Source organism: Haemorhous mexicanus, chromosome 6 (genome assembly GCF_027477595.1).
Source record: "Haemorhous mexicanus isolate bHaeMex1 chromosome 6, bHaeMex1.pri, whole genome shotgun sequence".
Taxonomy (NCBI): domain Eukaryota; kingdom Metazoa; phylum Chordata; class Aves; order Passeriformes; family Fringillidae; genus Haemorhous; species Haemorhous mexicanus.
In genome coordinates, this window is record NC_082346.1 from 21,361,558 (window position 1) to 21,433,646 (window position 72,089).

Below are 72,089 nucleotides of genomic sequence, written 5' to 3' on the forward strand. Positions count from 1 at the left end.
TGAAAGGTAGGTATCATCTAAGTGATTCATCTGTCATTTCAATATTTTTCTTGAAATAAATACAGTAGCCATACATGACCTAGAATTTTCAGAGGGGAATATATTTGTAAACCTCAACAGAAAGCAGATTTGGATACCTCAATTTGCTTAAAAGTCCTGTTTATAACTGCCTATAGGACAAGGATATAATATGAAGATATCAATTGCAAAGGCTTCTTTCTGCTCATTCAGGATGTTTCTAAGTGTTCTAGAGCTCCAAGGGTTTGAATACTCTTCCATTAAAATTTGGTCATCTATCTATCTATCTATCTATCTATCTATCTATCTATCTATCTATCTATCTATCTGCCAATGCATGTAACTACTTCACAAAATGGAACTCTGATCTGAAACTTGTCATGCAGCTTAATCAATTAGATACAAATGGCTTCAACTGACTGTCTGCAGTAGCTTTACACGAAACCTGTAGACTCATTTTGCAACCATCCCTCTTATTAGTTCATTACAGGAAAAAAAAAAAATCCCAAACAACAAACAGAAGAATACGAGTGTGGTCAAAGAAAGAATTATATATCTTGTGGCAACGAGAAACCTCAAACTCAATTTGAATAGAGAATTTTCAATAAAGAACACAATAAACAAGCAGTCTGTGTTCATTGAGATCATAACACAATTACATCCAAATCTTGAAGCCTGACATTTTAAACCAATATGTATTTATCTTAAACTTATGAAGCCTTTGTGTTTAACTACAGAGTGGGAAAAGGTAGCTCCTTGTTTAAATTCTATTTCCATTTAAAAATAAAAATAATAAAAGAAGAGAATGTCTCTGGGAGGACACATACATGTCTTGAACCCACAATTACCTGCAAAAAAGCAAGATGACTACATTAAACATACCCAGGCAGGCATGGATCTCACACTGAAACAGGGAGCAGGATGGACTAATCAAATACTTTCAGCAAGTGAGTCAAATTCTTACTTCTCTTAGCATTGGCTCCATGTCTGAGTTCACTATTACCTCTGTTACCTCTGGAAATTTCTCCTTGGAAGATGCAGTTGCTGTTTGGCAGATGCAGTATAAGCTACATGGGCAAGTGTAGGAGGCGTGTATCCTGCCTTCCCAAGCAGGTCAGTGTGTCATTGAGGAATGCAGCTCGTGGGTTAACCACCCTCTTTATGACTCCTTGGCGAGACGAAAGGTCCAAGTTCCTATGAAGAGGTTAGGAATTTTTTTCAAGATACTCATTGCATTTTTTGGTAAGTACTTGAATGCAGTGCTGATGAGGAATCTGCCAGGGGAGAATTTTTTCCACAAGAAAATCACTTTTGGTCAAAATTTGCAATATTTTTTGAAAATATATCAACTTCAAAAGAATATTACATTAATTACATTCTTGGTCAAAACAGACGGTGACGAATTCTACCTGGTTCAAATATGTGAAGCTAAGTGGTGACAGCAGGATGGGCAAACAACTTCTTAGAGCAGAAGATGTCCAAAATTATAATCCAGGTAAGAGAATATTTCATACATTGAACTGTGATTTTCCAGCTAAAAAAAACCAAAAAAAAAACCAACCAAAAAACCAGGAGTTCTTGTTTTTTTTAGTGAAGGAATACACAAGTGCAAAAGAAACATCCCTAAAACAAATTAGAGGGTGGATTTTAAAGGAATGCATATGTCTGTTGTTAGAACTGTGAAAACACAAAAGTGCTTATTTCCTTGTGCAATTGTTACTATTGTGTAAGTGGCTCCCAGCACAGTAAACAGCAAAGGTAAGACAGTGAGATTTGGTCAGGTTCCATATTGTACATCATGCTCACACATAAATCCACAAAAAGATGAAGGAAGGGGGACATGTTCAGGGTTCCAGTGTCTGTCTTCCCAAGTAGCTGTTACACAGCCCTGCTTTCTTGGGAAGGGCCAAGCATCTGCCTGTGGATGGGGAGTGGAGAATGAATTCCTTGTTTTATTTTGTTTGCATGTGCCTCTTTTGCTTTACCTATTAAACTGAGTTTATTGCAGTTCATGAGTTTTCTCACCTTTCCCACCAAGGAGGAGTAAGCAAGTGGCTGGACAGAGTACAAGACGGGTAATGCTGTTAAAATCAAAGTGGGAAAGAAACTGACCCCAACTGAGGAAACAGTTTAAGAAATTTGGTACAGCCCACTTCTAAAGTAATTTGCAAAGCTGCTGATTCTGAAGTTTCTTTTCAGGTGACCCTTGGATCTTCACTATTGTAGAAACTTTAAATGCTGGTTGCTCAATAATAAACTCTGAAACTACTGCGAGATGTTTTCTCTTTTTCCAAATCAGTGGAATTGACTTGACTTCTAACTCATTCCCTTAATTCTAATGAATGTTGCACTTAATTCTTCTGAATTGTATACCAAATAGCTGCTTGATATCCTTTTGCTGCTATGTTGAATACTCTTGCAGAAATACTCTGCAATCGATAGACTGTGATCCATTCGCTGCAAAAAAAAAAAAAATCAGCTGAGCTAATGGCTCACATTTGGCTTCTTCTATTGGGACTCTTGTTTCCTAAGAAAGGTGGTATGTGCCTAAGTTCATGTGCATCTTTTCTGTCTGCCTCCTTGGACCTTTTTTAGCTATTGACCAGTTTTACTTTATTTGACATATTAAGTAGGAGTCCCAAAGACACCACAGGTTCAGTGGAAATGGTCAGGTGAGAAAAGAGGAGACTTTTTTAAAAAAAACAAACAAACATGTCATACCTGAATCTGATTCTGCTTAAGAATTCAGATCAAAACCATCCTAGAACTTCAAGCTTCCCCAGACTCACAGACTCATTTTTATGTCATGTGATGAGCTGCACCAATGACATACATTGAGACAGATCTGATATTCTGTGAAGAGTAAATCAGGGGTTCCCAGAGCTGTACAAAGTGAATTAGAGGCGATAGTAATTCCTTTGTTCTTTGCCAGGTGATGAAGAAAAGATCAGGAGAATCACTGCTTTTAAATTTGATCTGTTTTCCACCAGATGGTGCTCCTTCCCTTGTCCTGAGGTTGCTCTTTCTATCGAGTAATACCTGTCGGTATCAGACCCTCTGCATCTGTCTCTACCCACCCCATACACCTGGATGCATTGCTCTGGGTGTCTCCCTCTGGCCCACTCTGCTTTTCCAGCTCTGCCCTGCAGCTGTGCTTCACAGGCCGTTTGGGGTCTGGTTCTTCAAAGCTGTCTGCATTATGAAACGGTGATATTGCAGCTGAGCCCAAACACGTTGCATCAGTACAACCCAATGCTTTGTTACCACCATTCACATTCACCTTTGTGGCACTGTCTGAGACAAGCAGAGCAAGAAATGGGTGCAATTCCACACACTGGCATGACTGTTAGAGGCCATGATGGATCAATCAAGCGTGGGATTATGACCCGTGATGGAATGTGTTAGCTGTTTGGAAATCATGGATTGGTTTATCCAGACTAGGTCTGTATCAGTGTAAACAAGTGGATGACAATACCAAATTAAAAACAAAGGCTGAGTCAAGCAGGAAACAGCACTGATTCTACAGTGTCTGCAACCTGTGTTTTCCAGTGCACTTGCTGCTCTAACCTTGACACTGCTCCCTGCGGAGGGTTTGATCTTGCTCCAGCCAGAGCCAAGGCACTTTGGCTCACCCAGAGCAGATCACCAAAGTACTCTTGTAACTTCCACTTTTATCTAGAACCAGGAGGATAGCCAGAAAAGGATGTTGTAAAAGCTTCTTTATCTTTACTAAAATATGAAAAGTTTAGACCATGTCCCATCACTTTTTCTCTGCCATTTTAAATGGATTGACTCTGCACAGAACAGTAAAGGCACTGACCCACAAGTAATGCTCCTGGGACCTGACAAGCCACCAGCCACTGGATGCTTACTGGGCACAGCAGAGCCAGCTGCAGCCCCATTCTTCAGCTGTCAGTATCCTCAACCTGCTCACAGCCCTCCATAGCCCTCCCCTCTGCCTTTTTCATGGACCCGCTCTTAGGAAAACTCCTGAAATAACTGAACTGTAGGCTTTCCCTTAATTTCTTTCTCCCTCTCAGTATATTTATCCTACTGTCAATCCCCACCCTACCTCCTACTCCCCCATGATGGTGCATTATTGGTCTGGTGGAGGAGATACACTTACCAGATGTGTCAGGAAGGGATGGGTGGGGGTTCCAACATCTGATATAAAGAGATGCCGAGCAGGAGGAATTAGTTTTCTACAGGGCTTTTGTCCTTTGCTCTTCCTATGTTACTTGGCTAGGAAGGAGGCAGGTAAGAGACTGTAGAGTCAGAGCTACTCCTTTTCACAGGAAGTTCTTGAAGTGTTTTATGAGACTGAGAACTATCACTGCCCCATTCACCTCTTCCTGAACTGAGACAGACACTTGCCCAGGCCGCACAGTGAGTCACTGTTGAGTGGGTATGCCTTAGCTTTAGCTTGCAATTCCATAATGTATTTTAGGGACCCTGAAACAACAGATGATTTAAAAGAGAATTAAAATGATTAAAGAAAACCTCAGTGAAACCAGAGGACTATAACAAACCTAAGCATTGTAACCGCTATGTCCTATTCTCTCTTGCTGGATGGTGCCAGTTCACCTAAGTCCTTACATCCATAGATCAAGAGCCAGCTTAAAAACAGTTGAGACTTCTGCTAAAAGCTGAACTTAAATTCCATTCTTCTTTCTCTTCTTTTCCCCACTGTTTAGTGGGGAAAAAAGAGTTTTCAACTGTTCAACTGCAAAAATTTTACTTTCTTTTTTTTTAAGATTAATGTTTTTCCATCACCTGATTGCTGATTGTCTTACTGACATGCAATTGTAGATATTTAATTTTAATAGCAAAAAGTATTATACTTGACTCATTGTCAAGCAATGGAGTGCTAGAAACAGCTTCTTCACTATCTGCCCATGTGCAGGAATGGTGACTGCACAGACCTTGAGACTCATCCTAAGCTTAATTTTCCTTGATGTCTTTGTGATGCATCAGATCATGTAATCTGTTGTGAGGTTTGTATGTCCCACATTTTCAAATGCCTGGATGTTCTTACTTTCATGGTCAGATCCACTTTTAAGCTAACAGGAGCAAAGATACACTTCCACAGTTATGATTAGTGACACAGCCATTGCATGTCTTTGTGCCAAATATTTCACAGATTAATGACAGTTAATGTTATAGCTCAAGATCAGTGTGTTAGTACAGATTGGAAAGCCTATTCCACTTTGATCTTTTTCTACCTAGGCATTTGCTTTCTTTCAGAAAGAATTCATTGGAGTGCTCTCATCTTCACTTTCAAGCTGCCTTAAGAGTATGATGCATTTACAGGAGAAGGAAAATTACTGGAAGAATTTATGCTCTCATCTGGTTCACTACCCAAGAGAAAAAAAACCCAACAATCCTTTTGAGTATTTGTGGCTAAAGGTATTCCTTCTTTCCCATTCAGAATGGCTTGATTCACATGTCTTTGGGAATGATTTTTGCCAGAGGACAAACTGAGCATTGAATGGTCGGTGTGAAAATTGATTTAGAAAAAGCCAGAATTCTGATGAGTATGGGACAATAGGACTGCAGGAAATACTTGTTTGTGATGCAAGAATGCAAATTGTGCAGTGTGTATGCAGAAGAGTTAATCCAACAAAAAGGGGTTTTAACTCAAGGTGCAGTTTAAGACTTTGATGCCCTTCCTTGGACATTTTAATTGCAGGTGGAGAGAGATAAGCTAGCACTCAAAGTGACAGCAAGCTAATACAATGCTTTGTATTGAGAGCAAAGTAGGAATAGCTTTCTCATTACCAATTTCAGGCATGAGCAGGCAGAAGAAAAGGCAATGTTAAGGTCTGGAACAGGTCTAGAGATCCTGCTTCCTTCCTGCACCAGCCAAATGGGGACAATGAAAGAATAACTCCATTGCTGGGCTGGAGCAATTTGGACTCTTGATGCTTACTGATAATTAATGGGCTAAAAGTTACAGAGAGAAACAGTTTTTGATGTTTCACAGACTCACATAATATAATGAAGATAGTCTTGCACTGACAAAGGGAGTGGCAGGTTAACCTAACACTTAGCTCTATCTCAACACTGAAATTAGCAGGCTACAGAAGCTAGTGCTGGAGTGGGGTGAAGCAGAGCCCTCTGAGGAAGGAGAGGACTCTGCCTCCAATAGATTACCAAGGAACAGCTGGGATGTTCAGCTCAGATGGGCAGTGCTCCTGGCAGGGAGCCATGGTATCGATTGCTGGTGTCCTTGAAGCTGAGGGCACACATCTTCTGACTTTGCCCCCTGCATTTAGATTTGGGTGTTAGGAGGCTCTTTTCTTGCTCTTTTTTTGTTTTCTTCCTTTTTTTTTTTTTTTTCATAGAAACTACAGTAAACATTCTGTTTGTTTAGCAAAAAGAGCTCAGTGTCTAGACCAAGTTCTTGTTCATCACTAAAATCCTCACAAAAGATTTCCAAAGGCAATATAGAAGGCACTCTGCAGCACTGGCAGTGACAGCACTCACTGGGACAATAAAGTTCCTATGAGTGAAGCATCTTTTAGAGGCTGTGAGCATTTCCTGGGGAGCTACATCTAGCTGCAGGTCTCCCAACCACATCCCTTTTTCTCTCGAGGACATGAGAAGAGCACACCAAAACTGCACTGCACAGGTCCTACACATTAGTGAAGCAATGATGAGTTTCTCCATGTCTTTCTCAAGGGAACTTTGAAGTCATTCAAAGAGCTTTGGGAATGTATATTTTAATAACAACCCAGGACCGTACTTGCTGGGCTTTGCATTTGGCTTTGCCATTTTGTTTACTATAGAGTTTGTGAAATAGGGACAAGCCATAAACATCCACCTAGCCACACTTCTGCAGTGACATGCTCTGACATGCACGAGTATTTTCGGTGGAAGTGTTCCTGCAGCCTTCTTCTTTGTGGGTTTTCAAGTCATCCAGTTAGGGAGAAAAACAACCATAACATGGTACTGAGGTCACAGATGAATAAGACATTATGAATAGTCATGCTGGAAACAAAAGCTTTGGTGAATACTTGGTGAGAACTGTGGGGGTTGACAAAAGTTTGCAGAGCAATTCAAATAATGAAGCACATGGAAAAATGTTACCTTGTGGAAAATTTCCAGGCAAAAAGAGTTTTTGAATAAACTGTTCGATGTTGGGATTTCACTCGCCCTTATTTTCATCCGAGTTGTGAATCATCCGATCATCGCCTTGAAGGTAAATCATTAAGTAAAAAATTTAGGGAGCGGGGGGGAGAGGAGGGGGTGGCAATCAATGTGTCAGGTTTACCCTATGTCCCAGAGCAGTGAATAATTGCTGTTACTGTAGCAACTGATGGCTTAATGCCTAAGCTTAAACTTCTCCCCAGCAGTGTCAGATCTTCTGAGTGGGTCATAAATAAATGTGAATATATATATATAATTTTTGCATCAGAAACTTTGCCAACAGATAAAATACCTTTCTTTCTTATGCCATTTTAAAAGAGAGCATATACTAACATGCCCACATAATAATAACTTGCCCATTTGTGACAAAGTTTTTCTCTATATCACATCTTACTGCCAACAGTAACAGTCAACAACTTCCTTCATGAACTGCTGTGATTTTATCTGGAAGTTGCAATTAGATGGGTGCTTGTAAACTTTTCTCAACTATAGATTGTGAACATTTATACATTTATTCTCCCAGCAGCTGTGTAAAATGATACAGTGCTTTACAGCTCTGAAAAATAAAAATCATATAACCTGTCTACAATGTTGCAGAAAGTCTACAGTAGAAAAGCATTCCAGATTTCCTACGATCAACTCCAGAGCTGTACATACATAATTTTCCAAGCTAAACATCAACTCTGTGGTCATGGGTCCAGACATAACTGTCCCTAATAAGTTAAATAGCAGAAACATGCTGGCACAAAAAGACAGGGTGAAGTTGAGTGTTAGAACATTTACTTTTCTCAGTCTTACATAATCTTAGCATGTTAATCTCTTGTTCCTACCTCTGAGGTAGATTTTATAGATTTTTCTCAAGTGATGCAACATACTTCAAATTCACTTTGGTCATTCAGTCACTTATCTCCCCTTTCTTCCACAAAATAAGAGAAGGCTTGCCACCTGTCAGGAAATTTCCAGTGAAAGGACAAAACTAGTAGCAGCAATCAGCTGAAAGTAAGAATGTGCTTATTACATGAAAGTGCATGCTTAGCAATTAAAATTTTCTAAAACAACATTGTAGTTGTTTTTGTGCCTTATGTACAGTATTAAAAATAAAATAGTCTACCACATGTAATTTATGAAAGCAGCCAATAATGAGTTCATTATTGCATAGCAAGACAATGTTGCAGTCGTGGTTACAGGCCTTGCCAAAGACTTTGATCTTCTGGTTCATTAATGTATATATGAAAAGACCTTAGCTAATTATCTCAGTAACTGGTCTCACTCAGGTCTCAGTCAGTTCTTATTCAAGGCTTACTCTTTCATTTTCTGTCCTCTATGCAGGGAGTGAGTCACCTGAGTCATGATTTATTGTCCTTTCGTATAGGAGATTTGTTATTTTCATACCTATGTCCAAGGGACTCATCTCTCTATAAAATTTGCAGTTGAAACAATTTAAAAAATGCCAGGTGATGTAGCTATTTGCAGTGACACCACTGGGTATTAGTAAAGAGAAGCTGATTTTAAATAGGCAAATGCAGCACCCAAGAGTTGAGCCAGCCCCAGGGCTGAACTGAGTATCATCAGATCATCGCTGCACACTTTGGGCTCCATCCTCTGCTCCCAGGCAACCAGGCTGTGAAACCCATGACTGGGAATGAGAGTCCATGTTAACAGGGCATTAAAAAATCCAGTGAAGGTGATTTTTTGAATCTGCTAGCCCAGCTACTAACAGCACACTCTGTCAGAACTGAAGAGCAAATAATTCTAACAGCTCTCAGCTGTCTACATGAAAGCATGGTATAGTTTAAAGCTTTTGTTCACTTTCAAATATTGTAAATGGTCACTTCTATTCAGACAAATTTCAGTCAAAATTATATGTATATATGTGTGTGTATATATATATATATATATATATATATATATAAAATATGTATATTTATAAAATAGAAATTCATTCTGCATTTTAAATTATTGAAATCTGATCTTGATGGTGATTCTGAAATGTGGTCTTCATTTTATACGCATACTTCAACTGGCATCTCAAAGAATAGTAATAGTTACCAAATGGTGCTTCATAGATCATTGCCAGTCTCTCTCCCCTTTTTCCCTCATCTTTTTCATTATTTTAATAATGACAGTTCAGTGATAGCAAATAGAAACATTATGTTCCTGCATTACAAGTTGCATACCAAATTATTTTATGCCAGGATTCTATGACACATTCTGTATTTCTTATTATTATAAACAAATCACATTCCATGAAGAATTATGTCATTAGGAACTCACATCAAATTCATATGCTACAGTATTTATATGATGAATGTTTGGAATAGTAAGATGGCTGATAAGCCTTCGAGTTCTAGAATAATTTCTTTTTTGTTGTATCTTTCAATGAAACAATGTATGAACATATCATGGCTTACCTGCCTCCACTGCCATTGATTTTCCAGGGATGAGACCTGGTGCTAGAAATGGAATCTGTTTTATGCAACTATGCTATGTGGAGAAAAATGCTGAAGGTAATATTTAACAATGGTTGGACTCACATATAATTAACCACTATTTTCAGGGGAATTTGCTTCTGTTATTTTTTACTGCACACAATTGCACATGAACAGATGGCTGCTTTCTTTCAACTTGTATTCTAATGGACAATGGATTTTATGGTGCCTTGGTGCCTCTACCTACCAGTATTATTGGAGATGTGAAGATGAAGTGACATGGTGAGAGGACTTTAACAGTGGATTATAACTGGAGTATATTTTTCAACATGATCAGGGCAAAACTGAGCCAGAAAAACTGGCCAGAATGTGATAAATCTCTGAAGAGTCTGTAAAGGAAGAGGTATCAGCACCATTCTGAGGAATGTTTTAAACTAGTCTAGATGATAGACTGGTTACAATGATAATTATAACAGGAGTTTCAATTAATGAAATACTCTTGACTGATCAAGAAACTGCTTTAAAGGGACAAAAAAAAAAAAAAAAAAAAAAAAAAAAAAACCAAAAAAAAAAACAACCCTAAAGCCTACAGCAACCTGGTTTGATCACTTACCTGGCTTTGGATTGAACAGGAGGCTGAACTAGACATGTTCTGAGGTCCCTGAGAGCCTGAAGTTTCCTATGAAATCACAAAGTGGTTAAGGTCAGAAAGGACCACTGCAGGCCATCTATAAATATAAAAAGCAAATAAAACATACAATCAAATGTATGGTGGAAAAAAAAGATATGGAAAGTGACCATACCATTTCCTATGAAGTTGAAACTTCTCTTCGTATTTTCTCCCTTTTTTCTGCCTCTTCCCTTTTCTTCTCCACTCCATTTCTTCTTTTGTAAATTTTGGGAATACTAATTTATTTTCCTGTGTTTCCTGTGTTGTGATCTGAGAACATGCTTTTTGTGCTCTTTCTGTCCATATGCAAGAATGCTCAGATCTACAGATCTTGTGCCTGTCCCCCAATTAGATTAGACCATCAACACCGTTAATCAACTAAATGATGCACTTGGCAGAAAGAACAGAATATCCAATCCATTTTAGTAGCAATGGTGCAATCTCCTAGTACAGAAATTGACCGAAAGTCTGTGTCTAATCTTTCCTCCAGATTTGGCAGCCCCAGCAGGTGTTTCCCTCAGGTGTGCTCTAGAGAGGCATTTCTGCAGTGTGTGTATGGGTGTGGGGGTGCATGAAAAAGCCACCTGTCTCCTTAATCAGTGGGGGACTGATTCCCACCACTGGGGTGATTGCAAGAGGCATTGCTGCCTCTTAATATGTCTGCATGTAAGAAGAAGCATCTCCTGCAGGGCATGAGACCAGTGATGAAGTTTCCTGGAGATCACAACTCCAGCTCCAAGGCTTTCACTGTCTTAGGGAGCAGCTCAAGGAGAGACTCACTCCTTTGAAATTCAGGGCTGTTTTGCTGTGGGTCACTGAGCCCAGTTTGCAAGCCACAGAATAAATCCTATTAAAGTCACTACAATTCTTCTCATTCTTTCCTCCCACAGATGCAGAATGCCAGCTGCTAAACGTCGTTTCAGAAAGGGCATGGGAGAAACCCAGGAGAAGGTTTTTCATTCTAAATAAATCAAGTCATTAATTCTGACTAATGCAATGTTGTGTAGTAACCCTATACAGAAGTGATGAGGTGCCAGCTTCATGTCAGTGTGCCTCACTGCAGTGCCTGTGATACTGTTCATATGGTCACCTTCCAGACTGAATAGTCTCGTTTGTAAGAGGCAGATAAAGCTCCTCAGTGCAAACACCCACAAAACCGAATTACACTGGCCCCTTGTCCTGGAAAAAGTGATGTACATGTGCTATAATCTGGGAACAACGTGCCAGATGTAAGGATAAGAAACATGAAATCTTTGCTGAGTAAAAGGCATCTGGAAAATATTAGGAGTATCAGACATGAACAGCCCACCTCAAATACTTATGCAGCAGAACTCTAAGGATAAAGGCTGAACTTCTGTCCCCCTCAAGTTTAATTAGCATGGTAAGTGCTAGTACAATAGCCTGGTACACAGTCTGCTATATCCAAGATGCCCCTTTATGGCATCTCTAATAAACTCTGCGGAGTCTTCATCTTTAGACATAACCACTGGAATTTGGAATGTCTCAGGAACAGGAATGTGTTCATCTTTATAGTGTTACATCTTTACAGTGTTTCAAGAAGTGCAGCCTCCTTAGCATTGTGAGTGAGAAACCCTGAGAGGCAAATTGCTGAAAGATTCTGACAGAACCCAGAGGAATAACTCAGGCCCCTGAAGTCCTCTCTCTCTCCTGCTTAGAAAGTCTCTCTCCTCAGTGCAAGTTTTGTAGCGGGAACCAGCTGACTTCTAATGGGGTCGGTATTAAATATTTGCTTATTCTATCCCCCATCTTCCTTAGAATGATATTTCTGGTCACACATGCATCAGACATGCATATTCCCTGGCAGATAGTGTGCTAACTCCCCTTCCAACTAAATGATGTGAAGAAAACTCTTTGGAAATATAAGGATATAGCACATGCATCCAGTGAAAGTTTTTCTCTTCAATGTTATTGAAGGGAAAGCATAGTAAGGAAAGGGTGCATTGTCTCAGTTTCTTTATACAAACAAATAAAAGTCCTTGCAGTTCCATGGAATTTAACACAGTTAATCATAAACTTGATATTTGCATCTCACAGGCACTGAACATTGTGTAGTTACTGGAACTGGGATAAACTGGTTTCGAAAGATTTGCCTGCTATAGCTATGTTCAAGGGTTAACCCTCACTCCCCTGCTCAGATGTTGGCAGAGGAAATACTCTCATAATCACAAAGATTGGAAGTTAGCCTATGAATTGTTCACATCTCTATCTTGCACGTAGCTGCTTGCTTTGAGATGCCCTCAAAAGATCTGTTCTGGTATGACTCCTAAGGCTAACTTGAACCATGAAGGGTTGGGTTTTTATTGTCCTTTGTACCTATATAGTTCTTAGACCCCCCCCCTCCATTCATTTCTGTGAAGCTATTCCAACTTCACCTAATGGCAGATATATCCTCTGCCTGACTCTAAATGCTGAAATCTTGGAGTCTTCTTTAATACCCTTTCCCAATTGCATAAATGTACTTTTTAAAATTCACTCAGCTCACATTTATACACCAAGAAAGAAATGTGTATAAGAAGTTTCTCAGTTGATCCTCTCCATAGTCATTCAGTCATGCAATGCTCACTCACATGCATGCAGACGTGCATGAAAATGCACTCATCCAGAATTCTGCTCTTCAATGTCATGAAGAGTGAGAAGCTCACATTGAAGATCTTGGGCACCCACATATTCATGCTGTCCTGGGTCTTTGCTGGGCATATTCCTATTTGACCAGTCCAGGGGTGTAGCAGTGCTACCATAGAGCCCTCATAACTAATCAAATTAGTAATCTCAGCCAGTTGCTCTGCATCTTAATTTGTCTGTCTCTGTATTCTCAGTTAGGACATGTGTTGTGCCATCTTGTACTTACACTGCTTTTGATCTAAATCTGGACATGGGTAATTGTGTCCAGGGTTGTCCTTGACTCCTCATCTCTGTTTCATTTTCCCATGCTGTATGGATTATAAGGATGACTGCCTTGCAAGTAGCTGATTACAGTGTGAACAACTCCCGTTTTTTCATGTAACTGGCCCTACCACTCATTTTCAATCTGATTTCATTGGCTCCTAATGTGTTCTCTTAGCATCTTGTTGTCCTTATTTTTAATTTTTTGCTTTCCCAACACATAACAGAAATTATGCATGCTCCTTGTAGGTCTCTTCTAGAGATTAGAGACCTACAACCCAAATTTGCTAATCTAGAGATTAGCTAAACCTAAATTCTCTTCCCTGAACAGTTTTTAAGCTGGGGAAAGTTCCAACCATTTAGATTTTAAATGACTCCATAGGGCTCTTAGGGAATCCAACACTCTTAAACTGGGAAAAGTTTAATTCGGTAAAACACACTGCATCCTAAGAATCAGTGCTCTGTGGCTGGGAGCCATTTACCCACTTGCAGGCTTCCTAAAATGTTTGATATATTCTGTATATGGTGAAATACAGTCACTGCTTACAGTGCTTACTCCTGCTTTCCTTACAATTGTACTACAATGTCAAAGTATCCACATGACACAAGACCTCTTCTAAAAGTTCTATAGCTGTGCTCCAGTTCCTATCTCTGTGGTCCTAGCACAAACTCATAATTTCTATATTCACCAAATTTTGGGAGTGAGAGGTGCAACACCCAGGAATGGTTATGCCTCTCCTTGTGGTTTTAGCATGTCCTGGTTTATTAATGGAACAGCAAAAGTATTTGAGGCCTACTATCTTTGTGCATTACTTTGTTTGCTTTCTTTATGTTCTCATAATTTTGCTTTGGTTCTGGCAGCTTCAAAGTGTTTGCTAAGAGATTCAAACCACAAGATAGAAAAGACCCATTAGGTCATTTTGCCCTGCTTGTTGTTTAACACCCTCTATTGCATAGTTATGAAGTTTTTCTCTGAGACAGCACTGGACAGTCAGTATTGCCTCATAATAAATTAAATCTTTTGGAGTCTTGAAAAGGCAGTATACACAGCTATATAAAAATACTATTAGATACACAATGTAAAAATCTCACAGAAATTCAGGGGACTGTGTCAGCTTCTATAGGCAAAAGATAGTCTTATAAATAGTTTCTTACCAATTGATAGTGTGGACTCCTTACAAATTTTTAACATTTTTCCTTCAAATCAGAAGCAAGCCATAACTGATGCTGCCCTGCATTTAATGGCCTCCTCATTGCTACGCATCTTTTTATTTGTCACTGATATTATTTATTATTATTAATCTTTGTCTCCTTTTTTCTCATACAAGTTTATTCCCAATGGTTTGCACAACAATGGTGCATTGAGTTGGTTTGACCTGCACACCAAGGAGACTAAAACAAATAAATAATTAATTATAAGCCTATATTATCTCTAGGATTTGCATTTCTTTCTTTCAGTATTTGTATAAGCAATTTGTGTTTGCCCTGAAAGTTCATTCTGGCCATTTATTACCCTTATCTTTTCCATGGAAAACTTAATATGTTATTTATATTGTTTTTTTCTTTCTACCCTATCCCCATTCTATTTCTCAGTGCAGATGTCCATGGTTTTTTTTCTTATTAATCTCTCTCTCAGAACATAGACAGTTTTGCAGTGATCCTTGCAAAGTTTCTTACATAACTTTTTTTATGCCAGTCCTTCAATTCATGGATGCACACTTGGTTTTGCCTTTTCTGTACCTTTAGACTGACATGGTGAGAGAAACCACCGCAATATTTTCAAGAAAAAAATCCAACTCTTGATCTGTGTGGCAAGGAGACCAAAGGGTGGTGAGGGTCCTCTCCAAGAATAGAAGTGGTGCTTAAATGGTATTTTCTGGTTGGCAGATGTATTTCTGGGAAAGGAATTTGAGGGTGTTTGTTTTACCCCTTTGTATCCAGTACCTCTTTTGAGGCATATATGGATTTTCAGGATACATCCTTCTCCTGGGAAGAACATACAGAACCAAGGAACTTTGTTACTCAATGATTTTCAGTTTATCAGATCACCTAACAGAAATTTGGGGTCTGTTTGATGACTATTATGTGTGTAAAGAAGCCGTAGAAATACTAAAATATGTAGCTGTATTGGTTTAACATTTGTATCTTCCCAGTTTTGGGAATATGATCTGCAAAGCTCATATTCTGCTGTGACCACTGCCAACCTCCTTATCATTACTTTCTTTACTTAAAATTTATCTAGACAGGGATTGGCAGAACTGTAACAGATTTTTCCTGAGTTGATTACATTAGGAAAAATGCAGACAAAATGCTTAGGCTGTTTTCTAGACTCAGGCCAATATTTGGTAATATTAAAAAACCTCAATTTTTTCCTTCTTTTCTGTCTGAAAAGGAGTCTAATTTACAGAACTGCTAAGTACTAAAATCTGAAATGAGAATGAATGGTAGCTGTGCTTTCAGTACTTTACATAACTATAGAATACTAAGTGTTTTAAATACATGGTGCTCAGGCAGCTCAAAATGGATGCCTTGAATTAATAAAAACCTTTGTCTTGATCTTTTTAAGACAATAAATTATTACTTTCTCACCCCACTAGGGATTCATAAAGATCAATAAATGCTTTTGTGCTAATACTGTAATGTTAGTGCTAATGCATTAGAACAATGTAATACACTAATCTACATATATTAAATGTTTATTTACATTATAAGTACATGTGTAACTATAATACCTAAAATACCATGAGGATGAACAGCATAAGAAAGCTCATGAGGAAATGAACACAAGTTTTCAGCACAAGTTTGATTAATGTGTAGCAAATACAGCTCAGGGCCACTCCCTGTATGCATAGTATTGGGGAGCTTCTCTTTGAATGAGTATCCCTAGTCTGTGCCCTAAGTACTGTGCCTTCCAACCTGTCCCAAGGTTAATAATGTTCTCTTAGTTCTGTTCCCTGTGTATATCTCTTCTGTTCCCTGTGTATAGTTCCTAGGTTTTGAATAAGTGATGTGCAGAGATGGCTGCTTCGGCATTGAGTAGCCTGTGGGTTGATCCCGTGAACGAGGCCTTTAACTCCCCCCTACAGACCTCAGCCAGGCCTACTGAGAGTACACTGGAGCAAATGGAGGACTCATTGGAAAATCTGCTTTTTCAAGTGGGTGGATGTACAAGAATAGCCTTTTTTATCTGCTAGGAAAGCCTTTGTGAAGCTCGGAACTGGAGAATACTTGCTCCAAAAGAAAGCTGAGGGAACGAGGCTCTGCCTCATGGATCCATCATGGGGATTACAATTTAAGGGGAGAGCAGTGGATGTTGTTTCCCTGGGCTTCAGCAAGGCTTTCAACACTGAAACAACATCTCCCACAACATCCTCATAGGTAAACTAAGGAATTGTGAGCTGGATTAGTGGACAGTAAGGTGGGTTGAGAACCGGCTGAGTGGCAGATCCCTGAGGGTCATGATCAGCAGCACAGGGCCTGTTTGGAGCCCTGTCACTGGTGGTGTCCCCCAGGACTCAATACTGGGCCCTGATTTACCTAATTCATCAGTGACTCGGATGAAGGGCAGAGGCCTTCTCAGCAAGTTCCCTGCAGACACAAAGCCAGGAGGAGGGGCCCATAGCCCAGGGTGTTGTGCAGCCCTTCTGAAGGGCCTCGACAGGCTGGAGAGACGCTTAGAGAGGGACCTTCTGAAATTCAGCAAAGGCAGGCGCAGGTCCTGCTCCTGGGGAGGAACAGCCCCCTGAGCTCTTGGACAGCAGCTCTGTGCAGAAGGACCTGGGGGTCCTGGTGGAAAACAAGCTGTCCATGACCAGCAGTGGCCAAGAAGGCCAATGGGATCCTGGGGTGCATTTGGAACAGCATTGCCAGCAGGTTGAGGGAAATGATCCTGCCTCTCTACTCAGCCCTGGTGAGGCACATCTGGAGTGTTCAGTTCTGGGCTCCTCAGGGCAAGAGAGACTTGGAGCTCCTGGAGCAGGTCCTGCAGAGGGCTACAGAGATTAGTAAGGAGCTGGAGCGTCTCACTTAGGAGGAAAGGCTGAGGCAGTCTGGCCTGGTCAGCCTCGAGAAGAGATGAATGAGAGGGGACCTTATCAATGTCTACAGGTGTGTGACAGGAGGGTGTCAGAGGATGGAGCCAGGCCTTTCTCAGTGGTGCCAAGCAATAGGACAAGGGGGAATGGGCCAATGGGTAGAAACTGATGCACAGAAGTTCCACCTGAACATGAGGAAGAACATCTTTACTGTGCAGATGACCAAGCACTGGAACAGGCTGCCCAGGGAGGGTGTGGAGTCTCCCTCAGTGGAAATATTTAGGATCTATCTGGACACAGTTCTCTGCCATGTGCTCTGGGAGGGCCCTGAAGGTTGAACCAGAAGACCCACTGTGACCCCTTCCAAGCTTGCCCATTTCATGATCTGTGATTTGTCAATAAGCTTTAAACTGGCTAACTTGGGTTGGATTTTATTTGGAATGGTAAATAGTACACTAGCAATTTGACAGCCTGTTGTAATCAATCTGTGCTTCAAACATACATGTTCCTGAGCTGCCCAAAGAAAAGGCAGTAATATTTCTTACTATAAATACGAATTACAGCACTTTCCTTAGCCTTTTTGAATTTGTTAGAAAAACATATACTAGTATATTCAAACTAGTAATTTTAACAATTACTCAAAATTTTGTTGCAAAGCAAATGCCCATGATGGAAAATTTCAATTTCGCCAAAGAGCTAAAGGCTAAAATTTAGCGAACTGTGAAGAAAAAATTACAAGGTCTAGCAAGCGTAAATAATGGGCAACCTTAGTAATAGGTGGCATTTGCCTATAACATAGAACACAGCTTGGAAATAGTATCTGTCCTATTTCTTCTGGCTTCTCTAGTCATGTTTTTTACAGAAAGTGTATCATTTTCCAAAGCTTATTAATCAATTCTGATTTTGTTGCAGCAGAATGAAGGCAGGAATCTCATACTCTGTATTCTCAAATTGCTTGGCATGTCTAACCTACATATCAGCTTTACAGCCATCTTTTGATATTCCACTGGAATTTAACAAATGAAGCAGAGATTAATATTAATGAAAAAATAGAAATTTCCATACATTTGTTGTCTGTTTTCATCAGATGTCAGACATTACAGTGAGAGACGCCAATTTAAGAATCTAGACAGATTTAGGTAATTTCCTTGAAGCTTGATGGCTATAATTAAATTAATTCTGGGAATCTGCACTGGCACTTCTGCCATACTGTGATTGTGGCCTCCAAGTTCCTAGTTATAAAGTTTTTAATGTTTTCTCTACCACCTAGAACTGTGTGGGGACCAAATTCATGTTAATTTTGTGGCTGCAGTGCTGAAGAAGGATTTGCAGAGGGAAAGGCCTGGCTGTCTCCGAAAGCCACCCGTAATGCTCTCTGTGCTGAACCACATGTAAGTGTCAATAAGCATACTTGGGAGCATGGGGGCAGCATAGTTGGCCAGGTAGGGCAGTAAATTTAGGGAGCCACCACCCTGTGTGGCACCCTGCCTTTGAAAATAGCAGAGTAATAAATAATGCATGCTGGTGTGTCGACCAAGCTAGCTTCACCCTGTCCAGACCTGTTGGTACAATGTGCTTTTCTGTCTGTCTGGAAGTATTCTGCGTCTTAGCGACCAAAGCTGTCTCTGCCCTTAGGAGCTGAAACAGAAAAGGCCAACAGTCACACAAACAGAAAGTGACATTCCAGCCTCAATACCACATTGGAACCATTTATCTTCTGCTTTTGCTGATGTCCTTTTTAGCAATAGGAAAATTCTAATTTTCTTGTCTATGCTGAGATTCAGTGGTCATATCATCCTGGTGCTTCTGCAACATATAGATGAATTTCAGTGGGATTCTTTAATCTCTCATGTTTTGCTCTGTGGCACAATGTAAGACTTGGGTTTCTTCCCAAAGATACCCTTCCTAGGAAGGAAAGTGCTCTTTACTGCTTGCTAGTTCTTTGCTTCCTAGCTTTTCCTGCTCTGGACTGATTGTTCATGCTGATATCATGCTAAGGCATTATTTTGATGATGAAAGCTATAAATACTCATCAAGACATGACCTGGTATGCAAATACTTGGACTCAGTGACATGAACGCTTAGAGAAATCTTGTAAGTGCTAGGTCTAACAAAATAGTTTCCTAGCTGTCTGTAGGGACAACTTCAACCCTTGGTGTTGTCACTGCAAGACAATGAAGATACCAAGATGGGTATTTACAGTCTTTCTTCTTCCTCAGGGACAACTTTCTTTGATATGTGAGACTCAATGGTAGCCATGGAACTTGACCTAACCTGGGTGAGAAATAATTGAATCTTCCCAAGCAACACTTGTACACAGGTGCACCTTATCTATGTGAACAAAAGGAACTTAGTTTTTAATTGGTGTTAGTGTGGATGATAGGAACAAAGGTGACATTCCTTGAGTCTGAGATCCATTATTTATCTTGAAATCAGGTTCAGCATAAATAGTATTTGTGAAATATTTCCCCTACATTGACAATGAGCCTTGATTAATAATTAATAGTATCTCTGGATGTTGAAGGACAATTAATTTCCTGTGCTTGGTAAATCTAGCACTGAGAACTCCTGTCAGCATCTGTCAGGGAAAGATTTATGATGAGACTTGGGATCAAAAATGAGCAAAGACTAGAAAATTCACTTCACACAGACCACTGAACAGTCACTGAATAATAATATTTAGCATTTCTCGGTTTATGCATACAAATTAATGCAACCTCAGAACCTGCCCACATTTTGGTGCATTTTTAACTGTTTCCATGTCAGTGAAATGTTGACTAGTGAAATAATGAGAAACAGATGAGGCTTCCTATTTTCATTTGAGCACCTGGTTTCCAGTTGCTCAGGTTCACAGTTGCAGGCTGGAAGAGTAACTCACACGTGGTCAAGGAAAACTTTGGACTGAGTTTGTCTACTGATTCTCTGCCCTGCTAACCTGCATATAGCTGAACTTTCATACTCAAACCCATATACCCACACACTGATTATTTTTTTACCTCATTTTGTTTCTTACCTACTCTCAAATACCCAGAGAAGCTGAAAGACCAATAGACCCCCTATTCATGCATTTTTCAGGATTCTCAATGTATAAAAGAAAGGACTGAGCTCATCACATGGGCTCACCCAGTCTACCTCCCTGTCAGCACAGGGTTATTCCACACCATCCATCTCCTAATGTTATTTCCAGACTAATTTTAATTTAGGACATTCCTGCTTTTCAGTTCTCCCCATTCTAATGATGATCTCCCTATCTACCTGAAATAACCTCCATTTAAAAAAATAAAATAAAAATGAAGGGATGGTCTTAAAAAAACAACTACAAAGAAATCAATCCCTCATCCATTACCAGGTTTTTCTTTTGTTCTGGAGCCACGCGTGTAACCCGGTTAGACCTGTTCTCTTTGAATGCCGAGGACTGAGCTGGCCTTATGCAAACGCTCTCAACCTCATCTTGGTTGTTGTCATAGCAGATCCAATCAAATGAACAGGAAGTGACCTAAGGAATTCCCCTATTGGCTGCTTGAGTGTTCAGCAAAATGTTTTAAAATTAGTATCACATCCATTTATCTTCACTCCTGGGAGTCTTTAGTTGACATTACCTAGTACCTGTGCTTACCCAACCTACTGTTCTGTAGACAGTTTTCCCATTGCCTCAGTTCAGGATTTCCACTCCAGAATCTTCAGCTAAATGAGGTAAGGTGTTTGGGGTATTTATTTCTTTTCTTAAATGCACTTCCTTTAAAACAACACCAGTGACAATAATTAAAAAAAGAAAAAAAAATTGTCTGCTGGACTCCTGGCCACTATACCAAGCCGCTCCCTTTCCACTTTGGAACAACAGTTAAGGCCATTTATTCAAAAGGCTTTTTAATGTTGCAATAAAGATTTCTGCTTTCCTGGTTTGAACTTGTATCTTCTGTTTAAATATTTCTGTTATGTTTATGTTTGAATGGGGCCAGATCCTGAGAATCTTTTCTATTATGATGAATCTAGTAATATTCCCGGTCCTAAATCTGCTACTTTTGTCAACAGAGTTGTCATCTGTTCAGTAAGACAAGGGGTGAAAAAGTGGACTTTCTCAATACTATGGCGAGTCCTTGTGTCACAGAACTGGAATAGACTCCACAATGACCGTGTTCCGGTTCATTTTAGTGATGAGGATGTTGATGGACATGGTGTTTGTAACAAAAAACCCTAAAGTACCTTTATAATTTGGCTTGGTTTCAGCCTCAAGGCAGTTTCTTGGCAGTTGTGTGGTGAAGGAGGTTCTGCTGATCTTAGTTTTGTCTAAGCAAAAACGGCACAGAACCCAGCTCAGGCACTGGGTAGGTAAATATAGTGTGAGGCCCACAGTGTTTTTGCTTGTTTAATTTGTTTCTGTTCCAATGGTAATTTTATTTTAATAGAACCAGAACTGGCCCCTTAAGGTATAGACACAATTGTTAAGGTAGTTGTAGAAGATAATGTGAAGAAAATATTGCTCCAAATCTGTGTTGATCTGTGTTGTTTTTGTAAAATATGTGTACTGGACTTAGTGACAAATGTTTGCATTTCACCCCATGAGACATTTTAGGCACATACTTATGTGTATATTGTTATAGAGTTATTCAATTATATCAGTAATGTACTTTTTGATTACTTCCTCTAAAGGCATATGTTATGTTTGCTTCTAAAATACTATCCTTTCTTTCCTACCTTTGCCATTTTTTAGAACCAAACAACTATTAGAATTAAACAAGCTCATAATGACAGAAATGTACCTTGAGGTAAAAGTTTCATTTAGTCATTTTATTTATACTTGTCTCACTTGGTGCCATGTTAAACAGATCTAACCTACACCAGTATTTCCTGCAATTTGTGAAAACTTCAGTAAAATTAAAAAATGCTGTCCTTTAAGTTTTGCTTTGATAGGAAATTTGCAGGGTGTAGTTTAAGCTGTGTGTCTGACATCTATTTTGTGCTGTAGAAAATATCAGAGCTGGAAAATATAGCAGCTTTATATTTAATGCAAATGTAGAAACTAAAGAAAAAGGCTGCAATTAAAACTAGAAAAACAACAGGATTAAGTTTTTCACTTACAAATATCACAATGACAGTTTAATTCCTGCCCCGTACAATTTTCAAAACCAAGTGATTGTTGCAATAGCAACATAAAACTTGCCAGAATTTTCCAGAGATAATTACGTGACTCCAAGTAGAGCATATATTTTAGAAAACTTCCAATCTTGAAAAAAAAATCCAGAAGTCCAGTGATGGGAAATTCCCCAGAATGTTTTTAAGTGCCCCAGCAATTAAATACCATTCTTCTAAAAATATTTTATCTCATTTTCAGTCTGACATGGTCTTGCTTTAACATTCAGCCACCTGATTTTGTTGTCTTTTGATGGTTATTGGGAAGTTCCCCTGGGTAGGAAATTTCTGTTCCTCCTGTAGTTAGCTGGGGACATGTTCTTTCTTAGCCTAGTCTCTGATAATTGTGGTAGTCTGAGCTCCAAAGCCTGCTCCTTTTCATGGGGAAACTTGCAGTACAGTGAAGGATCTTAACCTGTTTCACTGTAAGCTTTTCCGTCCTTTAATCACTCCAATTCTCTCCTCTAATTTTTCAACATTAGCTGTGAAATTTGGATGTCAGGATGGATCAGAGTCTGTAGAGTGCCAAACAGAGGTATTATGAGTCAATATACTGGGAATTCCAGTTCAGGGGTTTATGAAGTGTGCCCAAGGCTTTCTTAGAGCAGCCATCCTCCAGACACCCTTCTCCCCCTTGAGCACTGGTCCTGTATGCAGAGACTAGGTTATCATTAGCAGAGTCAATGTTCCCTTGCATTTAGCATTTCTATTTTTTTTCTACTCCAAGTGTTACTTGGAAAGCCTATAACAGTGGTAAAAATACATATTTTTCCCAAGTCCTGATAATAAAGGCTCTCATATCAGATCAGAATATCACTTTGCTTGCCCCAGCACAAGTTAGGTCACACTTCACAGCCACCTATAGAGTGAGAACCATATATTTACCCCAGTCGTGGTGAGATCAGGTAGTAGAATGTGGTCTGCTTTACACGGGATATTATTATCTTCTTGTCACCTGAGAGAATATGCTGTGGTATTGCCACAGTAATTCCCTTATTACTTTAGATATTCTCGGGCAGTTGTGGGTTATCAGCAGTGATGGAAACAGACAATGGGACAGCTGGATGGAAACAGACAATAAGACAGTTGGACAAGTGAAAAATTAAATCATTTGGCTTCCACTCAACTTCCTTAATTTTTTTCATTCCTAGTGAATTTTCTTGTTAACATCTGTACTTATTCTGTCTGGAAAGGGCAAGGTAGCAAGTGGAAAGACATGAAACTAAAAAAATAATCATCCATAAACACAGATGGAGAGAGATTAGAGAGTAAAAAGAAGGATTTCTGTATGTGTGTCTGTGTTCGGGCAGCAGGAATATGTTAGTCTGTTGCGTGTCCCACAGCAATTTGCACCAAACTCCCTTGAGAGGATGGAATTTCTACACCTGCTGAAAAAGTGTGTATTTATGTACAATTCTCACAGAAAAGGATTAATGATTTTATTGACTCAGCAAACTCAGAAAACTGCCCACGAGCCATGACACCTTTCCAGAATCAGCACTTAGCTTTCTTTCCTTGTTCACCCCTTCCACACTTTTTATAAATATATTTAACTTAGTGAAAAGACCAAGCCAGGAAAACTTCTCACTAACCATAATGTAGCCTGCGTCTGTTCTGTGGAGTCTACAGTCACCTGCTTTCTGTTGCTGTTAGCTTGTTCAGATTCAGTCCTCATGAAATTGTCTGACCTCTTTCTGCAATACTGTGAATACCATCTCTGTGAACTGGGGCAATGACCTACTGGTTGGAAAGTGGGTGCTCCAGGACAGACCTGTCTGGCTTAAAAATTTGTCAGTGTGCTGAGATTAAGATACAGATAGAGATGAGTGACCCTTTCTTAATCTGAGGGCAATGTGCCCATCCTTTGTAGGATTTTCTGGTCTTACAGGGCTCTCTTTCTCATCAGCCTTCCTAGAGCTGTAAAGTAGATATTCTTGCTGAGGTATAGGCATTCCTGCAACAAGCAGCACATAAAAAGAAAACAGCCACAAAGTTAGTTGTCATTTGTCATTCCTAATGACACAGAATATTAGGATGTGGTAGAACGAAATGTAAAGGCTTTTTTTTTTTTTTCATGTCCACAAGGAAATGAACAGAAACACTTTTTTCCCAGCTAGCATAGTTTATGATGTGTAATGAAGTAAAGTAACTGTCCCATCTCACAGCTTCACTACCACGGAATTTCAGCCATAAACTCATGGGATTTTGTTCCTAATAATAAGTGCCTTGTGAGCGTTGGTGAAGTTTAACACCATCTTCAGCAAAGCGCTCTGGCTTCAGCCACTCAGTCGGTGTCCAAGGGCTCTTCAAGATCTCTAACCACAAATGGCTGCATCTCTCCCTCACTGTCCCTGCCTCAGCACACTCTGCAGCTTACATGGGTTATGGTCTCTGATGATCCCAGGAAAGTATTTCAGGAAGTGTTCAAAAAAATGGTACATTGAAGGCTTGGTAACAGAAACTCACAACACTGCTGATCTAAAGGCTAAGCAAAGAAGGATTTGTTCTTATAGGTGGTATACAAAAAAAGTAAGGATTTATTTTTGTTTTTGAGGAAGTGATCGTGAGTCTTACTATGAGAGCTCCTTTGAGCTCTACTGGGAATGCAGTTTGCACCAAATCCCTCATGAATGCCTAGAATACTTGGGGCGTTTGTTGGTCATTGGTCTACAGACGGGTGAGAATGAGTAAACATGGAGTCATGGAGCCAGTGGAGCAATCGACTGGCATTTGGCATTTTGCATGTCTCCCTCTGAGGAAGAGCCCTCAAAGGCTGCCTTTCCAAAAGCTGACATTGCACTTGGTTATCATTACCTATTCCTCTGCTGATCTTGTGAAATGTGCTTCATAGGAAAGAGTATGAGATCTAGTAGACAGAACAGCCAACTGGAGCTGGGTAATCACTGGTTATAGACCAAATAGGTGGGGTAATAAAAGAGAATTGATTTTTGGTGGTGGAAAAAAAGTAATTTTACCTAAAGGAGTTACAAAAATGTGGAATAAAAGTTCCTGCCTATTATGGAGGAAGGATATAGACATAAATATTTGAGATATTTTCTCAACTCACAATCAGATGTAGCCAGAATAGTCTCCTGAGCCCTGTAAGTCTGTAAGGATTAAGCAACAGTGTGTAAAAATGTATTCTATTGCCTAAATTAGTTGTGCCATCACAAGAAGAATTGGTTTTGTTTTTTAAAACCATTCTAGGTTTTCTTTCATTTAGCAGCGAGCAGTTATTTATGTTACTATATAGTTAAAGAACCCTTGTAAAACTGCACAAGATGCTGTGGTCAGGAGTCAGACTAAGTCCATGATATAGTGATTACCCCCAAACTTTCTTAATGATTTTTACTGCAACATGTAATTATTATTACACAATAGTTTAAAAGCTTGCATCTTGATGATACACTTTCAAAGTATGCTTGGTTAAGCAAATTGTCTCATAGATTGGAGGGGCTTTATCAGGGAGTCAAATTCTGACACACTCAAGGGTGCTGTTCTCATCTCTTTTGCAGTGAGATCTAACACAGTACTCACATAAAAGACTTAATATTCCCAGGCACCTGGCCTGACAGAGGAAGATGAAAAAGTTTTAGAGGACTGAATTAATAGGTGATTAGATGAGTAAGATATCCTTATAGAGTTATCAAAATTGGAATGTACAAAATGAAATAGATGCAGGTTTTTCTACATTTAGTGACTCACAGATATCCTTACCCTCTCTAAGACTTTTCATGATGGAGCTGTAATACTTTGTAACAATAGGTAGAAACTTCCTTTCCTTCTTTAAAATCTTAAATATATTTGGACGAGAGTCAATCCTGCAAATTTATTTGTCTGTCTGTTGCTGATTCCAACAGTCATAACAAACACCCTGCTCTAAGTACGTGGAATTATAGACTAATTTAGGCTGGAAAAGATCTCTAAGATCATTGAGTCCTACCATTAACTCAGCACTGCTGAGTCTATCACTAAACGAAGTCCCTAAGCACCATAGCTATGAGTATCTTAAATATCTCCAGGTGTGGAGACCCTACCACTTCCCTGGGCAGCCAGTTCTAACGCCTGCTAACCTTTTTGGTGAAGAAATGCTTCCTAATATTCAGTTAAAACTCCCCTGGTGTAACTAGAGACCGTGTTCTCTCATGCTGTCACTTGTCACCTGAGAAAAGAGACTGACACCCAGACTCCTTTCAGGTAGTTGTGCAGTGTGATAAAGTCTCCTCTGAGCCTTTTTTTCAGCATGCTAAAAAACCCCAGTTCCCTTAAATGCTCCTCATAAGACTTGCAAATCCCTTATCTCCTTCACAGGCTTTCGTCTTGTAACTTTTAAAAGAGGAATTCAAATATTTTTTCCCCAATTCCAACCAATTCTGTTTCCTAATCTGCATAGCTCCTTGATTTAAAAATCCTTTAAAATGCACAGCTATAGGTATTTGGCATGTCTGTTTGTGTCAGTAGGTATGAGTGCCTGGCATTGTCTTGTAAAGAGAGAGAGGCTGTTCATGCCAGGAGTCCTAGACAGCGATGCTTTCCACTTCCATGCCTGCAGGTTTTGCCCTGTGCTGCAGTAGGTTTTTTTTTGCAGGAACAAGTGCATGGCCTGAGAGCTAGGGTACCCAGGGCTGCCCTTCCCCAAACTGTGGACTATGAGCAGCAGATCAAACATCAGCCTTCCTTATGCTATGAAACATCTTAAATCTTTAAAAATCAAATGAAGATTTAATCATTAAAGATAAAAAGAAAAGAAGAAAAAACTCCCCAGCGTCTGCAAATAGCTGTTGTAAGGATCTCTGATAATACTCCTTTCTCAGAACATTGTTAAAATAGGTATAATTCCATGGTAAAAAATCTACTTTTGAGGAAGATAGTTGTTTGAAATAGGCTGGAAATATTTTCATTGGTTTTGTTGGGAAATCTCTTCCAGTTACATTGATGACTGAGATACATAGCAATACAGGGGAGCAAAAAGAACTGGAGGAAGCAAAGTTCTTTTTCTGATTTCTGACTCCTCCAGCCTCCCTCCCAGAGGGACCAGCTATATACTCTGCAGTCGCTGTAAGACCTGGCATTCTTGTGCCACAGACAGATACTTGAAGATGATATTTTATTCTGTTTTACTGGTTGCAGGATTATGGTGTGTTGAAGAAAAATTACTTGTCCTGGTTAGTCAGTCTGACTAATTAAAAGGCAAAAAATTAAAGAGAGAGGGGAAAAAAGGAAAAATAATTTAAAAAAGAAAAGTAAAAGAAAAAAGCAGGAAGATGAAGAATAGAGGTGTTCAATGACAAAGAATGAACGGGATCACAAACTTCACATCCTAGCTTTGTTTTGAGTTGCCTGCATTTCAGGATTAGTGTGGTTGGGCTCTGCAGAGTGTTCCCTGGTCACCATGTGCACAGCAGCCATGTTAGGCGATTTATTGCTCCCAGCACAGCTGCTCTGGGGTGATTTTACTGCCTGTGTACCTCAGTTTTATGCTTCACATTTCTGTCTTTCACAAACACACAAAAGAGTTGCACATTTGATGCTTGAACAACTTGAATATACGTTTTTACATGTCGGTTGATTCCCTGTTGCCAGGGAACTTTCTTTTAAAAATTCCTTTCTTTCATTGTGATTAAAACAGAAAATAAAAATAACCCAAAACCCAGCCAACAAAAAAAAATTCTAAACCACACAAGCAAACAAAACCCAACCAACCAACCAACCAACCAACCAAAAAACCCAAACAAACAAACAAATAAACAAAAAGGAAGGAAGGAAGGAAAAACCCCTGTAGAAATAGCCACAGTCCACAGAACAGAAATTTTGAATTTCAGCCAGCTCTGCTTAGGAATTCCTAGCTCATTTTCAGGATCATACATAGGTCAAGGGTAGCTTTTTGATTTAATACTTCAAGTGTAGGTTTAATTGTTTGGCTAACATCATTCAAATCTCTACTAGTCATAATAGCCATGATGCATAGAAGAATCTTGTTTTCAGTCTGAACAGGTCTCTTTTTTTTTCCTTGAGAATTCTTTCTCTTGTTGAATACCTTCTCTCTGCCCTCAAAAAAACCGCATTCAGCCTAACTCATCTGCATGTTGAAAGATTTCCCAGAGACGTGATACAATGGATAGCAATGGGGCTTGAGCCGGAAGATATGAGTTGGACTGACTTCCCCATTGACTTGTTACATGTCTTAAGTGAATAATTTCAGCTCAGTATCTCAGTTTTCCTGTTTGTAATGTGGTTCCCCTCTTGGTTCCTTCCTTCATTTCTAGGTTTTGTGCTATTTACTGCCTTTGCTGTGTGTGCGGACTCTTCCCTTTGTGCTCGATGGTTGTCAATGTTTCAGTTTGTCCATCACCTTAGATGCTATTAGAGTAGAGGAGCCCTGCAGGCTTAATTTCAGAAGAACTTAGAAGTAGCTCTGTTCCCAGCTGAGTACCTACTTCTCATGGACTCAATGTTGTTTTTTTTTTTCCCTGTGAAATAGTAAATTAAGAGACGGAGTGTGTGTGGGTTCATATGGGAAAGCAAACCCTCCCAGTCTTTGAAGTTTATCTCTGAAGAAAGTTACTTTACTGTTTACACTTAATTTGCTGCTTTTTCCTAGTAATTTTTGAACCACCATGTCTTAGCTGCTTTTTCTTTGTGCATTTTGCATGATACTTCTGATTTTAGTCCTAGAACAGAGCGTTGCTTTGACTGGCTCCATTGACGGAAAAGAACAGTATTGAGCTCTTTTCTGACACCAGGTTATTCTGTAGCAAAAGACAGTTTGTGAAACAGGAGAGAGTTCACATAAGAATTGAAAGAGCACATTTGTACAAAACACAGTGGGAAAAGCTCTACTGTCAAACCAGCCCCGGCTGTTGAGGCAGATGCCTGGCTTTGCTTTTTTTGTTTATATTCCAACAAATCAAAGCTGACCTGTGTTGTTATCGGAGTAGAGCAGCAGGTGCAAAAAAATAACTCTGCTGCCAACTCAAACGAAAGGGTAAGACTAATACCCTCTGGGAGGTATTGAGGAGATAACAGAGAGCCATGCCAGCAACTGAATTAACGGCTCTATTTACGGTGGGTTTTACTTAATAACCTGCTCCTAACACTGACACATAAATACTCCATTGTATTGTTTAACGCAACCACTGGAGAAATCAATGGAAACAGGATGGGCAGCTCTTGCTGTGCCAGGTGAGAAGGAGCGACGCCACGGAAGCGTTGCTCTTCTAACCACAGGCAGGAGGGAGACGAGGAAGGTAGGAAGGTGTTCTTGGCTTTTACAGAGGTGGGGAGACATCGTTTCCCACAACTTCTTGACTTACCTGTAGAAAGTGGCTACAGAGCAAGGAAACCTCATTCCTCTATTTTCTGTTTGCTTTAATAAAGGCAGTGAACATAAATAGGTGATGACATATATGTAAAGTACTGTCCCAGTGACATGTGGCTCTGGGAGGCTCGCAATCCTGGGAGCAAGGGGGAAGTGAGCCTGCTGCTACACCAGTGGTACAGCAGACAGCCCTTGTGAAGCCACTGGAATGGGATGCCAGGGAAGTGGTCTTGCAAACTCTTACTCTTGTTTTAACAATTACAATATGAAGAAACTGCATGGACACAGCTGAGCTCCAAGTAAATGTTTATTGAAAACACACAGATGTGAAAGACTGCATGGTAGTAAATGTAATGGTCTGAGCAGCTTTCTGAGACAGTGTCAGTGGGTCCCACAGGGCTGTTTCAGTGATAGCCACCCATGTGGGGACAATTTCCTTTGCAGACAGAGATTCACCTTGGGATACTTGGTAGCCTGGGGAGGAATGCAGGGCAAGCAGGCATTCTGGATGGAGCTATCCCATAGGTGGGATCAGCAAGTCCCAGCTTGGTGTGAGGGTGTGTGGTAGGGGAGTTAATAGCGAAATAAACCCTTTCTGTCAGCTCTGCAGAATGACTCTTCCCACCATGAACCCTGCATTAGCTCTGCTACATCTCCTCTTTGAAATATGCTTTTCCTATCCTGCCAGCAAAAAAGTGTGATCATACTGTGGTTAGTCAGGCAGTGGGCTGTAACATGGTATAAATACTTCTATCAACTGGGCTGGATCCCCAGAAAGCTGCATAGTTTAGAATAAAATTTTTTGTGCTTAATTTCCAGCTTCTCTGTTAATTTGTGCTGCAGCCCTCACATATTTAATGAAGAAGCACAAAGTTTGTTGATTGAATGCATCAATTAATGTAAAAAGTAGTAGTCCAATGGGAAAATGTGCACATTCCCCAAGGCACCTTGCTGTTTTGGGCCTCCATCCCAAGTTCCTTATTCTGTTTGCTTCTCACTCAGAAACCAGCCTTAAAGAGAAACCTTGCAGTTTCCAGGTAGATGCCCTTTATTAAAACAAAACATATAAAACAGAGTTTACAAAAAGGAAAAGAGAAGAAACACAATTGCTTTTTTTTTTTTTTTTAAAGTAGGCAAATTAGTGGTTGTTACCATTGAAAACCAGACAAAAGTCCCATAACAAAAGAGAAGTGTTGGTGGTGATAGTGGTTAAAGTGAACTTCCACATGAAATACTGGCTGCTGCTTGCAGCATATATCTGAGTGGCTGTTATGTCAGCACCGAGTCAGCATCTAATGAGAGCCAAACATGAATACAAACACAATTATTACTGTTATTATTGTCATTATTCACTAACAACTGAACAGTCACACAGGCTATATTAGCAGTATGGAAAACATTTCCCTCAATACGCTGTTAGCCTTTAAAGCAATGCAAAGAGAAGCTGTCGTGGAAGGTGGAGGGAAGTGGTTGGGGAACCAGAGCCAAGGGAGAAGGAGAAGGTGTTAGAACATGATGGTAATATTTTGTTAGCTGATGAGGTTCATGCGTAATTATAGACGTGTGGCTTGTCAAGTTACAGGGCCATCTAGAGCGCTTTTTGGCCATTTGTATATTTAGTGTATTGTAAGCAAAAGAAAGGTGTTTAGCAAAAGGAGATTAGGTAGATGAGCTGGCTCCTGGTTAGAGGAAGGATGTACCAGAGAGATAGGAAGGACATGAAAGGAGGTGTGGAGTTGTTCCATGAGGTGTGGTATTAAGTGCTGAAAGAAGAATAAAGAGCAAAGGCAGTTTTTCCCATTATTGTGTTTCCAAGACTCTGTATCCCTGAGGCTAGCCTGATGAATCTATGGCAAATGACTTCTAAATTCAGGAAAAAATGGTTGACCCAAATTATCATGAACTTGCTGAGGTGGTGCAGACAGACAGTAATGAAAGCATTGCTATATACCAGTCAAAGCCAACTCTGAAAAATAAAAAAGAAAATAGCCAACTTATTTTTGGCCAGTTTTTAGTGAATCTATCTACTCATTCCAAAGAGTCTAAGAGTACATTACTGCAAATATAATCCAAATATCTATCACAAGAAATAAATTTTTTTCTTGACTCACTTTGGTATCGGCTCTATGATAGCTATTTCACTAATATTAATATATGGATTTGTGCACAGAACTTTGGCAAAGAAGAGTATGAGACTTTTGACAGTAAAATAAATGATGATATTATTATTTTCATGTTCAAAAACTAGTGGCATGGCAAGAAGGTGCACATCTAGCCTGTGATGTGACAGGCAAGTATGGATCTGAAACACCAGATACTTGTTAAGTGGCAGGTTGCTTTTCTCTCTTTTCTCTGCTAAAGTAACAGGACAATGGGGAAAATTTGAAGTACAAGCCCTTGGTAGTTAACACTGTCAGACACATCTATGCCTTGAGGATTCTCTGTTCACAATCTGCCTTCTGTTTGCTTCTGATTTAGAAAAACAAACAAACAAAAACCCTCCTATTTTAAAATTCTTCCTTTTATTTTCATTTTACTAATGAGTATCTTGAAAATTGAAGTCAGTTCATATGAAGATTATTGGGAAAAAAAAAGGGGTCAGAGAAAAACAACCTATGAAACTTTGCATATCATCAAGTAATTTTTTTCCTTGCATTCATAAAGTGAACTTTGTTCTCTCTCAAAAAGGAAACTGAACTATGGTTTTGTTATTAAATTACATCGTTAAAAGAGAGATAAGAACCAAACCCAAACCCTGGAGCAGAGGGATAGCTCAGATACAGATCTAGATCCTGACTTTTCTACCCAAGGTTCTCTTTAGTTAAAATATATATGCAAGATTTTGAAGCATCCATATGAACATGTTTAAACAACCACCACATATCTCTTACAAAAGTTGCCTTGTAGTGCATCATGAAAATAAGATCTTTAGTAATAAAATATTCCAATCAAGCTTTATTTGATTTTGTTTATCACGATCCTATCTGTAATGTAGGTATATGTTAAACATTCCTTTCCTATTCATCTTCCTTTTTCTGGTCTTTCGGTTTACCTTCATGTATACATTTAATGTACAAGGTTCAAAGAAAACAAAAGAATAAACCAAAGTCTTCCTTTCCAAAAGCCCACAAGAGTAAATGATCAAGGTCTCAATATAGTCTCTGAAAGCTCACTGAGAGCTCACCAGTTTTGCACATGTAAAGGTGGGTTTATGCAGAAGAACCACAGCTCTATACTCCAAAAATATGTAAGCACAGAATTGTGAGCTTCAAAGAGTTGTAGTAGGAAATAAGATTAGCCCCAATAATCCAAACCAGAATCCTGAATACTAAAAAATTTTGGAGATTATTTAGTAAATTTTCTTATAAAAATGATTCCTTGAACTTTATATTCATAATGTGATTCCATAACCAGATTTGTTACTATGGCCCAAAGGCAGGTGAGATGGACTAGAAATGAAATGCATCAAAAGCTCAGTATGTTTTACAACAAATACTGAGTGTGATCAGAGTGTTTCTTCATATGAACTGTCTTCAAAGCTTTCTAAGACTTTTTCAGTTCTCTTAGTGGTGAGTCTTGAGGTTATCATCAAACAAGTCAAGCTGCATAGACTGTCACCTGAATGGTACCTTGCAGGCCATAGCAGAGTGGTCCAAAGTTGAGCTTTTTGCTGTGAAACAGATGCCTGTGCGTAATCAGCCTGCAGATGAGTTGTTTCTTTTGAGCCTTCTCTCTGCTCTGTAGGCACTATAGGCATGGAAACAAGGATGTGTGTGTTAGCTACAACTGAATCTGTGTAGCCAGAAGAGATGCTTACACACTGCAGAAAAGGTCACATCTGAAAGTGAGCCATGGCAAGGATGATACCTTATGTAGGAGTCTGGCACAGACACCAGGCATGAACCTGAGACCTTTGCAAATTAGACAGATAAAGATCACAGGGCAATCTTTGGGGTCAGCCATGGCTGTAGGTATAGACACACTGGCTCACACTAGGACCCTGGAGCCCTGATAGTAATGCACATTAAATGAAAAGGAATAAAAAAACCCCATAACAGAAGACCCAAAGCTCACAGTAACATGCAAACAGGCTTTCAACATTCATATATTCAGTTTGTGCCTGCCCTTACCACCACTGGAGATGTAAAATAGCTGGTTGGAATGCAAAGCAGCTAATTGATCATATACATTACAAGTACAAGGCATTTATGTTTCCGAAGCAGCCGTATGTGTAAAACAAGTCCACGTGCTATGTCCTACATGTCCTTTGTGACGTCTTGAAAACTTTGTCCATTTAGTAGTCTTTTGATTTTTCAAGAAAAGGATTAAAAATCCAGAGTTTGTTACTCTTCAGTTGCAATTATCACTTGGTATTATTTATTTTAGATCACTGTGTAAGTCTTTGACTGTAATCCAAGATGCACTAATGATCTAAAATATTTAACATACTCTGTAGATACTTGTTCCATAAACTCCAAGCCCTGAAAAGCAGGGATTGTGTCTTCACTGTGTACATAACATACTTCAAAGAAAATAGGCCCAGGTGAAATCTGCATTTGAAGTTCAGCCATGATGGTAAAAGGGGAAAAATGGGGAAGAATCCCATAGGTTAATATGCCAAAAGAGATCCACCCTTTTGGACACGCCAGGAGGAGCTGCACTGAGCTTGTCTCAGCTAGAAGTCACTCTTAGACTTTGCATAGCTTACAGGTGGAGTCATGGCTTAGTAGTTTCAGTCTGTTTTTCCCTAGACGTTGTTGTGTTTTGAGCAGAGTGCATGGCTTTACCAGCAGGGTGGCCGGGGGCCCCTCCCCTGTGGACCCCTTTCTCTTATGGGCTCCCCTTCCGCGCCCCCTTAGTTCACTTCAGAGTTGTGTCCATGAACAGCCTTACAAATTGATATCAGAACAATCACTCTGGCTGTACTACTTCAGGATTCAATCACTTTCTCTGTACCGCTTATTTGCCTTTCTTGTGTTTAGAATTTTCATGTTCTTTAATATAAGCTGTTCTCAAAAGATTCTGGTTCAAAGAAAGGAGAAACTCTTTATATGATTGTTAAGATTCATTGTGTTGAATGTGGAAATGGGGATCAGAGTAATTTATTTTCAGAGCACACCTGTAGTGCAATAAAATAATTTGCATAGAGTGCACTATACAGTGTTCAAGGTTCAAGGATTTGTAAATATGTTTTTCTGTAATGCTGGATTTGCTCCACAGGCAGGCCATGGCTCCTTGTTCTTTTCATTACTGCTGTTTACTCAGAGTGGCCAGGTGGTCATGGAAGAGAAGAAGAGCAGAGCAAATGACCTGCTTCTACTGCCAGCTTGCTGGGTTGTGGCTCAGCCAAAGCTCCTTCAGTGAGAGCTTTTACTAAGCCTTCAGGGTCTGGTCTTAAAATACCACCTGATATAATGAATGTTGGTGAAAGATTTTTTTTTTTTTGAATGCATTAATCCCTTATACTAGGACTCTTTCTAGAAGGAATTTTGCTGAACACCAGTGCACAACTGTATCTAACCGTGCTGGCTGAGTAAAGTGTTATTTGGGTAGTGTTATAACTCCAGAGACAGCACCTCTTCAGGGGAACAGAATGGGATTGTGTGTACAGACACCTGCCATGCAGACATAGACATGTATGTGTGTATGTCTATAAAAAAACATGTGACTATATACTCAAATGATATTTCATCTGTGCTTTCATTTATAATGTACCATGTCATAGCAGAGGGAAAGATCTCAAGGGTTTTGTTATTTTATTTTCTAAAATATCAGCTCAGCTAGAATCCCTTTTAATACAGGTTCCAGAGGAAATGCGGCTTTGGTGGTAATTCTCCGTTTTGGCTTTTACATATGGCCTGTAACAATCTTTGAGTTTCATCACCAATTTTAATTAAATTTGATATAAGTCCCAGAGATAGGAAGTTTTTACAAGATTAATGAAAACTGGCTGCCAAGTACAGAAGGAAAATCCATTAATACTCGATCTGAAAGAAAGAGTGACGCTTGAGCTCACTGCTTTGAGACAATGAGATATTATGAATGCCCCAACCGTGGGAAAAACTTCAATCAGCACTCACATCTTACTAGACACTAGAGAATCCAACCACAAGATACACATTCATAGGAAACCAGGCTTCATTAGTTCCACAATTCACTTTGATACATGGAATATAATTAAAAGAAAACTGAACATCTTCTGTCCTTCCCCTTGAGGTTTCACACCCTTTAACCAGGTTTGTCTGTGTGCCGGGGAGATTTGAGCATTTGGTCCGGGACTAATGAGGAGCATGCTGCTTCCAATATCCTGACTCAAAATCTTTTCAAGTATGGGATGAGCCACTGCTATAAGCATAAATCTTTCATGAATTTTTAGCAAAGAAAGGCATATACAGGATGACATGAAGAAAATCCCTGTTCAGTTTTCATACAGAAAATATTGTTGAGCATAATGCTGTATGCTTCCAAGCAAAGGTGTGGAAGTTGTTAGTAGGACTTTATAATCCTCCTGAACAAAGTGCTAGAATGATTTCCAAAGAAGGAACACCCTTGCATTAAGATAAAGGAGGTGACCTGAAAATTTTCAAGACACCAAAAAACCTGTTCCTTGAGTAATACGCAGAACTTTGGCAAAGTTTAGTTTAAAGCTAAATCCAGTCCTCCTTCTGTGATAAATGTCATATTGTAAATTCTCCTTCTTAGGCACAATTGTTCCTACAGGTGATACTAGAAATTAGTTAAGTTATTGAGGTTTAGATAATTTATTTAGCTTCCAAAACTGGAATGACTGATTAATTAAATTGTAAAGCAAGTTCCATGGACATTATTTGAAAATAATATTAATGTTGTTCAGGGATATGGTAAAGAACAACTGTCTTCTGGACTGCAACAGGGAGAGGACATTTTAAAGGAAAATACCAAAATCCATATCTCAGGAAGAGGCTGTCACAGTTCTTCTTTTCAGATCTCTAATGTGCATTGGTTTTAGCTACTGCTGGGGTGGAAAAACTGTGCAAGACACATGATTTGGTTTATTTAACTATCCATAGCTTCAGTTGCTGAATAAAAGTGTCATAGCATCTTTTGATTTGGAAATTCACCTGATTAGTTATGAAGATGAAAAAATTACCTGAATTTTCAGGACAAAATTACGCAGAAATAATTTCAGTTCATGTGCACGCTTTCCCAGGCGTACTTGTAAGTCTTTTGCACAAGTTATGAAATCTGTGTAGAATTCCAGAAGCTACAGAAGTTGCGGAATACAAATCACATAACACAGTACTTTTAATTCCGGGATAGCTTCTGAAAATGTGAATTCAGATCAATGAATTTAAGTTATGAAGTGCATATTATAAATTTTTTAAAAGAAATGAATTCAACAAACTAAGTTTTTAAGTGTGTTTTCCTAATCCTCAATTTTTGTTGTTTTCCTAGAATAGCTGGTATTTTACCTCACCTCTATTTGATACTGTAATGAGGTCTTTTCCATTAATATTTCATTCATTCATACCTAATTGTCTTTAATGATTTAAACCAAATTTAAAGAAATAACTTGATACATCATCAACCTTTGTAGCCTCAGAAGTGTATGTATTGACTGTCAAGCATACATTATTGCTTAAAACTTCTTGCACATCAGGTATATAATTTATATGCACTATAGGCTGAACATGTTTATAATCATGAGATTGAATTCAAATTCTTCCTTACACCTTCTCACTCAGAATACTAAGTCACTTGGCCTTTACACAAGGCTGAAAAAAGTCTTCTAATTTGTATAAATGTACTGACTGATGTGATAATCATCTTTCAATTGGCCAGAATGGGAAAAGAAGAATCTCTCTCAATTGTTAATGTTTTATAACCTGATATATCTACTATGAGAAATTAAATTCTCCTTGCTAGTGGTTTCTGAATCACAGATTGGCTAGAATTAAAAGTGGAAAGTGACTGACAAATTATCCATGGTTTAATTTTACCATTCTGTGTAGCTACCAAAAAAAAAAAAAAGCCTTAAACTACTTAATACTGTAAAACACCATTCTCTGTGATAAACTTCTTTAAACTTCCTAAGGCTTTGGCTTTTTAGGCAATTGTCAGTAACCTCTCTCCCTTTCCCTCCCTAAATACATAGCGGGGTAGGGGGTGCAGGGAGGAGGGGGAAGAAATAGATACTTGTAAGTTTAAAGTTACATGGGTTATTTTAAATGACAGAGGAAAATACCAATCCAGGTAATTTTCAGACTGCTCCTTTAAAACCAAAGCTGAACGTATTTCTATTGACTCTGGTCTTTTATGAAAAAGGTTTCTGGCATCAGCTTATAGGGGGTACAGATGTGCTCTCAGTGGATGTTTTTTCACTGCCCTCAGTGGATAAACAGCCAAGACCAGTGACTTTACCCATCACAAGTCTATTTTGTATTTCATAACCTTTTTAATTCTAGGGTGAAGTCTTGTTGCATGCACATGCCATCCTGATGTCTAATGTTTTGTTTTTACAGACTTTGCGGCTTTCAATATTTTTGAACAGGGGTTTGGTTTTCTTTTTTTTCCCCTGTGTATATAAGAATTACAATCCAAAGGCGTTGTAGTGTTTAACAAATTACTTTCCCAATGTCCTCACAAGTATCTTTGGTTATTATGTATATTTTTAAGCTTTACAACTTCACACCGCTGAAAGATAATGTAAAACATTAAGAGTACCCTTCACTGGGGAATTTTGTATACTTTCATTTGAATGGTTAAACATGGGATAAATGTAACATTTTTCTAGAATGTCATACAAGTAGGCTTTTTGGTTTTAAAGAATAAAAAAGTACAGGACAATTTTATTCGTGGTGCTAATGCTAAGATACATGGAAAGGAAAGTTTGATTAAAAGAGGGAATGAGGTCTTGGGGTGGTGTCACTCCAAAATACTGATTCTGTACAGACAGCCACAAGAATTGCTGTCTCATTTACAAGATCTTTGACCATCTGATTTTTTTGGTGGGTTGAAATGTATGATCTGTGATATTTGTTACCAAGAAGTGTTATAGACACTGCTGACACAGATCAGATAAGAAACTGGGTCAGCTGACAAGATATTCCCTGTAAGGCTACCTCCTTGTAACATTATGTGTATCCTTCTGTGTGAAGGATTTTCTGAGTGTGGCTTGTAGTCTACCTTATAGTTTCATTTGCAATTATTGGGAAGTTCTTCCTCTCTCCTAAAAGAAAAAAAAAAGAAAAAAGAAAAAAAAAAGAACTTGTTTAAATCACATTTCTCTTTAAAGCAGAAAAAAAAAAGTAAAACTATTTAGTATTTCATTTCTCAAAGCTTGGCAGTTTTCATGTATTGCTCTGTCAGGAGCCTTGTCTTTTCATTCGGCTTCTTTTCTGATTACAGATTATTCATTTATGGATGGGCAGCTGTAGAAACTTGCTTCTTGCGTATGCAAATTAATCATGGTAATGTTTATCATAAGGAGATTTTGTGGCAGTGGAAAAGGGGTTGTGTCAACATGTTCTTGATTTCAGTTGTATCTTCTTCTACAAATGGAATTGGCCTCCTTGCTTCACCTTCAGTGGATTTTTTTTTTTTTTTGCCATTTACCTCTTGGACTAGACACCGCTCACTAAGCAAGCTGTTTGATTCACTTACAGATCATGATTTTGGAAGGAGCTGGCAGGATGAGTATCAATTCCAGCAGCAATCTACTCCACCAGCAGCCTTCCTGGACAGATGGATATTCCACATGCAATGGTAGGAGGAATTCAACTGTTCTGAGCCATATTCTTTTTTGGGAGGCCGGGGGAAAGGGGCTGCTATACCTTTAAGCATGTACAAGTATTATTTTTCAGTAGTACTAATTTACTGGAGTTTCACTTCTGGTAAGAAAAATTTTCATTTGTTACTTCATTTGTAAAAAGCTGAACTTACAATAGGGACCAGTTTATTGTTCATGGCTCTCTTTCTTAAAATTTAATGGTGTTGAAAGTGCCAGAAGTTCTCTCTTAGTCCAGAATTCTTTCTCTCGTACCTTTACCCCTTGTGCTTCCTCTGAACCAACATTACTGTTTAATGTTAATCACCCCTCTGGCTTTCCAGGGGAATAGAATTTTTGCTCCTTTGCTGTATTTGCTTTTTCGGTTCAAATTTCTAGATAGCTTTCTAATTAGACTGGCATTAGAGCCAGGGAGCTTGTGGCTTGTGATTTTTTTCTCTTTTTTTCTCCTTACTGTTTTCTGATTATATATCTGGGTATGTAAAAATGTATTTGTATATATTCTCTCAGTATAAAAATATACATAAACCTATATCTCTATAGGTGCTTGAATTTTAGAATTCTTTTCATTATTCAGTGGACAGGTAAAACTTGAAATCTAAGCGGACAGTCATATGCTGCTCTTGTCCTTCTGATCCAAATAATACTACAACAAAACTTACAATTAAAGTTCCCACTTAATGAAATGCTTATTCTTGTTGCTGTGTGATTTGTAAATACACAGGAATACATCAACATATGCTTAATAAATGTGCTTGTTTTTCTATAACAATTTCATACACAAAAATAGTAATGTCTGAGTTTCACTCTTCCACAGGATTTCGAGGAGGCAAATGGTGGGGGTCTATATCAAATTTCCAGAGTGAAACTCCTCAGGATTCTCTTATGTTTTAGAGGGACAGGAAGCTCAAAGCTCAGACCAGCCTGCCCAGTAACTCACCACTACACTTGCTTTTACCTAAGCTACTTTCTCCTCTCACAAAAGTATCTTTGTTAACATTAGGATTCTAGTGGCCTTTGAAATCACTTTACTCTTTTGAAGTGATAAGAGTACAAATCAACCTGCTTTTCAGGGGATATATGACAGCTCCAGCAAACCTTTTTTCTCTGACATACCACACTTTAAATAATTTCCACACTCATTCATTCTCCACATCCTTCAATACTAGGATGAAGAATAGTCCTGCAAACTCCCTAAGTTACTTAAACAAGCCTTGTTGACTAATATTGATAAAGAAAGCTAAGTAACTGTGGGGACTGTTTTTGTGTTACCTGGAAGCTGTGTCCTGTACCTCATCTGAAGAGACCTGAGGTCTAGTGTACCTGAGTTGAGGTGATTTCCTAAAATGTGCCAATTCTGGTGCTTGTGGTCCTCTAGCAATATCCACTGTTGTCAGTATTTCTCACTGTGTGGTTAATTTTTTTCTAGAGGAGACTGGGAACAGACTGGTGCCATGTCCTGGAGCAAGGTCCCTACAGAGCTAGGCCATGGCATTCTCTTCTCCCTCTGTAATCTCTCATTCCCTCATCCTTAAACCCTTCTTGCACTTGTGAGCATTTTATCTCACCGTCACCACTGTCTGGTGTAGTCCGTGTTCCTCCTTTCCCAGGGAATAAATTGCACTGATCTCTGTGAGGACAGACCAAAGCAATCCTGCCTTTGCTCTTATCTTACATAATGATCCTACCCCATGTAGAATTTCTTCAATTTGCACATGCAAATTACTGTCGTGCAATGACATACAACTGAGAGCAGTTTAAGAGATTGCCAAGAAAAGACTCAGACATTCTAACAAGAAAATTAGGCAGCTTCCATAGCTAAAAATGAGTTTTATAACTACATTCAGAAACGGAAACCACCTTACATGACTACAGCAATAATCTGCACCATCAGAATGCCATCTCTGTCATGGAACCATGGCCCACACTGATAGGCTTTTACTGTGGAGCAGTATGAGAGTGCTTTTAACCTTCTTTTTCCTAACCGCACAATTAATATTTAGCCCCTACTAAGTTCTTATTCAAAGAAAGTTTCCACATCTGCTTCTGAGAGTTTTGCAAGGTTTTTCTATCATTTTCTGATGCAATAAAGTATTTTTCCCACAAATCTCTTTTCAACAGTATTTCTGTAAAGTACCTTCCCTCACAGAATTTTGGTGTATTTAGCCAATATTAATAAGTTAATTCCTGCAAATCAATCAGCCAAGACATGTGTAATGAAATACTGCCCAATTTTTAGTTGGAAAACTGAGGCCAGAACCCCCACAATACCTTCTCCAGCATTAGCTACTGAGCCAATGTTAAGCACTGAGAAAAGAGTCTAGATCTGTAGACTTCCAAGACATGCAATTTGGCTGTAGATCTTATTGTTGATGACTATTATGCTATCAGAGATAGTAAATATTTTTTTTTTCTTTTCCAGTCTCCAGTAGCTTCTATGGAACTCAGTGGCACGAAATACACCCACAGTACTGGACTAAGTTTCAAGTCTGGGAGTGGCTGCAGCACCTCCTTGATACCAACCAACTGGATGCCAACTGCATACCTTTCCAGGAGTTTGATATCAATGGGGAACATCTGTGTAGTATGAGCCTGCAGGAATTCACTCAGGCAGCTGGGACAGCAGGACAACTGCTTTACAGCAACCTCCAGCACCTAAAATGGAATGGTAAATAAATACTAGAGAGAGACACGTGTACATTAGTCTGAATTCTGAGATCTTCAGAAGTCGTTTATGTTCCCCAGAAGCCTGTCTGGCAGATTATACTTGCTAGGTTTGCCATTCTGCTTATAGCTCATTTATGGTATTGCTAAATTTCTTGGATATGACTTAAGGCAGAAATCTAAAGGATGAAGAAGAGAGGGAATGTTTTCCACTCCAAAATCAGCCCTCTGGCTTAGGTGTAGAAGTTGCTGCTTGGAGCTAATACATTTGATTCCTCTATGCTCATTCTCATACTTCCTATCTGCCAATTTGCTTTCTTGCAGGTCAGTGTGGAAGTGACATGTACCAATCTCATAATGTCATTGTGAAGACAGAGCAAACAGGTGAGTAGCAGTTGGGTAAATTGTCCTTTCAAAAGAGGGGACCCCTCTTGCAAGGGAGACAAATAAAATGGCATTAAATAAAATAGAAAGGGTATAATGCAGAATTAAAGAAGCAATACAAATGTCAGTCAGTGCTTCTGAAGTTTCAGGTAATACCACATGCATGTGGCCACTTTTCCTGCAGAAATCAGCAGAATCACCTCTGCAGAATCAGCAGTCTACACTGATGTTCAGAGTTGGAATAGTTTGAGGTGCTCCATGGAAGCAGCTTTGTAGAGGACTTCATTCTATACTTCATTCAAAAGATGAAAGAAAGGAAGGAAGAACAAATATTTTGTTGTGAAGTGCTGTTAATGTTTGAAACACAAGGAGATTTCCAAAAAATAGCTTGGAGAGAAAAAAAAAGTTACATTTTAGACGTTACATTTTCTTTACAGGTTTCAATGAAACTGAAATTCAGGCAGTAGTTTGGTTTGATCAAATATGCATTTTTGCTGTTGCAATTTTTTTTCTGAGTGTGTTTATAGCTGGATCCCTTTCCTCCCAGGGCTTTGTTTAACTGAGAAAAGAACTTCAGCTTGATTCAACCGTCCTCTTCAGGCACAATGATTTTCCTTGTTCCTTTGCCAGATCACGCCTGTCCATATCCACACTCTCTATCCCACTAGTCCCAGCCTCTTTGTATGTAGGCGTGCCCATAAGCCACGTTTTGATATCTGCTGGCAGAACAAATACTGATCTGTTGTGTGTGTTGTCTCCAACAAATACTGTCGGCCTGTTTAGCCACTTAAGCTGTTGGAGCCCAGCCTCTCCAGCCAGGAACATTGCCCACATTCTCCTTGCAGCAGGCAAGGATTGCAATCTGCAATCCACTCCTGGTATGGGAGATGTGCATGAGGCAGCCTTGCTGCTTTCCATAGATGTAACTCCAGTAATCCTTTAAGTCCTGATTTATGAGATCCTGGTATAATATTATTTCCTCCTCCTACTAGAGATGAAGGCAAAGCACCTCAGTTGCACATCTTGGAAAGGACTAACTGATGGGTGATTCTCCTGGATGTTCTGACTCAGGAATGTCCTGGTGGGCCTCTGGTGGTGCCAGCCATGGCCAGTGGGAGTGGGTTAAGTTTCTGCATGTAGGGGAGCAGGAATTGTGGATTACAGCTGCTGGGAAAGTTACTCCTTGTGAGGCAGCAGGGAGGGACAGGGCTGGTGGTTTTGAGGGGAAGTTTGGCTCACTCCAGTAAACCATCACAGCTGCAAAGAAATGGGTACTGAAAAAGGTCAAAATGAACAGAGGTGAACACTTTCCCCGTGTACTGGCTGGGTAAGGCCCGTGTTCAGAGACAGCATTAGGCAGATCAGGTGTCCAAGCAAGCAAAGGGTGTGTGCTGTTGTAGGAACGCAAGCTCTGGGTGCCCAAACATGCAGCTATTAGTTAGCATGCCTGCTAAATTCCTGTGTCATAAGTGGTAACTTGGCCAAACATGATTATTTAGCTGTAACTCATTTTGGGGTTTTTGATTTCATTTATATGAACATGAAAAAAATTAGGTTTAACCTAGATTTGAACCTTCTATCTCATCACTTCTGACCTGGTTTCAAAAGAAAAATAGATTTTTAAGGTTTCTGACCTTAAACATGCACTGTAAAGGAAGTAATTTCCAGACCAGTGTACTAGTCATAAAGACAATACTTCTGTTCTGCTTATATTGATCCATATGACCAGAAGGTCACTAAAAATTATTCCTCTTTAATCATGAAGGTGGTTTTTAGGTTAAGGATGGGGACATAGTGTGCCTGGAATAAAATGGCCCTTCATCTAGGATTAGGCTTTGATGTTTCTCACTATGTGCTTAAACAATAAGCTGTGTTTCAGAGAGGACTTTCGAGTTCTACCATTACAGAAATAAATACTCATCATAAGCATCCTTCTTTTTTACTAGATATTTGAAAACACTTTCATCTCTGTGGCTCCAACACGCTGTCATAATCATCAGGGGCTGAGAATTCAGGTCTGGATTGGGTAGAATTAGAGTTATCTGGCATAGGAAACCTCCTCCAAGGCCAGGCATAAATGATATATTAGTCAGGAAAAGGAAGAGCATACTACATTAGTTCTAAAAGACAGTGCTTTGTGTAAATACATTTGCCTGAATATGCAAAACTCCATGCATAATTTGAGTGAAAGGAAATAATTTTGTACATAGCCCCTTCACTGCTTGGTTCTCTTGACAGCTTTTTTTTTTTTTTTCCATTTTAAATTCTTTCAGTACTCAATATCTATCTCTGTGCTGAAAAATGTCTATTTAGTGATCCAATTTTCTTTTTGGTCCTTTACCTTCAGATCCATCATTAATGGTATCCTGGAAAGAAGAGAATTATCTTTATGACAGTGGCTATGGTAGCACAGTAGGTAACTAACATCACAATACTTCATGCATTCTGAGATGGCTTTATTGTTGTCTGAGGCTATTAGTAAACGTCTTCTTTTTAATTCCCAGAGTTATTGGACAGTAAAACATTCTGTCGTGCTCAGATTTCCATGATGACACCTAGTCACCAATCTTCTGGTAAGAAACTTGTAATTATATTTTTAATTGTTTGTCATTTGTCCCAGAGCTACCGACATGTAATAGTCTCTGTGGTCTTCTGTTGTAGGATTGCATCTGAGCCTCCAGTAATTTTAAACCAAGCAATGATGATTCTGACAGATTTATTAGCTGTCATTATTACAATAGCTTTCTTTTAAGAAATGCTTCTGTCTTCTCTCTGTCAAGACGAAGATGATCAAATAATCTGTAATCTCCACATATCTTTTAAAGTGACTGAGTCAAAGGGGTAAACATTAGTGTCAGAGAGACAAGATATTCCAGCTACACCACGCTTTTCTGTGGTGTAGCACGCGGGGCAAACCAGTGCCCCATTCCTCCCCAAAGCGGCCGTGCTCCCTGGTGAGCCCGTGATTCATGCTGAGCAGGCTGCTGCCTTTGGGGCCAGGCTCGGCTTGGCCCGGGGCAGCGGTAGGGCAGACACCGAGCCCTGGGCCCGAACGCGCCGGCACAAGAGCTGCAGCCTCTCTGAGCTGACATGGGGTGCTCACTGAACCCCCCTGCCTGCCGGAGGGAGAGCTCAAGCCTGCCTGCTGAAGGGCAGGAGACAGAGCAAAGCTGCTTGCTGCAGTGCCTGGCCAAAGTGCAGTCTGATCACTCGTGGGGAGGGCCCTGTGGGCCTGTCCTGGAGGCGGGAGAGCCAGGCAGTGGGAAAAGCGTAAAGCAGAGGTGGCAGGGGAGCGAGAAAGCGGGGAGGGAAGGCAGGTTCTTCTTAGGAGGCCGTTAAGCAGAGATCCGAGGGAGAAAGCCCTGGAATTCCTGGGAGGAGAGAGTGTGTTGCTGTAGTCCAGCCTTGCACTGGGGGCAGCCCTGTGCTTCTGCATGTGGGCAGCGGCCCCAGCCCCTGTGCCTGCCGTCCCCTGCTCCTCCAGCCTCCTCAGCCGGATTGGCCAAGCGACATATGGTTTAAACTAATGCACTCAGATACGAATTAACAAAAAGAAACCGAAAAAAGAAAAACAAAAAAGAAACCAAAACCAACCAAAAAACAAAAAATCCCCACCCCAAACCCAAAAAAAGCACCAAAAAACAAACCCAAAAAACCCCAAACAAACAAACACCGGGGAAAAAAAAAAAAAAAAGAGCAAGGGAGAAAACTTGACCAGAAGAAGAAAACCACCAAAGCTTAAAAAACCCCAACCAGACACCCTGTTTGCTTTCTCCACCAGCTCCACCCACTGTCACAAGATGGCTACCAGGATTTCAGGGCTCTCTGACAGGGCTGGGGACCTGTCCAGATCCCGGCACGGTGTGTTTATCTGCTGACTGCTTAAGCCTAGAGCTAGGGTGGCACGCCAAGGGCACAGCCTCCTGTAAAAACTAAATTTGTATATCCCGTAAAAAAATGGCTCATTCCTGAATCATATGCAAATAATGTGTAACCTTTTGTCAAAAGTTTTGCAAGACGGCTTTGTTGAAACTGCATCATAACTCTTTTCATCTGTCAGGCCCCAGCCTCCTAACATGGCATGTTTGAAACCAGTCTCCATGTAGGAGCTGTGGCAGAGCAGGAGGCTATTTACACAGCTGAAATCCAGAATAAATCACTGGCTAGGCAGAAGGCAGCTGAACTTCCAAGAATAAATTTCCAGCTAAGTGAAGCATAACAAACATTTGCAAGCGAATTGTGGGATTTTAAAATGAGAAGGATTTATATGAGGGCAAATAAAGAACTGGGTCCTGCAGTCGTTACCTGGAGTTCCCACAGGCTTTTAATAACATATGGGGAATCATAATCTGAGGAAAGGCAGTGAAATAAGCCTCATTTTACTTCCCCCACACCACACCCCCCTCCAAGCTGAGTGAGGTTCAGCCTAGTTCCTGCTCTTTGAGAGTGGGAAGGCAAAATGACTCAGAGCACGTTTGCTGCTTGGGGGTCAAGGACAGTAATTTATCAGACTTAGAATAGCAGAGGTTAGGCCTATCCCCATGGTCTTGTTCAGTTTATGTTTCCAGTTATGTATGAATAAAGCAAGTGTGTGAATAACTTTGCATCTACCTTTTCACATGCAGTTATTGCAGTAGCTTGTGCAAATCTGACAAGTTTCTATGCAAATAAATATTTCCTGTGAGTCATTTTCCCATGCAAATGCCTGGTTTCCATGAAAAGTATGATAATTGTGCATTCATAGAAGCTGGGAAAACATGCGTGGGACCTTAAGCTTTGCTTTATGGGATTCAGGGACAAGGTATGCTGAAAAGCAAACACAGAAGGGGCTCCCTCTCAGGTCTATCCCACAGATTTTGCGAGACTTGGAGCAATCAGATGAAAGCTATTCATTAAGTACAAGAGCAGAGCCAGGCTGCAGTGGTTTGGGGGCGGGAGGGTTGAACGTGCAGACTGCGAGGTAGGTTACAGTCATGAACAGGCGGAACCTCTTTTTTTTTCATTTCTGAAGAAATGCTTGTGCCAGAAATCCTATTTCTCCTCTGGCTGGCTGCAGGTGATAAAGTACCATTGATGAGAAATGGCTTGTTCCTATGGCTCTGAGCCACAGAAGAATGTATGCTTGTCCTGCTGCCAAAAACTCCTACCAGCGCAGCCCCTTTCCCCCACCCTGCCCCCCTAAACAACAGTGCTTTGCCAGTTCATTATGTTTTAGTCAGGTAGGTGTTCTGTGCATTGGAACCAGCACATACATTTCCCATTAGATCATCTCTTCAGAAACAAATAAGCCCCCAAAGATACGTGCTTCAGCAAAGACTAAGATAATGGGACAATTCAGGATTCTTTTTACAGATGTGATCATTCTATTTTTCTCTCTCTCACACACAATATGAGGTGAGGTATTTGTTAATCAAATTTAGCTTTGAAAAGCCAAATGTTTACCTCTGCATTCATTCTTTATTCATCAGTGGTCTCTTTGAGAAGTGTGCTGATTAACATGTAGTACAGAAAACAAAACTCTCCCTCCTCACTTAGATTACCTTCCGAAAAGTGATTATCTTTAGAAGAGATATTTGTTCTTTTTTGTGGTTTTATTTCTTTCAAGCTGCTAGTCAATGGAAAGCCTTTAATCAAATTTACAAATAGGCTTCATTTTCCTTCTCTGCAGACTCTTCAGATGCAAAAAAATCGCAAGATCATACCCCAAAGTCCCACACCAAGAAGCACAGTAAGTCAACATCCATGCTTATAAGTGTTGGTTAGTTGATTGAAGGAAAAAGAAACAAATGAAAATCAGATCCTATTTGGGAGGGAAGAGGAAGCATTTTGAATGCAAAACTTGTTAAATTATTGTCGTGAATGAAGTCTGAAAGGATCTTACTATCTAGTACTGCTTGTTTATGTCATTTTTGGACTCAATATTGTTAAACTTTTCAAATTGTTTTTATCGGTGAGGGCCTATGGGGAAGCAACCAGAAACCAGTTTCCTCTGCCCTGTGTTGAGCTGGGCTGGTGGAGTGGAGTAAAGGAATGATGAGGAAGACCCAGGATTTAATCAGAAGGGCCTGTGCGTGGGCACAGTCATGCGGCTGCCTGTGCCTGCCAGGTGCAGCACACACCACAGACCCTGCTCAGCATCTCCTTGCAGAACTTCTCACGCACGACATCACAAGCAAGCACCTGTGCCTCAGTCTTGCCACCTTCTTATCCCCCGATATGACAGTCTCTCCACTCCGCTCACCTACATTTTCTGCAAGTTTTTATTCAGCCTGACTCTGAAGACAGGATACCATAATTGTGATTTCTGTACATCGTTCCATTAACATACTTTACCGAGATTTTTTGATGCTGAAAATATCCTATGTATGTCTTTTCCATCCTATTAATTTCCCTGATTATAATAGGAAAGCTTAGTATTGGTCTTTCAGTGCATTTTGTGGTATTTGTGTTCATCCTGTTTCAATATGACCTCCAGATTATGTCTCTTCCTGACTTTTCTTACTCTTGTCTTTTGCTTTGCCCCAACAGAACTCCTGAAGTTTATATCTGTACACAGATATCTGGTGGTGGGTAGTTTTTTTTTGTGTGTCTGTATAAAAAGGTCGTTCATGAAAGGATTGGACTGGACTGGTCTGAAGAAAGTCCTGTGTAGAACTGAGGTCTGTCAGCCTGTTCAGCTTGGAGAAGGCTGAAGGTTGGCACATCCCAGTCTCTAGCTTCCTCAGGGAGGGCAGTGGAGGGGGAGGTGCTGATCTCCTCTGTCTAGTGACCAGTAATAGGACATGAGGAAATGGAGTGGAGGTGTGCCAGGGAAAGTTTAGACTGCACAACAGAGAAGGTTCTTCACCCAGAGAGTGGTCAGGCTCTGGAACAGGCTCCCCAGGAAAGCGATCGCAGCACCAAGCCTGACAGAGTTCAAGGAGCATCTGGACAATGCTCTTAGTCATATAGCTTAGGATGTCCTGCAATGAGCAGGGAGTAAGACTTGGTGATTTTTATAGGTGCTTTTCAACTTGAGATGTTCTGTGATTCTAACATCTCATCAGTCACAGCCTGGACATATAAAACAGGTGACATTGGCAGTCTAGGCTAATCCTCTTCCTTTCCAGTTCCTTCAGTACTGCTCCATATCATGACCATACATTACTGATGTCCAGATAGGGTAGGTCCACCAATTTTAATGGGTCCAGAAAACAATTATAATAATGAAGAAAAATATTGGATTAGTTGACTGAAATCTAATTCTTCTTATGCTGCACTGCATACCATTTTCAAGTTACCTTCACATCTTTGACTAGCTTGTTTCCTTCTTAATTTGGTCTAATTGCATGCTTTTGAAGTCAGACCAAAGGACTGCTGTCTTTCTGGCTCACCTTGTCACTGTGTTTGTTATTCTTCATTTGTAAAGTACTTCATCTGACTTGATGGATTTGTTTAATTTTTTTTTTTGACCTGGGCTTTCTGGTGCTATCTTTATAGTAACTGAGATGTATTTTTGCTTAAACTGAGAGGTCTACCTGTTGAACTTGGAGATCTGTTTTCATCTTTTCTACATCATGGTCAAACTTTTTGGTTCCCTTTTTTCATACAATTTTGGCTGGCCAGTTTTGTCACTGTCCTTCTATCCACTCTACACCTTCTTACTTATTCATGCAGAATGGCTGTTCACCTCCCATGCCTTCTGTCTGTCTTTTAAGTGCAAGGAGTTTCAGTGCCTCCTTCACAGTAATCTCGGCTGTTTCATGTGCCACACAATAATATCAGGTTACATGCTGTGCTGTAGACAGGGATCAGGAGAAATGGGCAAATGAGATGAGGGGAAGGCTTAAACATGTTCTCTTTAGGGCAGAGACAGTGCCAAAGGCAGAAGGAAGCAGTGGGTGGTTTGGACTCTGCTTCCCCTGGTTGCTGGGGCTCCTACCTGCCTGCCTGAGGCCATCGCTTACCTGCAGTCGAAAGGCTGCCAGTGTTTTTCACCTGTATGTCTCTGGGGTGGGGGTCCTGTGTTCCAGAAACGATGGCCTGACTGTTCACCCTCTGTAGATGACATAAAAATTGCAAGCATAGCCCAGAGAGCTCTTGAGACACTCCTTCCTGCCCTCTTTCCTTTTTCAGACCCTCGAGGGACTCATCTCTGGGAATTTATTCGAGATATTCTTCTCAATCCTGAGAAAAACCCAGGATTAATCAAGTGGGAAGACCGGTCAGAAGGTGTCTTCAGATTTTTAAAATCTGAAGCTGTGGCTCAGCTGTGGGGCAAGAAGAAGAACAACAGCAGCATGACTTATGAGAAACTGAGCCGGGCTATGAGGTGAGCTGGATGTTGCTGAGGAAGACTGTGGCACATACACAGACCAACTGGATGGAGAACTTGTCTGACTTTTAAAAATGATTTCTCAACAGCAGAAGATGCTTTCTTTGACAGTGTCTCATGAGTTTTGAAATTGTAGCATTATGTTCTTTTCTTCTGTTTCTGTAGAATATATGATATATATAACACAAATAATTGTTTATATATATATATATATATAAATTCTGTTTGGCTCCATCCAAACAACCAGTGTAGGAAGGAAATATGGTTGCAGAAACCTGAGAATGTTTAAATGGCCCAGTAATGGCTGGAGACCTTATTTCCAGCAACATTCAGAAACTAGGTATACCCCACATCCATTGTCTTAAAATTGGTGTTAGGATTTTCTTTCCTCTTTAATTTAACATTTTGAAAATTTTTACATAATCTCTGAAACTTCAAAATGCATTTTTAAAAGGATGCTGAGGTTCTTTCCCGGTCTGATTTTCAGATCCTGGCTTTTCTGGGGAAAAATCCCTGTGAAATCTCATGAGAGTGTGTGATAAATCCAGCAATACGCTTTGACCTGAAACATGGTGAAATTCAAACTCAGAAGCTAATTAATATAAAGGAAAAAAACCCCATCCATTCTTCCTTCTCTGTCATGCAATTATAATGATCTTAGATATTATATATATCTCAATAGAAAATCAAGACATTTTAAGCTAGCTAAGGGATTGTCCAGTTGGCAGTGGCCTTTTAGGACCATAGGTGAATTTACTCTTATATCTTTTTCTGTTTTTATTTTAACAGATACTATTACAAAAGAGAAATCCTTGAGCGTGTGGATGGTCGGAGATTAGTATATAAATTTGGAAAGAATGCCCGTGGTTGGAGAGAAAATGAAAATTAAATATATAAAGAAATAACATTTAAAACATATGGATGTAAATATTCAAAGACTATTTTCTTATATTTATGTATCAAACTGGGGTGAGAAAACAATTCTACTTCTGTCGGGAAGAAAGAACATTATCATTATTGGTGTTAAAATTATTTTATTTGAAGTATGTCCTGTATGGGGAAAAAATGTACACAGTTTTCTGTGATATAAGTTAACATTATAGAATTATGATTATTTTTCCCTTCTTGTGAAGTTTTCCTCTTTTTTTTTTTAAATCATACAGGCATAATGTGATTTATGAGTCATGTAAAGAAAGGGAAGGAGCTAAATATTAGGGCATTTAGGGAGTATGATAATCCACTTTGGAAGGCAACAATAAGTGGAGGAAACAGTAAAGCATCTCTGAGCCAAGTAGCCTTCTTCCATAATCAGATGGTTTATAGCTTTCCTTGGCCAATACCACTTGTTCCTTCCCTCCTCTGATTTCTGAGTGTTTAATACTTTGCTGGCTTTCAGCTGCTTTTCTTGAATTAGACAGTGGTTTCCTCTTCCTCTTGTGGCCTCCAGCCACAAGAACAGTGGCTCTGCAAGGTGGCTGTCAGCATTTATTTGGAGAGCCCATACTACCTCCACCACTGAGACCTTCTTTTGTGGGCAGACATTTAGGACCAGACCTTACCTGATACTCAGTGTCCTCCCTAACCTCCGCAGAGCATTCAGCTAACCTCAGGAAAAAAAGCTATTTTTTGTTAACTAATATCTTTGGGGTGAACTGCTGGAAGAGTGTCGATCTTGGGGACCAAAAGCTGTTGAAGGAACATTGTTTTCTGACTGGGAAAACTTATTAAGGGGCACTGGTTTCCCAGTAGGAATGTTAATAATCCTCTCACCCTCTTGCACTTCTAAAACTTATAAAGCTTTCAAATCTGTGCCATATGGAGCAGTGATGAGATGGGCAAGCAGAACCTTTATTAATCCCTTGGCATGAGGAAGCAGTCTCCCCAGTTACTTCAAGCTGTGGTCCTCCTGGAAGGTCAAGTCTCACTTGGACAGATACTTTCAAAAAAGCCTTTGAAAATTGCAAAGCTAAACTGTGTGTAAAATATTAGTTCCCTTTGCTTTCCTCAAGTTTCACTCTATACTGTACTTATATTTGTCATTTGTGCTTGGGATTCTTGGAGGAAAAACCCCATTAACATAAAGACACTGAGATTTTAGGGACATTCAGATCTGGGTCAGTATTTTGGGTTCACCTCTAGCAGCACTATGCAGACACTGAGCATTCATCAGCAGCTTTTCCTTTCTCCAACTCACGAATACTTTTTGCCAGCCCTGAGCATATGCAGAACGTAGGGAAATAAAATCTAGAGGAGGCAGCACTTCACCAGGTCACTGAGTACGTGAGATGTGGGAGTCGAGAAACAGGATTGTCTTGGTGATGTTAACAGAGGTGAAACCAAGATCAATTTCAAATCACTTTTTCAGGGATTGGAATTTGGAAAACAATAACAGGGACTGAGAAGTCCAAGATTAAAAAAAGAAAAGAAAAAAAAAAGAAAATCAAGAATATTAAATCCATTCAATATCTATTTCCTGAGGCATCCCCTGGGTTTGAATCCATATTGGCTTGAAATACAGCAAGATACAGCTGGAGGTGGCAGGATATTCCATTTTTGTTTGTCTTGAAAGGAAATGGAGATGAAACCAAGAGACAACAGAAGTATCAATATGAAGGGTATAAAAAGTGCTTAGCAACAATTTGTAGGCAAACATGAGAGCCTAACTTGTTATCTACACATGTAGGGCATGTTAAACAATAGCATCACCTCCTACACTGTGTATGCGAGAGCTGTCACCATCAATTACCCATACATGACAATTTTTACTTTTCATAACCTGGGTGGAGAGAGCTTCATCTTATTTACAAATCAAATAATAAGCCTGTGTACTTCAAAGCATTTTTTTCTCTCAGTCTATCTCTCTTTGGTTTTTTTTTTTTTTTTTTTTTTTTTTTGACTGTCTGTGCTAGCCTTGCTTGCTTTTGCAAACTCAATAATTTAATTTTTTAGCTTAATTTGCTACATTTCACTTCCTTTACCATCATTTTGTAGTTCATATAACAAGGATTGGGTCACCAGATGAGAAGAGCACTTTCACTTTGCTCCTAAGACCATTCCAGAGACCATTTCTTCCCCTGACCTGATGGTTGTTTGTAGCCCTTTCCTCTATGCTCTTCACACCACCTCCACACCCTGGGTGAAAATCTGAAATCAGTGGTACCATCACAAATCTGCAATGCAGTTGTACCTTATCTTAGGTAAACATTTATCTTATAGCAATGGATTGTAATACTTCATGAATTTGCTTTCTACCTGATCTCTCACAAAATTTCTTGGGAGATAAAATAAACCTGCAATATATTTGTGTCACCACTTGGTTGCTGAGCAGCAGCTAGACCTGCTTTTAAAAGCTTTTGAAAGATAAAACTGTACTTGGAAGCACTCTGTATAAATTGAGAGAGTAGTTTACGTTGGGGTGCAGTATAAATGGTCTTCCACTGTCACATCTTTCAGCACATGGAAATCATGCAAGTTTCTGTTTCCACCCTGCAGAACTTTGCAGTGCTGTAGGTACTTGTCATTCAGCATTACAATAGCACAAAATTGGAATAGAAGCCAGCCAACATTTACTCTGTTTTACAAACCTTTGCCTAAGACAAACACAAAGGACTGTTTAAAATTACAGTTCTTGCCAAGGACAGATGCAACCAACCGAAGAGAGTCTTTCTACCAGACCTAAGCAAACGGAGAAAATGAAGAGATGAATTTTTATGTAAATTGCTATTTAAACAAAAAGCATTTCTGATTGCTCTTTTATTTTGTGTTTCAGAGGCTGAGCAATCATATTTTTAGATGTATCCTTTAAGTTAGCAGCTGCTGAAATGGTAGCACCATGTGTATAGATTTTTATTGTACCATAATTTTTCGTATGTATAAAGCTCTAGATAGGAAAGTATATTGTATTTATACAGTCAGATGCAAATCACAACGTCAAAGGGTTGGCATGAGCACTCTCAATATTTTCTGCACAAAATTAGAGCAACTTGCTCTAAAAACATCCTGAGAAACTGTATGTAGGCTGTTGAACTACATAGACATTAAAATGTTTAGTTACATTTTCATGTTTCTTTCTGCAGCACATTGCATAATTCCTGCTTGCTTCTCACAGCATCGTCTTCAATGTCTACGTGTGGAAACAAATCCAAGTTAGATAGTTCACTATTGCCATTGTAAATCTCAGCTTGGAGACAATGTATTCACAAAATGGTTCTAAAGACTGTTTCTATTTTTGTGAATATGATATAAATTCAAATAAAACACTCCTGAAAGAATATATTTGATTAATGTTTATCTTCACTTTTTTGTCTTGTGATTGCAAGTGACTAATGTGAATTCTTTCAGTACTGAAGAATGTTTTAATATTATGAAAGAACCGCTGTAACTACCACAAAATCCAATAGCTTAAATTTACTAATATGTTGAATACCCCATCTATTGTGAAGATACTCGGTTTCCAAACCTGTTTTATGTCTCACAGGCCTCACCAAAATAATGGATTATGTCAACACAGCTAGATTGCCTTTCTTGTTTGGCTGCTAAACTTAACAAAGGCCTGACTTCAGCACTGATTTAACTTCAAGGTATTTTGAAGTATGTGCAAGGGCTAGGCTGATTTAGGATGCCATTACTCAAAACGAGCGTTTCCTTTACTGAGTCAAAGCAGCTAAAACGAAGAAATCCTGTCCTTCACGTTATTTTTCCTTCTAAGTGGTGGCTATAAAAAGGGGACATCTCTCCTGATTTACTCTGCAGCTTGAGGTAAAAAAGTGAAAATGCCTACAATTAAAAGCAAGCCAACCAAGGCAGACTCCTGTGGCATTTGCAGTCGGGGGCTGTGGCTGTGCCAGCTGGGTGCGAGGGTGCCGTGTGTGGCCACCCTGCAGCCCCCGTGGTGCCCTGCTGGGTGTCCCGGGCTGGCAGCACCAGGTGGTGCAGAGCAGCCAGGCTGACACAGAGAGCTGAGCCTGCTGCTGTGCCAGCACTTCTGGAATCTCAATCAGGAGCTTCACTGCAATAGGACAAGCCACACTATCACGCTCTATCATCTGCAAACGTGCATAATTTTAAGTGAGAGGTTCCCCTGCCATTGAAGTGATGCATATGGGTGTTTGAGGATGGTGGCTCTAGACGTGTTCAGTCTGTATTGAATCAGCCTGTATTTGAACCTGTAATTTCAAAGGGACTCCAATATTATGTCCACATAAATAGGAGAATGGGTTTGAATTTTGAACTAAATTACAAACCCCATGTTTAGCATGCAAAATCAGTGCCCCAAGAGTTGTCATAGTTTGAGAACTTAGGAGTCCCAAAATAGGTTTCAAAAGGAATTGGAGCTAGATTTCAGACAAATCCAGACTGAGATTTAAATAAACACAGCTGGTTTTCCAGTAAGTGATTGGGACTTTTATTTCAACCAAGCTGAGGCCAATATTTGAGACAAACACAGATGAGAATATTGTTTGGAAACATGCAAACAAGTGCACACCTAATAAATTCCCCCCCTACCCCCCATAAAAAAAAATTAAAGCAAACCAAAATTCATTGTCACTTAAAAATTGAGGAAAACTGCAGCTTTCAGCTGCAGTCTAAGGCCACATGAAATAAAAAATGAAGGCAAAATTCAGTTTAAAAATCGTATGTAAATTGAGAATAAATAAGAGGAGTGCTGTAAAAAGGGTCTACCTATATCTTAACATGATAAAAATTTGGGTGCATGTCTGCATCAAGGACAAGTGAGAATTGCTTCAGGTAAGTGAAATCTGGTACTAGCAAAAAAAAAAAAAGGTGATTAAGAGATACCAATACTAATAGCTTCCAATAAAAGGGTTATTTACAGTAATTTGAAAGATCGGTTACCTATCTGGATTTTCAGTATTTGCTCCCTTGCTGATGAAGATTTGCACAATGCAGTCTAAGTCCTAAACTTCATGCAAGCCAAGAATTTTCTCCAACAACCACCCCTTTCCCAGATATTTAGCTTCTTCTGTCACCTTGGTGTTAAAGAAAATAACAGGGAAAGAAACAAATAAAGCAGGAAGAAGTGATTGGGTTGATGACCAGGTTGATGCACCAAAAGTTCTCTGTGGAAATACAAAGGCTGTGTGTGCAAAAAAATTAATAACATCTAAGTCAGCCTATTTATAGTCTTTCCATCACAGGTTGGTTGCAAAAATTTAACATAAATTAGTGTTTACAAGTTTAATTATAACATTCAGAAGAACAAGAAATTATAGCAATATTCCTGTGTGTACTGCATCATCTTGTGTACCTAAAAAAATTTAATTATGAAAAATGACTGAAGCAATATTTCTGCTGAAGAATTTCTCCCCTCTGTATTTAGTGATGGTGTGATACCCTCTTTGCTTTCTTCTTGGTTTGAAATTCAACAATAAGATTCAGTCTCAACACGGGGAATGAAGAAGGAGGTGGATGATCTGTATTGTTGTAGCAGGTATTTCAAAGCAAGTCGGCAAACTGTAGCTTCTTTCTGAATTTTTGGTTCCTTGTTTAGCATTTATACTGTCCCTGGGAACAAGATGTGAAGTTGAGGATAAATACCAGTATCAGTGACACATCTTGTGAATTTTGCCGAGGAGCCTCCCTGTCCCTCTGTAGGAGTGGTGCAGAGACCTTCAGAGCATGAAGATTGTGAAAGCCCCCTTCTTATACCTGAGTATGTTGAGAGGCTGAATACAACACCTTAAAACCTGTTTTCTAAAGCTCCTGCCTGTGTTTTGAAAGCTTTAGACAAATAGTGAAGCCTTCAGCATTGTGTGGCAAGGGGATTATTGTACTTCACAGCTCACAGCGCAGGATGGCCTCATAGCAGCCAGAGGTGAGGAGAAATGCTGGGTTTGAATGCATGCTGCAGCTCCTGAACACTGCAGGGCTCGCTCTGTACAGAGGTCTAGTGCCACTGTACACTTTCATCTGCATTTCTCAGATGTGCCAAGGCAAAGAGGAGCTGGAGACTTTTAAGAATGCATTGCAAATGCTTTTGTGAGTGCTGCAGAAAGGTCAGAGGGTTACAGGCACTGCTGAAGTTCCTGGAGGTGATGCTGACATGAGGATGCTAAGACACAACTGCCAGCTGGAGAAGTGGTCTGGGAGAAGGGGACTCTCCCTTCTTCAAGTCTTGCTAGTTCTGCTTTCTGTTTGTCAGCTTCTGTCTCCATTTTTTCCTCACATCCCTTTCCCAAGCGGTGTAGTAACATCACTAGCTGTACCCATGGAAACTGCTCTTTCCCTGGAAGGGGATATAAAGTATTTGTCTCCTGAGTCGGCTTTCATGGGCTAAGACCAAACCCTCTGGCTCTAGTTCACATCTTTATAGGCTGGTAGTTTGCCAAAGTGGGGAAATTCAAAAGTGCAACCCAAATCTGTAACCAGGGGCTCTCTTAGGGAGTCACTGAATTTTGGAAAGGATGGAGGCTCACACCACAGGTCTGATCTTGCCCAGCCTCCTGTGGACTGTGGTATTTCTCAACACAGTCATCCCAAGAAGCCTGTGCCCAAACACTGACAGAAGGAGAAACAGCATTCATCACCAAATACTCATAGACTGGAATCTTATGCTGTCTAAGATCCCTGTATTTTCAAAGAAAGCTTAAATAGACATACAATTAATTTAAAAAAAAGAGGACACATCACCTTGAATTTCATCCTGTTCATAGCAGATAGAATCATAATGTCTCAGGTAATTAGCTTTGCCCGAGATGATGATCGCTCATTTTAGGAGAATATAAAATCTATGAGCTATGATGTGAGGCAACCTGCAACTCTCCAAGCATCCTTCTAGAACTCCCTCTGTACTCCTATATCTCTCTCTAAATCATACCTCCTCTCCTAGGGAAAGGCTCCCCAGAGCTTATCAGATTCAATTATTACTGTTTCATATCAATGTTCTCATGTGAAATCAGAATACAAATAAGCCAAGACTACCTCCATACCCCAAACAATTACAAATGCCAATGATTCACCAGTTATTCATGCCAAACCAATATTTTTCAGTATTTTATAGTTCATGAGTGAAACATTTCAGCATGTACAGACTGAAATCACTGGCATGCCAGGAGGCACTTCATGGAGAAGGTCACTCTGCATGGGGACACATGGCCTACCCAGCAGCTGCCATACAGTCACATTTGCCTTATGGACACTTTTTGTTTTTTCCATAGGTTTGGAGGTGAAGGGTTAATAAAAGTTATATTTACTTTCAAGAAAGTTTAGCATTAGATGATAAAGCTAATCCAATTTTTTGCTTTGCTGCCACTGTATGACACACACATGCACTTTGCCCTCCTACTTCCCCAGACTTTTCATCTGATGTAATTTTTAAATACACACACAATGAAAAATTATGTGGTGGTGTTAAAACTTTTTTTTTTTTTCCTGGTGTGTAGAAAGAATTTAATTCACTATGCATGGATAACCCATTTGTTTATACTCAGGTTAAGAACAAAGCCAGCTAATAAGCTTTGCTGTCACCTTAAATAAATGGTTTCACAAGATAATAACTGCATGCAGCTACGCCCAAGGGTCATCAGCATGTTTAAAGACTCTTTATGTTTCAGAAAAAGAAGTCACACTGTAAAAGCCAGCAACACTGTGGGAGAGCTATTAAAAACTGGTATTTTGTTTGGATATCAAGGTTAAGAGTTACTGGGCACCAAGGCTTTAAGCAGATCCCCCACCCCAAAAAGGGTGTACAGCAGCAAGCCTTTCCTCAGCTAGGGGAAGGCAAGGCTGGCAATTGAGCCTTATCACAAACATATGTCCCAGCTCATCCCCCATGTGAAACACCTTGAGCTTGATTGCAGATAATAGTCACAGCCTGTTCAAGCTGACTTGAAATCCTGCTGAAAGGGCAGCTCTGACTCCCTTGTCTTGTTTCTCTGTGCCTATTTGTTTCTTAGTGTTTGTACCACCACTGCCAGATCCAGAAGTTATTCTGAAATGAAAAAGGGTAAGTCTTTTTGTTAGATCTCCATGTGCTGAGGCTACAGGATCATTAGTCCCAACTCAAGGGAGCAATTGGAAACCTGCAGTCAGGGGAGCAGGAGTGGGAGATGACTTCCTACCCCTTTAGCAACTCTTTCAATTAGATCAGTGTAAGCCAATTTGTGAAACCTCAACTGATCACCTGCTTCATGGAGAAACTTTCTGTGCATGTGTGTGAGAACCTAGAAAGTGTATAAATATCTAAATTAGCAACACCTTTCTTTGAATTTTGGATGTTAATGAGATAATTTTGTGGTTTATGATGATGTTTCTCTGGTCTTAAGAGTGTTTTTGTGTGCTTAGCAAAGCACAAATCTCCAGGGTCTAGTGAGACTGGGGCATGAAACTCTTTTAACACTAAATGTGGCAATCCAGGGGTATTGCAAACCTTCTCTGCTGAGCAACACAGCCAAGTTCTCTGGGGAATCAGTAACACAGGGTATTTGTTTGAGAAAGATACCTCCTGCTAGTGAGTGTCCTCACAGGATGGTGAGGAAGTCACATGAGTCACAAGGATCTCTCTCTGAAGCTCTGACATCCATGCCTGAGGAGTAAGGCAAGAAAAGGAATCAAAACTACTGATGGCTTGGGGGTATGTTGGTGTTTTTTATTTGTATCACCAAGATAAAGAGCAGTAAGTGGTGGAATATAATTTTTAAAAGAGACACTGCAAAGGTGAATTTTGGGAATAACTTCTTGACTGTGCAACTTGTCCTTCTGAAGGGCAGGATGAGTAACTGGAGGTGCTTGGTCTGCAGAGCTGCTCCATGCTCAGTATGCTGCAGTACACAATCAGAATTAAAAACTATTATAACTGCTATGACTGAAATTGCAGTGTGATGCATGAAGTCCTTTTGAACTCTGGATGCTGCATTTGCCTGTTACCTCATCTCTCCTAAGAGAAGTGGTTGAGGCCCCATCACTGAGCACCAGTAGGGCCTGGTTTTCAGAGGCAGTGAGCAATCACCTATCCATGAAAAACCAAGACGGAAAATAAACTGCAGATAACAAACTGGTGCCAGCAGGATAGGATAACTGTGACCTATTATGTAATTTTTCAGTTTTAAAATTTTGGGATTGCACTATTTGTGCTCATGTGATAAATATGATAGTAAATATGTAAACATAGTAAATATGTTTTTTTAAAAAAATACCCTATAATCAACCTACACAGCTCAGTTCCTCTGCCAGTTCTCACACCTTCTTTCCTCAGCCCATTGCTCAGTTGAAAAAAAAACCCTAAGAAGCCACAAGTGAAGTGGATCATCCCTTCCCTGCAACGGCTTGGTTGCAGAAAATTAATTTCTTTTGGCTAGATTATTCCCAGGCTTACACATCTGTCCAAAGGAGGTAAGCAGAAAAATGCATCTCCTACCTAATGCTGAGCAGCAACCACACATTTGGTGTTTCCAAATCACCTCTGTGCCCATTTGCTGTCTCCAAATCACCTCTGTGCCCATGCTTGTGTGTCCAGATATCTGTTCTGGACACGCAAGCATGGGCACAGAGGTGATGTGGAGACAGCAATGCTTCTCTGCCTCAGGTGGTGGACACGGGGAGACGGGAACTGCCCTGTGAGGAGTAGATGCTGCTGCTTCCTTCCAGGAAAAGTTAGGAAAGAAAATATGACTCCAAGTAAGTTTATGGGTTTATTTGGAGCAAGACAGCTACAAGTGTCCTTTTATATCCTGCTTGAGGTACTAAGAGGTCTATGGGCCAAATGTTTGGGTAGCAGAAGGTGGATCCCTTTACACCTGGGGAGGCCAAGATACTGCAGTAACAGTGGCCATCCTCCTTTTCCTGCTATGTCCTGGTGAAAAGGCAGGTACACGCCTTTCTCAATGGTATCCCTTTCTACTGCAATGGAAAGGGATAGCATTGAGAAAGGCATTGAGAGTTCAAGCTTTACTATTTTGAGATGTTCTGGAGTATGCTGTTTTTTATCTACCAATTGCAATAAAACATAAATCCTAGCTGTGACCTGGATTGTTACCTGGATGTGGAAATGTACCCATGACCCATGTGTCACCTGTGTTCATACACGAGTGGGTTCCTAGAGAAATTGTCCTATATATTGGAGTCCAAACTTGCCAATCACTTCAGGATGTGTCCTCTCATTTTCTCACTGGCAAAGGCTGATTTTCTTTCATCTGGCTATTGTTTTGAGATGATGGAGTTGGAGGCTTCATTCTTCTTTCCTTTAGTGTAATTGTAAATGTGTTTCCCCTAAATTCTGCTTTTGATAAACAGGTGATGTGCTCATACCTCTGTGACGTGCTATGTGCTTACTTATTAAAGGACTTTGTTGTGTGCACAGGAATATAAAAAGAACTGTTTTGGTTTCAGTCAGTTGGAGGGATCTTGTAGTGGATGGTGCCAACCATTCCAGACAGAAGCTCTGCAGTTCATCACTGTGCCATGTTGTATCAAGACACAAATCTTTCTCAGTGCTTCAGGTGATTGCAGCTGAAGCACAAAGCTGGCTTATGACAAATGTCTGTGTGGGAGATGCAGCTGCAACACCTATTCTTGCTGAATTATTTCTGGAGTGTGATATGTTTGAAAAGACTATTTCTGCAATGCCTTTTGCTTTATTATACAGCTTTATTTTCTCCTCTAATGTGGGAAAAGCAATAGTTTGCCACAGGGACCCAGTGTAACCCACAGATGAGACAGCTCGGGTAATGGTCTCTGGAATTTTTTTCTCATAAATTTTAAACTCTGCTTTGGGCCTGTCAGTTTTATTTCACCATGTAGAAACTATAACCTAGGTACTGAGCTTGGTATGAAAGTGGAAAATTTCTGCTAGTAAGGTTTTTCTTGACGCATGTTTCAGGGGAAAAAAAAAGAAAGAAATACTGGGTTCTTAAATTAATCAGTGTTTTTTGTGTTGGGTTGGTTTTATGCCTATTTTTTATCCAGAAGGCATGTTGCAAATAAGTAAAAGCAACCATCACTTATGACTTCTAAAATTTTAACATACTATTTTTAAAAAAATGTCTTGAAGTTTTTAAAAAATATACTACAAAATAAAAAAACCCCTATTTTTTAGTTTGGAATAGATTTTAAAATATTTTTTTTTCATTTTCTTTGTACCCATCTGACTAGCGAGAGCCTTTTGAAACTTTCCCCCTGGAAATTTGGTTGGACTCCTGATCAGTATGCCCACAAAAATTAAGATCAGAAAAAAGAAATGACACCTCAGAATGGAATGCTTAAAGAATATGAACTGAATTTTTCACATCAGCAGGTCTTTCCAAAATATGTTCAAATGGTTTAGGAAGGTGTTTGAGGCTATATTTGAGTTAACAGGGTGTTCAAAGAAGAAAATCAGGGCGATGGTAAACAGAAACTGTAAGAGGGCATGGTGAGGAGAAGAGGACCAAGTCAAATGTAGGTCAGAAAGCGTAACTGCAGCTTCTCCAAAATTTCTACCCATACTCTGTTTGCAAACACATGTAAAGCCACAATGCATTTCCAAGCACAATCCCAACCACTTTTATGCTGTGTTAGCGTGATAGGCTGACATTTCTTTATAAACAGGAGAGAGAACATGTTAGGTTTATTGTGCTAGGCTTTTGACTGCTTCATAGATACTTCCATAAACAAAGTATGAAAACAAGATCCTAATGAAATTACTCTAAACTGTGCTCAAACTAGTTGCAAAATTGTACTCAAGGAGTGGCTATTAGTGATTCACTGTCAAACTGAGTTGAATTAAATGTGACTCCACTGTGATCTTTCATGGGCCAAGTACTATTCAGTATTTTCATTAATGACTTCGCTTATGAAGAAACAGAGTCAGTTTGCTGAGTTTGTAGGTCATGCCAGCCAGCCCTTTGAAGGAAAGGGTGAAAATTCAGGACAATGATGATGCACTAGAGAAGTGATAAGTAAATAAGTAAAAGGCCTTTCCAGACAAACAAAAGCAAGAGCAATGGCTCAATATGTTGCACAAATATTCAAGTTGCACAAATATGAGGTGGTAAATGACTTATTGGATGGTTGCTTTGTAAAAAGAAGGAATGCAGTGTTGCAGTGGATCACTGGTTATGAACAAGTTGGCAGTGCCATGCTGCTGTGAAAAAAATAGATGAGAACATATAAATAGGTGTGACAGCTGTGAGATAACAACACTGCCCTTCCAGCCTACTCAGCAGAAGTGGGACTAGCTTTAGATATAGCAACATTTTCAGCTTTGGACACTGTGCTTCTTTTAAAGTTAAAAAAAAAAAAAAACGCAAACAAAATCAGTTGCCTGGTAGTGCAGCAATAAGGACTGGAGAGCTAATAAAGATGTTTTATGAAGAAAGTTTGGAAAACCAGGGTTATTTTACAGAAGGATGGTAGCAGTCTTCAAACATGTAAAAAGTTGTGAGAGAAAAAAAGATGAATCTTCCCCCATTACTAGTGAGACAAAAAGAGAAATAACAAGCCAAAATTATAATGAATGAAATTTGGGTTATATGTACACAAGAGATTTGCGATGGTGTGGATAGGAATCCCAGCAGCAGACATTTGTAAGAGCAAGTTAGACCAACATCTTAGGGAATTACGTAAGTGCAGATGATCTTTCTTTTGGGTGAGGGATGAGCTGGTATCATCTTAGATCTTTTCCAGCTTGGCTTTTTATGACTCTGCAATCTGTCTTCATGAATCATGTAAGCATCAATGAAACATAAATGTCTCCATGAAAAAAATATTTTTTCAAAATCTTTTGACCAAGCTACATGCATTGACAGCTCATAAAGTTGGCTTTTGTTAGGATTTCACTTTTGTATTTGATCCCTTTTTCTATATTTTGCAAGAATTTATAGACATTTCTTGGACAGAAGAGTAGCACATGGACAAACCTTTAATTAAAATATGTGCAGTATTCAAACTGACTGCAGAGGACAAGTGGGAGAACAGCTCACAATGACCTACTCTGAGTCATGTTTGAGCCTCACCTTTCTAACCTGCTAGGTAATTGTTTATTGTGTACTGTTTCCCTGCAGGTGAGCGATAATGAAAGTTCAAATGTTAAAAGAAATTGAGAGGGTGCTGTTCTCATTACATTGTGGAGAGCATTAACGTAGATTGGTCTATGCTGCTGCACTAGCAGCATCGTGTGCTGCAGATAACTGCCCTCCTATCTACAAAAAGGTGCAACAAAGAATGTCCTGTATGCATATAACACAATTTTATCACCCAGCCTGGCGCTGTATCCTAAAATACTTTTCAATCCTGTCTTCAAAATATTTTTGTCAGGAACAGAAGTACAGTAATCCTCATACCATTTCTAGACACAAAAGAATGGCAGTCTCTAGTTGGTGTTTTTGAGATGCTTATGTACATGCCTGTGCAGACTTGAGCTGAATCAACTTCCTCAGTGACATATGAATAGATCCTGAATGCAAATGTGTCTGCCAGATACAAGCAGCTCCCTGTGCTGGAGTTGTCCTTTCCTTTCATTTAGCTGTCATGAAGCCCTCTCATTTCTAGTGAAATGCTTTTGCTGAACGTGTTAGAAAATAAGGTTAAATGGGTTTTGTTTGTTTGTTAGAAAAAAATTCTTAACCTTAAAAAATGAAAGGTAACATAGACATTTCTGGTTTTACAGAAAAGATCATCTATCCATTTAATCAGCCTGCCTAGTTGGCTTTTGTTTCATGAAAATTGAAACTTTTTGCCAATCCCATTTTTCTTGTTGACCAGTGGTAGACACCCAGTGAAAGGTGAATATGTGGAATTGGTTTCAAAAGAACCAGAACAAGTTAAAGGAGTTTGTGCTTTTTTTTTTTTTTCCCTTTCATGTGTAGATCATCTCTTTTGCAACAGTTTTGTTCTCTGGTTTCACGTTCCAGTTTTAGTCTTCAGCTGAGTTCTCAGCTAAAGAGAAAAGCTGAGAAATCTTGCCATTGAACTTCCATATCACTCTCAACAAAGCACCAAGGAAAGGAGATCTAGCCATCCAAAATGCAGCTGATAGAAACAAAATGCATTAGTGTGGATCTTCTAAGCTGAGTGATACTTGCTGTGTAAAAAGGTAGTAACAAAAGCCTGTCTGCAGCCTACTAAGATCAGTTATCTGAGGATCCTCTGTAGTGAATGAACAATTTTTTTGTTTGCATGTGGGTTTGGGACTTGCAGGATTTGCAATGCCTGTGTTGGGAGAGTCAGCAGACAAACCCTGCGGGTCAGCAGCACGCTCTGCACGACACTGCAGGAAGAGTAAAAATCCTATGCAAAGAAAGAGCAAGCCTATGCCGGCTGTGGTGTCAGATCAGATTAGTTTGTAGCAACAACAGATAAGTGTTAATGACTAATTTACTTAGCACTACTAAGTTAATTCTGTTACCTAGAACAAGGCTCTCTCTACCTTGGCATTTGGAGAATTCCAGTGCAAAATCAAAAGAGAGACAATGACCCAAGAGTTAACAAGAGGGAAACATCTTCCTGCGCTTGCCAGACCACAGCAAAAAGGATTTGGCACTTGGTTCTGTCGTCCTCAGGTACATGTAATGATGTCGGGCTTGGATATATCAGGAATCAAGGACTCAGTCTCATGCTGCTATCTTCTGAGGATAACTTGCTCTCTTCCTGATGCCTAATAGGAACTGGGATATGCCTAATCAGACCAAACAAAAGATATAGAGATTAAACTGCACCATTGGTATGCACTGGTGAGATGCCTGGAGAAGATCTCTCACATGCAACAGCTTCATTTCCATGCTTAAATTATTTTCTTCTTTATTAAGTCCACTTGAATCAGCATTTTATCCCAGGAAATTAAATGTATGTGAAAGAAGAGTTGGCATCTTGACCACAAGCTATGCTATAGGTGTGGATTTAAATACACAAGCCTGCAGAGTTAGATGTTACTAATGAGGGAAATAGAGCAGAAAAATAATTTGCATGTGCTCACTCTTGGGGGGGAAAAAAAAGTTACAGAAATTCCTAAAGTTCAATGAAAAGAATAGAAAAGCTAAAAGAAAGCAGAGCTATCACAAAAATATAAAATCTTAAAAATCTCAAAGAACTACTGTTTGTCTTTGTGGGTAGACTGCTGATTTCAGCAATGTAGGAAAGGTGACAGAATGATCTGCTTATAGTTATGATACAGCTTTAAGGCTCTCTGAATGTTTCCATCATTCTGAGAAAAAAATCTATAGCTTGTGAATAATTCTGCCCTCCCCTGCTCGAGACTAGAGGCAGCCATGATATTTTGGCAGGAGATGTTTTATCTCCAGAAACTGCTAAAGTAAAATTTTGCTTATGACTCTCTGTAGATTTTATTGATATTTTAAAATCAGCTCCTGCCTCACTCCTCCTCAACTGCAGGATACAGGAGAAGGGCTGGAGCAGTGGTGCTGGAGATGGCAGCCCTGATAGGCACCGACTTGGTGCTCCAGGGATGATGGTCCTGCATGGGTGCCATCCAGCAAGAAGCTTTAATGATCCTTAACATGAGCTGTGAATTGGAGCTGACTGCTGCAGATGAGAGATTCCACATCCCAATTACTCACTGCTCAGTTATCCAACACCCCCAAGGTTTTAAATTTCTAATGAAAGCACACTTTGATCTTGATTCTCTCGAAAGAGGGCAATTTGTTAACCATGAATCAATAGGATTGCCTCTTGTCATACCAAATAGTTCAGCCATGTTTTGAGAGCTTTGTAAAACCACTGTAGCAGAGAAACTGGGAACTTCTCTCACTGAGAGTTTTCTCTATTCTTTACAGAATCTAGGATGTGATGTAACTTTCTAGTCTGGATTTCAGTTGAATTTGTCAGTGAAAAGAAGATGTCAGGAAAAATAAAAATTAAGAGGCATAGCAAGTTGGTTATGGGAGAAATCTTCACAAACAGCTATTTGCATTCATATGAAGCACCTTAGATTAATATTTATTTAATTGTTAGCTGATAACAGATTTACTTTGTTGTTGTAAAGTGAAGATGTAGAGGCACGTGGAGAATCAGTCATCACAAGTGATGGAGAAACATTGAACCCTTCCCAGAAGCTGACAAGAGGTGCACAGAGATGCCAGGCAATGCACTTGGATACTTGAATTAAAAAAAAAAAAATCCCTAAATGGGGCTTGTTGGTAACTGGGTACCTCACAACCATCATCACAGCACCCATCATGTAACTGAGCCTGGCCTAGAGAAGAGCAGCATATTTTTCTGAGGGCAGATCTGCACGGTGGCACAGGGGAGAACTGGGGCTGTCCCAGGCCACACAGGCAGCACCAGGATGAGGATATTCCTGTGGCTTGTTTCTGTTAATCCCATACATTTCTGTTCATCATATAGAAGAATATAGTCTAAACAAAAACCTGGCAGGTGGGTGAAATTTTTGAGGTAGTTGAAGCAGTGGAAGAATTTTATAAATAAACATAGGTGATCAAGTATTTGAGAGGTTTTCCCAAGAAAATACCAGCAAACAACTGCTTTTTTCAAGGCTTGGAGGAAAGACTTGGGAAAGCAAGTGCAGGTCACTAGGGAGCTGCCCAGGAATAACACTAGGATCTCTATGGCCTTTCCAATGCTTCTGAACAATATCCCAGCAGTGAGTCAGTGCCTGGTGGAGGCTGGCCACTTGCTGGTCCCATGGCAGAGTCCCTGTAGGTCACACAAGCTTGTCCCTGTCCCCCAGTGCTTGCTCAGCAATGCTGTGGTTGCTTTGAATCAGGTGGCCAAAAGGAGCTGCAGTTTTCTCCTGTGGTGACTTTGTTTCCCTTGGTTTACAGGCTGCAGTCACGCACGTTCCCAGAGGTGACAGGGCACGGCTTTGGGCAGAAGGCAGAGCTGATGGCTTTCTTTCTCAGTCCCTTGTGTTCTGACCCTGCATTTCCTTCCATGCGAGCTGCAAAATGCTTGGGTTCTCTATTGGTGGCTGGTGGCATAACCCAATGGTTACCTTGAAATGTGGGTGTGAAGCCAAGTGCCTGGGAGGTAAAGCTTTGTGCCCAGGTAAGTGTCCCCTCCGGTTTCTACATAAAAAAGGTAATTTTATTAATATCTAACATTTTCTTGTCTACATTACACATAATGATGCTAGAGCAAACTTGGTGAAGTTGCAAAAGGAGCAAGTTAATCTGATTGTATTTGTTTTCCTTCACTGCTCTTTCAAAAATAATTAGATGTGATTAGTAATATTTGCTGTAGCCTGGCAATACATATAGCGGCAACAGATGAGATTCAATCTCAGGTGAAACCGTCATCCCCAGCTAATGTGTGTGGGAGAGGCATGCAGACAAGATTTTCAGCCCATTTATTCAGTTATGTAATGGCCTTTTAAACATTTTCCATTTATGGTCCCTATTTAGTTTACTCTAAGTTATGATGGCTTCATGTCAATCCAAACCCTAACATACACCAGACAGCCCAGCCATTAATCAGAGCAGCCTATGGTCTCTGTAAATTTCCTCTTTAATGAAAAAATGTTCATTCCCTGTCCTTTAAAATGAGACTTGAGAAAATAATTAATTTTGGTTGCTACATAGAACAAATCTGTTCAGGGAGACTAAATCTTCACTCATAACAAGTGGTTCAGGATATAATAATGGTTCAGAAAATCTTTCTTTTAAAACCATTTGAACATACCTTTTGTGTTATCTGGCTTCAATCATGGTTGAAAGAGCAAACATGGTGGGGAAAATCAGTCATGCAGAATAACTTTCAAACTCTCCAAAGTCAGGAGCACTGGTAGGCTCTTTTTGCAGTATTTCCATACATCTCATTAAATGAGGTTTGGATTGGTGTCTAAATTAGGATATTTATGAGGCTAAGAAAAACCCTGACTCTACTGTAAACTAGTCACAACATGAGTTTCAGCAGTGTTTGCTTCTTTAATTATCTTCACTTTAGAGCTTCATTCTCCTCTTAACATTTTCAGCCACCATGTACCTAACACTGAGGACGTTTATTTCTTTTTATTAAACGTGCCAATGGTGAGTTATTTTAGCTTCAGTGTTGGGAGTCAATGCTTTTCCTTCCATCCCACCTCCCACTGGGCCCTCACCATAGGCATGTGCCAGAATGCAAACCATGAAGATGGGGCTCTGAGGAGTGTAACCCAAACCCTGTGGTACCCACCGGAGGGATGCTGTACCCCAGCATGGACTGTGCTGGGTTATGCAGTGCAGTCAGGACCTCTGTAAGGTTCATCTTATACATCTTCCCCAAAAATGAGCAGAAAAAGTGAGGAGGGTGGTAATGCTGGTAAGAGCTGTGTTTTCAAGAAAATTGTTGTGATGTCCTGGGGCTTCCCCTGTGTCAGAGCCAACAAGTTCAGCTCAGGCGTGACTCAGGACAGGGTGCAGTGTTGAGGTGCCCTGGGTCATCCTGAGCAGCCAGGCTGGGTACAGGCTTTTGTGGAAGCAGGGTGGCCACAAAATTAGCACAGCTGCTCTGCTGAACTGCCTGTGCACAACACGCAGTGCAGCAGAAATCCATCCCCTGTGGTTTTTTACCTGCTGCCCAGGGCTGTTGTAGCTCTTCAATGAGCAGGGCTAGCCTCTTACATCATTAGGTGGATCTCTGTTTTAAGGGTGATGTTGCTTCTGGTGTTTGGACTGGCTTGCACAATTTTGCATGGAACTGCTTGTCACCCTGACAGACAACTGAAACATCTGATCAGATCTTTTGCCTCTATACAGGGCAATGAAAGGCACATGGACAATTATGCACCGATCTTGTCAAGGTAGACAACCCGTGTGATGAGAGTGTACCAGGTGGGCATGCAGCTGCACCCAAGGTGGCTTCCATTTGGTGTGCTCAGGTACTGGTGGCACTTGAATTGTGTGTATGTGGCCAACAGCCAAACCTTCCTGGGAAATGGGATAAGCCTCTGGGCAATTAGCCCATGCAGCATTCCATGCAACCACTGCTAGGTCTCCAAGCTCTGGGTGAAAGCAGCTGGGGTCTGCCCTCACTCTGCTGCCTCTTATGTGCCCTCAGGATGCACCCCCAGTGTCCTGGGGGCTCCAGGTGCTGACAGCCAGTGCAGGGAGGAGAGGCATGGCTGTGCTGGGGCACTGCTGTGCCACCCTGGTTTAACACCCATGGCCAGGGCTCAGCCTCTCCTGCTCTCCACCTTTTCACTCTGGTGCACCCCACATTATTTTTTAACCTATTTCTTCCTTGCTATGGGGGACCCATGAAGTCACAGGAGGCCATAGGATGGATGTTAAGGCCCTGCCAGCAAACTGACTGACGGTGTGGCTGCCTCCCTTTTAGCTGCAGGCAGAGATGGGGATAGAGGCCAGTCCCTTGCCTAAGGTCTCCCAACAGGTGCTCCCAGGACACTAAAATGCTGCCTGGTTTGTCTGTCTGGGGGAGGGCAAGTCCCTTCCAGGGCATTTCTGAGGGATGTGAGCTCTGATGGAAAAACACAGATCTTCAAATTCCCAGCTCCCACTATTTCAGTGTGAGAGGTTGGTCCCGCTCTCTGTTGGGTTAAGAGCGTGCTGCAGAGGGAGACTGGAACTGCTGTGCCTGTTTCTGTGTTAATAAAGACAGACTGTACACTATATTTCTTCTCTGTATTGACTTTATCAGATTGAAATCTGATGGGTCTGGTATATTTGTGAGAGCCTTGTGTGCATTGTTCTGCTGTTTGGTTTTGATAAAACGTGGTATTGTACTTGATGTTCTTTAGCTACGTCAAACCTTGCTTCATGGCTAATGCATGGCATTAGTCCATACCACAAGTTGTGCAATGCTTTACAGCAAAAATATTGATGCTTCTTGGGGATTAAGAGTGTTATTTCAGTGTAAGTTCAATTGAAGAAGGAAAGGCAGAATTGAGGGAAGAATAATTTTACTGCAAAATTAATTTTGGCAAGTTGGTTAAAGAAAAATCCCCTTTATTCTTTACCCATTCAAGCATTATGTATTCATCTGTTTCTAAAAGCAAACTTTTTTTTTTTTCCTTTTTGGTTTTAATTTCAAGCTGAAGCAAAAGAATAATGATAAAAAAGCAAAAAGTTAAACTTTTGTCTGGAGCCCTTCAGAAAGCACATCTAACCCAGGCTGGGGGAGAGAGAGAATTATGAAAGATTTTACAGTATCTGGTCTCTTTCCCATTCAATATTTCCTATAAAGTCTCAAGAACTGGGAGAGTTCGAGCCAGTAATGTTTCTTGTATCTGACCGAGTTCCTATAATTCTGCTGAAGAGAATGAGGTGTCAGCAGAGGTGGATTTGGTCAATTCTGAACAGAGCTGGCACTTGGACATAATTCTGCAAAGCTCTGATGGGAACTAAATAGGTTCTTTGGTTATATCTGAGCTGCTAAATTGAACAGTGAAGAAACACCCCTTGC

General features: G+C 40.0%; 1 protein-coding gene and 2 long non-coding RNA genes across 5 annotated transcripts in view; 2 read left to right on the plus strand and 1 right to left on the minus strand.

Moving 5' to 3' along the window:
• LOC132328881 (uncharacterized) overlaps positions 1-3,032 on the minus strand; it is an 11,482-nt gene extending 8,450 nt beyond the window's left edge. The window contains exons 1-2 of the long non-coding RNA XR_009486912.1: positions 2,740-3,032; positions 1-1,212 (exon numbers count right to left, since the gene is read on the minus strand). The exon at positions 1-1,212 is cut by the window's left edge and continues 8,450 nt beyond it. This is a non-coding gene — a long non-coding RNA (uncharacterized LOC132328881). The remainder of the gene's footprint in view (positions 1,213-2,739) is intronic.
• Positions 3,033-6,949: 3,917 nt separating this feature from the next.
• LOC132328341 (uncharacterized) lies at positions 6,950-11,254 on the plus strand. Of its 2 annotated transcripts, XR_009486745.1 has the most exons (3): positions 6,950-7,219; positions 9,606-9,674; positions 11,157-11,254. It is a non-coding gene; the product is annotated as an uncharacterized LOC132328341 (long non-coding RNA). The 2 variants fall into 2 exon arrangements; XR_009486744.1 differs by lacking the exon at positions 9,606-9,674.
• Positions 11,255-20,737: 9,483 nt separating this feature from the next.
• Positions 20,738-55,053, plus strand: EHF (ETS homologous factor). 2 transcript variants are annotated; one of them, XM_059849205.1, is made up of 9 exons: positions 20,738-20,897; positions 39,297-39,396; positions 41,841-42,086; positions 42,407-42,466; positions 44,814-44,882; positions 44,971-45,039; positions 48,135-48,194; positions 50,582-50,777; positions 51,570-55,053. In XM_059849205.1, the coding sequence occupies exons 2-9, from the start codon at positions 39,300-39,302 to the stop codon at positions 51,667-51,669; spliced, it is 897 nt and encodes a 298-aa protein (XP_059705188.1). In that variant the 5' UTR covers positions 20,738-20,897; positions 39,297-39,299; the 3' UTR covers positions 51,670-55,053. The 2 variants fall into 2 exon arrangements, with proteins under 2 accessions (XP_059705188.1, XP_059705187.1); XM_059849204.1 differs by lacking the exon at positions 20,738-20,897 and adding an exon at positions 29,558-29,581.
• The last annotated feature ends 17,036 nt before the right edge of the window (positions 55,054-72,089 follow it).

What these genes read in the sequence shown, in the direction of transcription:
- EHF (XM_059849205.1), top strand. Translation starts at nt 39,300, where the DNA reads ATGATTTTGGAAGGAGCTGGCAGGATGAGTATCAATTCCAGCAGCAAT. An exon ending in GTCCCACACCAAGAAGCACA is followed by an intron (nt 48,195 to 50,581) that starts GTAAGTCAACAT and finishes TTCCTTTTTCAG; the next exon opens with ACCCTCGAGGGACTCATCTC. An exon ending in AAACTGAGCCGGGCTATGAG is followed by an intron (nt 50,778 to 51,569) that starts GTGAGCTGGATG and finishes TTATTTTAACAG; the next exon opens with ATACTATTACAAAAGAGAAA.